The 72,089-nt window shown below is 38.0% G+C and overlaps 1 protein-coding gene across 8 annotated transcripts; it reads right to left on the bottom strand.

Annotated features, from left to right (window-relative positions):
* Window positions 1–16,160: 16,160 nt before the first annotated feature.
* LOC310882950 (uncharacterized protein) lies at window positions 16,161–36,414 on the bottom strand. Of its 8 annotated transcripts, XR_014573236.1 has the most exons (7): window positions 36,295–36,414; window positions 35,319–35,410; window positions 31,545–31,609; window positions 30,698–30,779; window positions 24,091–24,217; window positions 22,900–22,984; window positions 16,166–18,311 (listed from the first exon to the last, which is right to left on the bottom strand). XR_014573236.1 is itself a non-coding variant. In XM_083802464.1 (6 exons), exons 1-5 carry the CDS (start codon window positions 36,325–36,327, stop codon window positions 22,942–22,944), a joined length of 360 nt encoding a protein of 119 aa, XP_083658590.1. In that variant the 5' UTR covers window positions 36,328–36,342; the 3' UTR covers window positions 16,161–18,295; window positions 22,900–22,941. The 8 variants fall into 8 exon arrangements, 2 of the variants coding, with proteins under 2 accessions (XP_083658590.1, XP_083658589.1); XM_083802464.1 differs by lacking the exon at window positions 30,698–30,779 and having other exon boundaries at window positions 16,161–18,295; window positions 36,295–36,342; XR_014573237.1 differs by lacking the exons at window positions 35,319–35,410; window positions 36,295–36,414 and adding an exon at window positions 32,095–32,270 and having other exon boundaries at window positions 16,168–18,311; window positions 30,698–30,838.
* Between the last annotated feature and the right edge of the window lie 35,675 nt (window positions 36,415–72,089).

Raw genomic sequence — 72,089 nt, forward strand, 5'->3', positions numbered from 1 at the left:
CAACCTGAGAGGCAGCCACCAGACCATTTCTTGAAAATTAACACACCGGTTTAGACTCATCTACATGACTGCGCTGAAGACAAGCTTATAAAAGTGCATTCTCCATATAAAGGAACTTGTACATGGGACATGAGATCTGTTAAGACACCAATGCATAGGTCACTCTGAAAGTCAGCTCAACAAAATGTGAAACAAAATCTAAACCCCAGGCTATCTCAGACATTAGAAACTGAAGTTTCTAAACAGAGCTATCAAAGGAGAAAAGAGGAACCTCACAATAGGAATAATATGAATTCAGAGGTGTAGATGTCCCTCCTGCTCCCCTTTTAACTTCTTGATTTCAAAACAGAAGATGCTACAAACACTAGTTATTTCTTACTTTGCCTATTTCTCTCTGGAAGGAAGCTGACAGATTTTTATTTTTTTTTAAATAATGAATTTGAAAAAATATAAGTCAGAATTTTGACATCTAATTCTGGAAACCAAGTTTGATGTATTTTGGATCAAATTCTGGCAGGTACTGAATGTCTGGTTGCCACGTTCACTTTTGCTGGCCTCACTCAAAAGCTCTCAACAGCAAGGAACCTATTGGCCTGGCTGTTCCACGTACTGTATACCTCACTGAGAAAGGAACAATCTGAAGGAAACCCCAGAGAATTTTGGTTTCATCTTTAAATTAAATTATGGGTTCACAGTATCACAGATTTCTAGGTTGGAAGAGACCTCAAGATCATCGAGTCCAACCTCCGACCTAACACTAAGTACTCCACTAAACCATATCGCTAAGCTCTACATCTAAACGTCTTTTAAAGACCTCCAGGGATGGTGACTCCACCACCTCCCTGGGCAGCCCGTTCCAATGCTTAACAACCCTTTTGGTAAAGAAGTACTTCCTAACATCCAACCTAAAACTCCCCTGTCGCAACTTTCGCCCATTCCCCCTTGTCCTGTCACCAGGCACGTAGGAGAACAGACCAACCCCCACCTCTCTACAGCCTCCTTTAAGGTAACTGTAGAGAGCGATAAGGTCGCCCCTGAGCCTCCTCTTCTCCAGGCTGAACAAGCCCAGCTCCCTCAGCCGCTCCTCGTAAGACTTGTTCTCCAGACCCCTCACCAGCTTGGTCGCCCTTCTCTGGACTCGCTCGAGCACGTCCATGTCCTTCCTGTAGCGAGGGGCCCAAAACTGAACACAGTACTCGAGGTGCGGCCTCACCAGAGCCGAGTACAGGGGCACAATCACTTCCCTAGACCTGCTGGCCACACTGCTTCTTATACAGGCCAGGATGCTGTTGGCCTTCTTGGCCACCTGGGCACACTGCTGGCTCATATTCAGCCGACTATCAACCAATACTCCCAGGTCCTTCTCGGCCAGGCAGCTTTCCAGCCACTCATCTCCCAGCCTGTAGCTCTGCTTGGGGTTGTTGCGCCCCAGGTGCAGGACCCGGCACTTGGCCTTGTTGAACTTCATACAGTTGACCTCAGCCCATCGCTCCAGCCTATCCAGATCCTCCTGCAGAGCCTTCCTTCCCTCGAGCAGATCGACACACGCACTTAGCTTGGTGTCACCTGCAAACTTACTGAGGGTGCACTGGACGCCCTCATCCAGATCATCGATAAAGATATTAAAGAGGACCGGCCCCAGTACCGAGCCCTGGGGGACACCACTAGTGAGCAGCCTCCAACCAGATTTGACTCCATTCACCACTACTCTTTGGGCCCGGCTATCCAGCCAGTTTCTAACCCAGCGAAGCGTACGCCAGTCCAAGCCCCGAGCAGCCAGTTTCTTGAGGAGAATGTTGTGGGGAACTGTGTCAAAAGCCTTACTGAGGTCAAGGTAAACCACGTCCACAGCCTTTCCCTCATCCACCAAGCGCGTCACTTGGTCATAGAAGGAGATCAGGTTCGTCAAGCAGGACCTGCCTTTCATAAACCCATGCTGACTGGGCCTGATCGCCTGCTTGCCCTGCAAGTGCCGCGTGATGACATTCAAGATAATCTGCTCCATGAGCTTTCCTGGCACTGAGGTCAAACTGACAGGCCTATAGTTCCCCGGACCAAGGTTAACTTATGCCATCTAATTCTGAATATCCAGGACAGAACAGGCAGTAGAAAACAAGCTGAGTAAGTATCAAGTGACACTGCAGGAAAAATTGCTGTATTATCTGGATAGCAATAATGATTTAATGCAATCCATTAAGCCCCAATATAATTTCATGTCTTAAACCAGACTCATAACCCACTGGAGCCCCACTGTGAACCACAACATACACAGAAGAAACTAATCCATAAATGAAAAACAGGAGCACATTTTGACAAAATAATGGGAGAGAAGAGTATGAGAACTAGACTGTACCATTACGCAGACTCAGCTGTAGCTGAGCTGTAGGATTATTTGAAAAATAAAATACAGCTGAACACATATCAACATGGTAGAATAAGGTCAGATACATAATGCCATTGCTCGCATGACAAAAAATACAAAGCTAGGGGGAAAAAAACAACTAATGCAAACATCAAGCAGAGAAGGATAATATGTATCTTTAATGATACGTCTAATAGTACAATATAGTACTTAAAACACAGGGATACCATTTACTCAGATTATTTATTCAATGTAAAATGAACTGACATATTTATACTGTGACACTGGATTGAAGAGGGCAATGAGATTAGAGGTTAGAAACAGACTGGATAAAGAAAAAGCCTGGAACTAACATCTGTTTACACAGGTAGATACAGCAGAGCTTGTTTAAGCAAGCTCTAGGTAAATCCAGAAAACTGAAGCATCAATTATTTCAGTAATTTGAAACACAGGTCACATCAATCCTAGGCTGATATTTATGTACACTTGACAAACAAAAGGAAGCAGAATCAGTTTTGTCTCATTCTTTTAATTTATATGAAATATTTTAGAATCTCCTGTGTGGTACATATTCTCTATAGTATTTTCAGCAACACTGCCAGCCTGAAGGCCACAAGTTACAGGGGCAACAGTGATTTCCCCTCCTCCCCTCAAATATGCAGCAAGGATAAACTCATTAATTTAGAATATTTAGTATTCGCTACTGCTGTGGAAAACTACAGAATACTTCTCTGGAGTGCATGGGAAAACCAGCATGCTTTTGAGAAATGGACTTCACTTGAGGCAAGATCTTTTTATATAGATATTTGTGGATAAATAGGGCTGAAACAGCTTTAATTAGGCCTATCCCTCCTTTACAATTACTCATGAATAAAAATGAACTTTTTTTTTTTGGTCTCCATGGCAACATTCCCCTATGAGACTTTTCAAAGAGTTTTTTTAGTAAGAATTTGTTACTCAAAGATGTACAGAATAGAAATCCTTAACTTTCACAATCCAGTTCTCAATGCTAAGCTCCAAGATTTGTGGTGACATGTTTGACAAAAAAAAATTAAATACAAATCAAATTATTTTCTATGTCAAAAAATGAACAACTAACATGTTCGCCCCACAAGTGAATATTATTTGGAGATAATGGCTAAGCCTTCTCTACCTGGAGAGGCACTTGTAGATTAGAGTGCTTTCTTAAAGAAGAGTACCTGCTTTAAGCAGTAATTTTTTAACTCTGCTACTGACTGGCTTTCTAAGGTCTTAACCCTGATTCTGTGACAAGAGTTTTTTGCTGATGATAATTCTTCACTCAAGAGCAAAAACGTTCTGTTCTACTTTTGATAATGTTTTACAACTTTTTTTTTCCTCCCCCCCAGACATTCAAAAAGAATAATTAAACTTGAACAGTGGAGAAAGGATGGGTGAGGGATACAGAATTGAGTTTTTCAGAACCCTAGCATGCAAAGCACAGCCTTTCCGTTAGGTCCCTTTTACAACCAGATTGCTCAGGCCTCCTGTCTCTAAGTTACTCTTCTTTCATGGACTCTAGCTACCTATTCTTTCCATTAAATTGAAAAATATTTAGTCTCATGTGGGAAAAAAAAAAATCGAGAATGCTTCCAGACACAAGAAAGTGCTCCATTTCCATCGCCCTGTGAGACCTACTGGTAGCAAGAACTCGAACATTATGGAAGTGATGGTGGGAACTGTGATCGAGCTCCTGAAGAGGATATAATCACTGATTAGTTGCAGACCTGAGGTAAAAAAGAAGACATTTGTGCATATACAGCTACATATAACTCGTTCTACCTGTTAGTTAATGACCCAGCTATTTAATAGCTCGCTGCTGGTTATAAAACTGGCACAAGGCTGTGGGGGAACAGAAAATTGATAGTTCACAATAGGAATGTACTTTCCCATCACAGAGCTGCAGAGCATGCTCAAAAATATCTCTGCTAGGAAGGGTGAGAGAGAGGTGACAAAAAAATCCTGTCTCAAAAAATTCTCCAAATCAAATCCCTTAATGCTTAAAATGCTGACATCTGCATACTGCAAAACCAAAAAAACCTACGCAAATACCAATTAGTAACTGCAAAAGAGCTCAAAGCAAACCAGTTTAGAAATGCTACAATAGGAGAGTCACCACCTTCTTTCAGCAGAGAGATTTTGAAGAAGTATCCATTGTTTGCTTCTGCCAGAAGGTGAAGAGATCCCAAAAGTACAGATTTCAGGGATTTTTCAGAAAAAATCTACTTTAGATCCAAATCAGTTCTACCTGTAACATGTCAGGCATGATTTCATAAAATCATAAAAAGGCTCAGGTTGAAAGGGACCTTAAAGACCATCCAGTTGCAGCCTCCCTGCCATGGGCAGAGATGCCACCCTCTAGATCAGGGCCCCATCCAGCCTGGTCCTGAACACCTCCAGGGATGGGGCATCCACAGCTTCTCTGGGTGACCTGTTCCAGTGCCTCACCATTCTCTGATTGAAGAATTTCCTCCTAACATCTGATCTAAATCTCCCCTCTTTCAGTTTAAGACCATTCCCACTTGTCCTATCATTATCTGACCTATTTCTGCTCATGCTTCAGTGTCATCACATGTTGTTCATGGCAGCAGTCCAGATTTTAATTGCTGTTGTGAAATAATAAAGTTCCTCTAAATGTGTTTCTTCATATATACTGCCACCTGCCTTAAGTTTCTTTCTGGAAATCCTGGCATTTGACCCTTTGTATGACTGTAGGTGTTTAGGAGTCTTCCTCCCCTTTAATTTGATAACCTGGCCATAACTAATGTCACTTCTGAACACTGCCCCCCAAAATATATGATGTTCTTTTGAGTTAGTGGCTGGAGTACACATAAGTTTTATGGGGGACCAATAAGTGGCTTTATTGCTATGTTTTTAAAGAAAATAATGATAGAACTATATTTAAAATTAATGGTTTTATGTACTCAGGCCTATGGCATCTGTAACTCCTACTGACTTTCAACAGATGTGGCAGTTCAACACCTCTGAAAGTAAGACTTTTATAATATTTTTCCATTGTTTCTAAAGCCTCCTGAGAAGCTTGAAAGAAAAATCTCTTTGAGCTCTGGAGTGTTTTCTTTCACAACCCACATGTTCAGCTTTGTTATTGTTAGTAGCCTCATGAGCCTTTCTGTGCTGATAATGATTCAAATAATGATCTGGGGGAAAATGAAGTATTTTTAATAAAGGATTACACTGCAGCTATAGATAGATATAAGGAAAAATAATTCAAATGGGAGTCTAGCATACTTGACAATGGCCCTTTCATTTACCCAGCTTTTAGAGATAAGCCAAGTGTTGGATGCATTTATGGTAAAGGGAAAGGGATGAAAAATTTAAGTTGAATTCCTTATTCTAAAGACTTATTGTTTGACCTTGGGCAAGTGACCTCACTCCTCTGTGCCCCAAGCCTGTTTTAGCAGTTCTATTTAGGCTGTAAAATACTGAAAAGTAGTCTACACCAAGAATAAAATGCCCCCCTTTTAATTGTGCGCTTGGTCACTCTTGTAACACAAATGCTATAAACTCTTAGTCAGTCAGTAAGGTAGAAACTGAGAATAGCATTCATCTGAGAAACCAGTTTATGTACTGTCATTTTAATAGTAGCAGCACATCATCATGGCCTCTTTCTATCCAGCACAGCTGCTACACATATTAGGCAAGCAAGCTGTAATCAGCCACTTAAAGTTGTTGGTACATCACAGTTGTGCTCAATTTATCTGTTTAAGTTCATTTCTGACTGTGCTGGCCTCTTTCTCTCTCCCCTAAAACATTTGAGATGAAGGCTACAGATACATCAAACCAGCAATATTACATGTAATGTATTCAGTGATGAGATCAATGTTTTCCATTTTAGTTTCCTTTGAAAACGGAAAATACAGGATGCTGTGAGCTCACCCATTACAGTTCTCTGGATCTTTCCCACTCAGTAGGAAACAGAATTGGCATACATATGTGGCCCACTTAAAAATATTTTTTTTCTTTTGCTTTCATGCTAGCTAAAATCTTACATGGTCACAAGTGCTCTTTCCCATCATAGAGATCAGTTGTGACTGATAACAGCATTTGGGCAGTATTGAAAGCTAAACTACTATCATTGTGCTCTTTAGATTTGGCAAGCTGGAGTTTTGGTAAGCAGGCAGAAGGAGACCTCAGTACTAAGTGGCTGCTGGTTCATGGGCTATCAGGCTTTCCCTAATGAATGCTAATTGTACCAGTAATACAGCAAATTAATAATAACAGAAAAACTTACCTTTCCTACCAAAAGGTCAGATGCCTCCCATAACCTTTGTGTAGTAAAATAACAGCCGTTACCACTCCTTCCATGACAGACTAGGGCACTGTTCAGTCCTGAACATAAAGTCTCCGAAACATAATTAAACACCTGTCACTTCTCAGCAAAAGGAGTTTTACTTTATCCCTGGCTCAACTGTTAAGTTTCTAAATAAGTATTTCAGCAATATCAGGAAGGTTTTAATTACATGTAGTAGAATTGTTTTTTTTCCAATTAACTTGAGTCCTGTTCCTGCACAGGTACACAACACTAAATATTTCAGTGTCCAAAAAGATTTCTTCCCCTGTAAATAACATCAAATAAACATAGTAACATTAACCAATGCACCTACCTAAGAAATCACATTAAAAGAAAACTTACACTGAAAAATTTTTATATATATACAACGTATAAACTAATTTTACCCTGGAAGAAAACGATGTATCTTCTGAAATGCATTCATTTACCTTTGGGATATTTATCCATTTCTATTATTTCTGACACATAAAACCACACTAGAAAAAAAATAAAAAATTCCCACAGTTTGTGAGAAGTAGAATAGTTTTCAGGAAGGATAACCCAGGAGAGCCATTTCTGAATCTGGTAGAGTATTATCATTTTATTACCCATTTTTGATGCATATTTTTTTTTCAGTCTATTTATCAACTCATGTTTTTCTGTTTCCTAGTACTATTTCAGTATTTTTATTTTAGACCTACTTCAATTGCTTCGGAAAGTGGTAAAAAATAAGAAAGAGAATGAAACAGAAAATATTGCTTTTAAAAGTGATTGTTCAGTGCAACTTACTAATTTATTTGCTAAGTTTCAAACTGCTGCCTTATTGGGTCATTTCAAGGGCCCGTGTTGCCTGCTGTCCCATTTCCAATGGCTGTTGACTGGAGATGGCAAGTGCAGCATGCTGCATCAAGTATGTGGCCATCCTTCCCTTGAGTATTCTACCAGTCTCCAATAATCTGTGGCTTAGATTTTTGCTTAAATATGGTCTGAACATACCTTGAGGCTTCAAATCTGGATGCAAATAGAAGTGGTAAATATTTGGATTGTTTTAAATAGATAAATATCAAGTTCATTAAGTCTCCATTTTTGTTGCCCGTGACATGCTTTCTGAATCACAGAATGGTTGAGGTCAGAAGGAACCTCTGGAGATCATCTAGTCCAACTCCCTTGCCCAAGCAGGACCACCTAGTGCACGTTGCATAGGATCATGTCCAGGCAAGTCCTGAATATCTCCAGAGAAGGAGATTCCACAACCTCTCTGAGCAACCTGTTCCAGCACTCTGCTACCTTCACAGTAAAGAAGTTTTTCATCATATTCAGATGGAATTTCCTTTGTTTCAGTTTGTGCCCATTGCTTCTCGTTCTGGTGCTTGGCACCACCAAAATAAGTCTGGCCCCATTGTCTTGACATCCTCCCTTAAGATATTTAAATACATTGGTAAGATCCCCTCTGAGATGGAATCTCCCGTGTTCCAGTTTGTGCTCACTGTCTCTCGTCCTGTCACTGGGCACCCCTGAAAAGAGCATTGCTCCACCTCCTTTGCATCCTCTCAAGATATTTACACACATTGATGAGATCTCCCCCTGAGCCTCCTCTTCAGGCTGAACAGTCCCAGCTCTTTCAGCCTTTCCTCATAAGAGAGATGCTCCAGTCCTCTGATCATCTCTCAGAAGAGAGTAGGCCTCTGCTGGACTCTCTCCATGATCTCCATGTCTCTTTGGTACTGGGGAGCCCAGAATTGGACACTACTCCAGATGTGGCTTCACTAGGGCTGACTAGAGCGGAGGGACAATGTCTCTCGATCTGCTGGCAACACTCTACCTAACACACCCCAGGATACCAATGGCCACAAGGGCACATTGCTGGCTCATGGAATATTAAGAATGAGGTAACTTAAATAGGACACTAGTACCACGTTTCTCCTAATTCTGAAGAAATACACAAAAAATAAAACAGGCACATACATATTTTTTTTTCTTTTTGGTTGTAGCAGATAGGGGAACGGAGAAGTGATTATTACAGTAAGCTCAATGTTTTAAAAGATAAAGTATTTCTAAACAGTATTGTTGCAAAGCCTCCTCAAATTCTGTAGGCGCATATTTACTCTGCTTGACAATGGACTCTGACATTGCTAATAGACAGCTGTCCTTCAGAAATTTATAAATATTTATTCTCTTTACACTACACACACTGCCACATGAAGTGATGGCATACTATGCAATCAAAAAAGCTTGACAAATTTCACATCCATTTTGTTTTCTTTAATTAAAACGACTACAGATATTGAGACGCATATAGAAAAGCTGATGCTTCACAGCAGCAAAGTGAGCATCAGTATTTACTGGAGGCTGCCTATCTGGAAAGCAGCTTTACAGAAAAGGAGCTGGGGCTCCTGGTGGACGCCAAGTTGAACTTAAGTCAGCAATGTGCTCTTTCTGTATAGAAGACTCTTAATAGTATCCTGGGCTGCATCAGGAGGTGTCAAGGGGGCTTATCCTTCCCCTCAGCACTGTTGTGGGCACACTTGGAGTGCTGGGTCCAGCTCTGAGCTCCCCAGTACAAGAGAGACATGGATGTACTGGAGAGGGTCCAGCAAAGGGCCACAAGGTTGATGAAAGGACTGGAGCACTTCTCTCTTCAACCACAATTTGACACTCCAGCCCTTCAACAGAGCTCTTGTACCTCTACATCAGCACATGTCCCAGTGAGGAAAAACAATAACCTTGCTCAACTCTGATGTCTCACATCACAGAATCATCTAGGTTGGAAGAGACCTTCAAGATCACCGAGTCCAACTTCTGACCTAACACTAACAAGTCCTTCAGTAAACCATATCACTAAGGGCTACATCTAAACGTCTCTTAAAGACCTCCAGGGATGGTGACTCAACCACTTCCCTGGGCAGCCCATTCCAATGCCTAACAACCCTTTCGGTAAAGAAGTTCCTCCTAATATCCAACCTAAACCTCCCCAGGCGCAACTTTAGCCCATTCCCCCTTGTCCTGTCACCAGTCACTTGGGAGAACAGACCAACCCCCACCTCACTACAGCCTCCTTTAAGGTAACTGTAGAGAGTGATAAGGTCGCCCCTGAGCCTCCTCTTCTCCAGGCTGAACAAGCCCAGCTCCCTCAGCCGCTCCTTGTAAGACTTGTTCTCCAGACCCCTCACCAGCTTCGTTGCCCTTCTCTGGACTCTCTCCAGCACCTCCATGTCCTTCTTGTAGTGAGGGGCCCAAAACTGAACACAGTACTCGAGGTGCGGCCTCACCAGAGCCGAGTACAGGGGGAGAGCTGAGTACAGGGGGAGTACATCATGGCAAACAAGCAGCGAGTTTTGTTTCACAGATAAAACCTGTGAGATACAGATGTTGATTCAGTGACATTATGGAGGCCTGCATCTTCAGTTTAAACCAGCAGCTAGAAATACTAAGCCAATAGTAACTTTGCCTAGTAGTCTGGAGGCTGAGTACTGCATGCTAGAGCTGCTCAGTTGGGCTCAAAGAAATTTAGATCTTAACAGTAGCCAAAACAAACTAAAGCAAGCCAGTGAATCAATTTCATCCTGGTCATACCAGTTTGACTAGAAGTCTCTCAAACATCTGGATGCTGCTGTAATTCAAGGCAGTTAAAGCTACTGAGATGAACACCTTCCACAGAAATGTTTTCAGAAGGAGGGAAAAAAAACAAACAACACAAAAATCAAAACAGAGCAAGCAAGATTGGCAAAGAAAATACCAGAAAAAAAAAACAACCAACCAAACAAACAAAACAACAAAAAGCAATTGGAAAATTACCAGATAAAAGTTGATACCCTTCAGATTGAGGGTAACCAATTTCAGCTTTCCAACAACAATAAAAGCAATATGATGTCTGCCAGACAAAATCTTTTTGTTTTCCTTTTTTGCTCAGAGCGATTCATTTGCACATCATTATTTACAATCTAGATGAGTGATCCATAACCCTCAGAGCAGCTCATCTTGTGGTAGGTAACAACCACAAATGCTTGGTGCAAGCATTTTCATGTTATTTTCAATAATTGACGATTTCTGTAGATTAAAAATTCACGCATTTTCCTCCTTCATTTGAGTTTTGAGTTCTATTTAAAACATGTTTTTTATTTTTTTATTCCTGGGGGCAGTAATATTGAGAAGGAGAAAAATGGCAGAAGAGAAATATATGAATATATAACTCCTGACTCTGAAATTAGTTGAAAGCAGCTAGTTGGAAAGATGTCTCCATAAGCATTCAATTTGAAGGTAATGCAATAAAAATTGGAAAGGGGAAAAAAATGTCAGAAAGCAAACTGCAAATCCCGTCTTTCGTTTTTGTTCGCTAGGTATTTGTAAATGCATTTAAAGAGAAACACAAGGGACTTGAAAGAAAAACCACAGAAAGGCTAGACACAACTGAAAGATGCACAGTCCAACAAATGATCTGAATTTGAACAGTGTAATTCTAACACATGCCCTAGAGATCATTTTCAATCCATGAGAAGAGTTTATAATGGCTGAAAAAGGGAAGGGCTGCCTGTGAATTTGACTGTTGCATAATTCTCTTTTTTATGCTATTTCTTAAGTAAAGACAAAAAAAAAGAACAAAAAAGCAGAATGTACAAGATTCCAGAGAAAAACTGACATTTCCAGACTGGTGAAGATTAGAGAGCAAATTAAAATAGAATAAACTCCAGTAATATCAAGTTAACTGTCACTGAAGCAGAAAGTAGGAATTTGTTTTCTTCTCATTTGTATATGAGATTGCTGTGGGCTCTGTATCTTTTGGCATGGCATTTAATTATTTTTTGAACAAACGAATCAGACATTTAATTTATTAATATATTTTTTTGTCAGTGTCACATTCCTGTACTACATGTACGCTAAAAAATGCGTGGGAGAGAGCAGAGAAAATATGCTAGTACAGTGCTGACACACAGCAGCTCCATTTGAGCAACTGCTTCAGGATATGCCACAAGTAACTTTCGTATGTTAAATACCCATATGAGGGGAAAAAGTAATTTTTCCAGCCTGATAGGTTTTTTGGAATATCAGCTATGGTTGCTCCAAGGACTGACTGACTCAGCAAACCAGACATCAGGTAAACAGGAGACATTAGGTTTTTCAGAAGCAGATTAACTGCTCTTTAGACGTAGGAAAAGCCAGACTACAGGATGACTGTGTTTATAGCATACAGACAGCCACAAAACAATAAAAGCACGTTATATCGGATAAGCAAAATGCATGAGAATATATGTCTGATCATGAGAATGCAGTAAAACAAAGTGAACGTGATTTGTGTCCTGGATGGAGACAATATCGCTTAAGAAAATTCTGAAAAGACAGCAAATTTCAATTTACATAAACTAAGATATTTTAAATCAGATTCAAGAACTCCATGTGAAGCTTGAAACCATGTGTGATAAATGTAACCAAAGATCCCCTGAAGAAATCAAATCAAATCATTTTCCCACAGGAAGGAGAAAGTTGTCCTGAAGGATAAAACCACATAGGAATGCCAATAGCTTATCAAATTAATACAGTCCAATCCTCTTAATTGGGACATCTCCATTCATAGCTTATTGTCTCTATTGCTCTACTTTAGACAAGTAATTTTTAAATCAAAGTTAAAGCTGCACCTCCTTCATCCCCCCTCCCCCATCACCCTTAAAAAGAAGAAAGAATTGTTTACTGAAGGCATATTTTTAGACTTTTATGTGCTGTTCCTAATAATTTCTGTGTCCTATTATTTCAGCTCAGGATGAAATATATAAACTCCCTTTTCTTTAAAACTCAGCTAATTGCATTAATACATTTAAGAGCAGTGATGCTCTTATTCTGTCTATAATGTAAAAAACTTAAGTCACTGTTTTCTTCAAGTAAACTGGTTGCTCTTATCTCTAACTTCATTTTATAATACAAATAAATTAGGGTCACTCAATTAAGTATCTAAGCTGATTAATCCAGTTGAATAAACCAAGTGTATTCCAAACTAAAATAAACACACATATATATATTTAAATATTTTTCTTCTCAAATATACACATACATATTTAAGTATTTTTCTTCTCAAAGAGCTACATAAATTTGCAGACTAGTCTATGCATATAAATTATTTTAGCCATCATTAAAATTTATCTCTCTTCAAGAATGAACAGCCAGTGAACAGCATATGGCTTCAAGGAGAATTATTATATTTCTTATATTGGTAACAAACATAATAAACTAAAATTATTTTATGTTTTAGTCTTCTGAGCGAGCATATTTAGTGGGAAGCAGGTAACACTTACATGTTTTCCATGGCCTATTCAGACTAGCTGGCAGCTAGTACAAGTGCTGAACCTTCTGTTCTCACAGAGTCTTCTCGGCATACAAAACAGTAGAGCAATGACTGAAAAGCCATGATAATATATATTCAAAAAGAATTTAAATAAGCAGATTGTAAATAACAGATAATCTTACTACTGTGGAAAAGCACCCAGAGTAATAATGAATACAACTACTTGCAACATGACTTCTAACCTTATCTGAAGGACAAGGCTTTCAGTAGCATTCCGCCCCATGAAACCCCAATGGAAAAGCAGTGCCTAAACATAAACTCAGAATAAATATTGATCTGTACTGACCATCAGTACCACTTTCCGTAAAATAGTTTCTTTGCACGTTCCTTTTTCACCTCTTGAAGTATCAATTTATCAAATCTCTGAAGAGTTTGCTGAATCTGACTTGATCATTTCTTTATTACAGCTACAGGATATATATGAAAACATAGTTATGAATGCCAGTTATCAGAAAATGTATTATCCAGATAGGTCTGGTCATAAAACAGAGAAAGGCAATGTAGGTGATATGCCATATACACATATGTGATGATTTGTTCTTGTGTCTAATGTATGTTAACACAGACCTGAAATATAAACGATGGCTTTAATAGAAACCCCAACAAAAGACAGCCAAGAGCATCCTAGGGTGCATTAGGAAAAGTGTATCCAGCAGGACTAGAAAAGTGACGCTTCTCCTCTCTTGAGCACTGGTGAGGCCACATCTCAAGTACTGTGCCTAGTTTTGGGCTCCCCATTAAGACGACAGTCAGAAACAGACTGAAGTAAGTCCAGTGGAGGACCACCAAGATGGTTGGGCCTGAAAACATGATACACGAGGAGCAGCAAAGGGATCTGGGTTAGTTTGACAACATGAAGAGAAGGCTCAGGAAAGATAATCTTGTCATCTCACTTTTCTCCGCACTGTCCATTGAGGTAGCTGAAGCCAGACTCTTCTCAGAGGTACACGAGAGCAGAATGAGAGGGAACATAAACCAGTTGCAACTAGAATAAGCTCAACTAGCTATTTAGTAAAAGTTTTTCCCTAATGAAGGAAATCAAATGCTGGAATAGGTACCCAAAGAGCCTGGGAATTACTATCCTTAGAGACATTCAAGACTTGACTAGCTGGTGCCTGAGCACTAGATATCCTTTGATCAAGTTATTTCAGGCAATTCGTATGAAACAGATAAATTTTCCTTTGATCCAGCCTTCATGAAGATAGCATCTGCAACGGGATCTGCATTTCAATTTCCACCACCATAAAATTTCTGCCACCATAATGAATGCTCTACTCTTGAGGCAGAAAAAATTTAATTCCCCAAATATTTTTTTTTACAACCATTTTTTGTATTGTTTCAAATTACAGATAATGCACATCCATTGAACATGCCCAACTCAACTAGATTCTCTCTATTAGCAGGGAATTGTACAGTCCTTTCATTTTTAAGATGTCCTGAGTTCCATTAAGTTTTGATGTGATTTCAAAATCCAGTCTGCTTAAGAAATTATGTGTCAGTGTAGGGGATAATTAGCAAATATTTGATTTCTGTTGCAGTTTCCCAGGCAGTTAACACATTTAGTAATCATTGATGCTAGTTAAAATCCATTCTGTTGAGATGAAAAAACATTTTTAAAGCCACCTGTCCTTTGGGCATCCTACAAATTAAATCCAGTAGATACAAAATTTTTGCATGTCTAATTGCACATTCAAGGGTGTATCTCAGAAATAATGCATGAGCATCTATAGGTAATGCAGGTATGAACATAGCCACCTCAGTATTTTACAAATTAAAAATCTGTGTGCAAACTATCTTTAAGAAACAAGATTGCAGGTACTTTACTTGTAGATCCAAATTTAGATGAATTTTAACTTACATGTTCTAACTATTATAGAAATGGGCTGTTCCTTCTCTCTAAAGTAAAATAGAAGATCACACCCCTAGCTAATACCCTTTCAAGGTTAATTAACATTCATAGGCACTATAACATTCCATGAAGTGAAAGACCTTCGTGTTTCCAAAAATCACTAAACCCACATTTGTTAGCTCCCTTGCTTTTCTTATCCATACCTTATTTTCATGTGATTATTAAGGCCCTGGATGCGGAAGGCTGCACCACTGTGAGTCCCTTCTCTTATCAGGTGGTGGGGAACAGACATCACACACCAGGCACAACAACAGAACTATGGGGTTGTGCTGGGTTTAGCTTCATCTGTTTCAGATGGACTGCCTGAGCAAATTGTAGTTAATTTGCTAATAAAACAAGCCAACTCACAGCAATTCTCTGAATTTTCCAAATATTCAGAAAGGTCTTTTATCTTTAATAAATATTGTCAAAAGTTATTAAAGCAATCAGTTTTCTTCATTTAGAAGTGATTTTTTTTTCCTAAAGCAACAGAAAATTCTGTGCTATTATTGCAAAAATACTGTTTAAACTTTAAAAAAATAATAAATTGATATGGTCTATCAAATTAAACAAATCAGTTCATGGAAATGTTCTAGATGAGAACACGTACCCTACACACTAGATATATTTGACATCTTACATATTTTCATGAAACAGAAAAGCATCCCTATTTGAAAATGTAGAAGCTTGATTAGTTAAGCAGGTGCCAATCCTTCTACTCTGAATGATGAATTGCACCTTTCCCGCATTGAAAGAGCTGTAGACAAGACTACGTAATATTCCACAACTGAATTTTCTAATTACCGACAGCACATCCATTCCTTTTCATGCTCCATTATAGCCTGTAAGCACAGTAAATATAATATTACTGTTAGCACCAGGATTCATGGAGTGCATCAACTCTGCAAGGTCTCAGGCTTAGGAATTGTCAGGTTTCACTTGGATTGGCTTGCCTGAAGCTTTTATTTTAACTTGTTTAGCTGTGTGGGCAATTGTTTAATGGCAAGGCAAATGTTATCTCATCTGTTTTAGTTTTTATCTTAGCTTTGAGCAATTGAGTTGTATAATGCCTGCTGTTATAGTAATTTTGATGCTTATCTGTAATTAACAGATAGTAGAAATAAGTAGTCTTTCCATGCAGACTGAACTATGACCCTAGAATAAAAATGCAGGCTAGGAAAGCGCAGTGTTGAGTAATCACAAAGGCCTTAAAAGTACTAGCACAGCATGAAATCACAAACCCTCAGCTAGATACATTCTTCATTGGTCAGTTACTGGTCGTTAAAAGAAAGAGGGGTTGGGACACTAGGTAAAAGCAGTTTTAGGGATACTAAAGAATGTACATTCAATGTAAGTAAAACATACCATGTAGGACAAGTGAGGTGGAACTGCAGATCAATGAAAAAAACAAAACTGTACCATTCTGGAAAACATAACATAGGTCCCACCAGATCCTAAAGTAAGTAGGAAGAAATTCATGTCCTCAACACCATGTCCTTCTCCTCCCGGTGAAGATCTCTCATGATTTACCACAATCGTGTTTGACTTACTGTGAGGGGGACAAACGACTATGACTTTAAGAAACAAAGGAGCATAGTCTGGGTCCATTTCTATCAATGCTACAGGTTTTAGAAGTGTATCATCGTAACAAGCCTAATAATAGCTTTTTGATGGGATTACAAAGATTTTAATCAAAATTAAAAAATATATACTATCCCATACATATATAATCCCATATAGTATATATATACATATAGATATTGATGTATGTTTAAGGCGTTTCTTTTTTTTTTTTCTTCCAAAGGTATTGCACAGGTGCTTTGGTTTGCCATCCCTACTTTTGAAGCTTAGTCATAATTTCCATGTAACATCAGAAAAGCCATAGTTTAATTAGGAATTACTGGAAAAGCTTCTGCTACAAAATGTTGATTTCTTCTGTATGCATTGCACCACACCCTGAAATTCAGATCCATGTATACTGCAGACTTAGTCCTCCAGACTGGAAATACTTACACTCATTAATCATTTGATTCCAATTCTTTTAATATGACTGGATGTATATCAAGTGTTTTTTTTTTTAATAAAAAACATAGAACAGGCAATGAATACACAAGAAGGCCATTTGCAAAGAATGACAATTGATGAAAAATAAAACAACATATATTAATGAGAATATCGCAAAACAAGAACCAAAGAAAATTTCAGTCTTTTGCTTCACACTATCAACTATTCAAAGCAATGTGAAAATGACAATGTCCTTCCCTCCCTTCAAATTTTCCAATATGAAGCAAAATGTCAGTAGATTTTGCTAACAGTTAGAGAAAATACACTGAGGCATACAGAAGTCTGCAACAAAATTACAACAAAGAAATGTTAAGTCAAGTGTCATGAATTCATGAGAGTAAACATTCACTCTAACTACTAAATGTAAATGCACTGCAGTAAAAATGTTACGAAAGGAGGAGTGAAATAAGGACATTCATATTTTGTGCAAATAGATTAAAATAATCAAGCCATTTTTCATCAGTTGAAGAATGTTCTGTTCAGGATTTTTAAGCCTAGAGTATCCTTAAAGTCAGCAACTGAACAAAAAGATTCTTCGGTTAAGATTTTTTTTTTTGGAAAACCCAAACGGAAATAATGGATCTCTAAAGTTGTAAGTTGATTTTGTAGACCTAACACACTGCAGATACCTTAATAAGTACTTCCTGAAATCTACAGCTCAACTACAATCTGGTGTCATTTAAAAGCTTTTCTACAGTGAGAAATTTAGAGGATACCATTTTGAACTATAAAGTAAAATTCCAAGATTTGAGATCATATCCAGATCATCTTTTGAAAAGCACAACAGAAACAAAAACCTCATCAAATTCAACTGCAACATGATTTCAGTATAGATTTGAGACAAGCAGATTTTCAAGGCTTTGTTTACACTTTATAAAGCATCTAATAATATAATTTACCTCATAATTTTATAGATATGTACTTAAAAACTTTGAACTAGCTTTTAACGTGAATTGTTTATGTAACACCTAAGCTAAAAAGTCATTGCAATGCTGTTTTCTTCTATTATTCCTTATTAGGAAATCTAGATTTAAGAAAGTGGTAAAACCAAGAGAGTGCATTCATCATGTTGTCGTCTTCCACCAGCTTTATATGCTGCTTATAATTCACAGTCCTGCTAGCAGTGTGATGGATCCCTGACAGATTTCTTGGACAAAACGCACAAGTCCTTATACCTACGCATGCCAGGCAATACAGATGCATTCACATGGCCTTCCTCTATGGATCAACTTGATGTCTCCTTCTGCTGAGAACAAGTCTGTTTCTTCAAGACAGAAGCATATGGTGTCAGTCCAGCAGGTGCTGAGCATCTCCCTGATATTTGAGTCCATTTATCATCAGCTAGGAAAGGAGAAACCTGAAGCAGATACCATCTGAAGTTAACACAGCGATGGTAAAAGCTGTGAAACTGAGTATGTATGAAACAAGCATAGAAGAAAAATCCAGTTTGTTGCGGCTTTCTTCTATTAGGATTGAGTCCATTTACTAATTTATTCATTTAAAACAAACAAACAAAACCCAACTGATAGCAACTTTCACCTTTCCCCTACCTGAAAGGGTTCACAAAAAGCTTGAAATGAAAAAAGGGTGAAAATCCCTTTGAAGACTGGTGACATTCTTAAAAAGGTTGTAACATTTCAATACAGAAATAGCATGAGCACAGCCCACAAACAAACACGTTTAAGAGAGCTGCCTCAGTAAAGTGGGTCCCAATGCAGTTTTAGAAACCAAAGTGAAAAAGGCCAGAGACTGCTGAAGCAGAACCTGGGCTTGCTGAATACCGAGCGCCACGCAAGTAGCTGAACAATACACTGCCACACGAGGTGCGGATTTGAACACTCAAGGAGGAGAAAGGTACAGAAAGTTTATAAGGTCATTGCTACATGATTGCTGTAAACTACAAGAAGCTGAATACCACTGATGCAAGACAGAAAGGTTACAAACAACTGGCCCAAGGCTAAAAATGAAAAAGTAATAGCTCAAAGGCTAACCTGGCACAGGACAGAAGGTTACTCCTGTAAATCAAAAGCAGGTCTCTCTAGAAAAGGAAAGGGGAGTGCTAATGAAAGAAACGTGCAGCCTGAACACTAAGCATACAATGCAGACTGATTCAGATTTTTACGGTGACCTGATTTACTGGTGGAATAACTTATCATCTTGCTGAACATATTTCTGTTCAAAACCAATGTAAATGATACCAGAATCAAGCCCACAGGGCAGGACAGATAACACACCTTGAAAGAGCTAGTGAATTACAGAATACCCAAGTCTTTTCTCAAAGGAGACAGGTAAAAAACAAGATTTTTTCCCCTATGGGAGAGGATCGTATTTTTTCCAGTAACTTCTGATATCCATAACAGTAAGCTGAAAAGTACCTGAGAAACGACTAAGTTATTAATTCTTTACAATGCATTAACCTGATTAAAATGTCTTGTGCATGAATTCTTCATCCTGTGAGGCTGCTTTGGAAGCAGAGGTCAGAGTCAGGCAGGAGATTCTGTTCTGTTTCTAGCCTTACTACTGTGGATTTACCATTGTATGACTATTAAAATGGGCTGACTGCCTTATTAACGAAGAAAATCCTCCTGGAAAATTTATTTTTCCATTTTGCAGAACTTAAGAAAATGAGAGACAAGAAGTATGATTGGTGTAGGCCCTAAAATTAACCCAATAATTCCTGTAGAAAATGCCTAACAGCTCAGGGTACAATAAAGCAATTTAGTATGTACTTAGAGAAATTAAAAGATGTAAAAAGGCAGTATAGTCCAAGCAAATCAGCATCTTACTCTCCATTGCTCATAAACAGTTCCTCAAGTTATAGGCTCTCTAACCAATTACCGAAATCAAATCATTTACAGGGGTCACCTAAAATTTGAGAATAGAAAGCTGAACTAAGATAATAGATGATACATTTCTTGCTACACATATACAAGAATTTGTTATATAGAACAGTCAAAAAGAGAGATTTTATGTGCTCGCTCTGAGCAAAATTATAATCCTTTCTCCTTCTGGGATCTACTGTAAAATATATAGGAAAGATCCACTGATGAAAAGGACAACAATATTGCATTTAATAATTTTATTACTTTTGTGCACAGGCATGACTCCAACATAGCTCTAGAAAACTCAAGCCCATGGTCCATAAATGCAGCCCCCAAGTGTGTGGGAGCCCCGGATGAAGCTCTGCACAAGTCTTTCTTACCATTTTGCTGTTTTTCACAGAAGTCTGACCCAAGGCCACACAGCATCATACGGAATCTGACATTGAACACTGACAGCCTAATCCATCGGAGAAGGGGGAAGACAATGTGTTGAACTCAAGACCTTGATACAGACTATCCCCAGCATACTGCACATAATTTGTTAGCTGGACAGCTGGCTTGGAGAGTTTCCTGAGTGCTGGTGCACCAGTGTTACAGCTTGGATATTCTTAGCTTAAACATCCCTGATTCAGAAATTTACATTGCTGTAGGTGATATGCTCCATGCCTATATAATCTCTACATCAGTTGTTACTGTGGAAGGTTTGGAAAGAAATCCAAAAGTAATTTCTGTCTGTTAGGGAAAAAATAATGCTCCATCTGTTAAGCTTTCTTCTACCACTCCTTATAGATAGTTCATATATAAAAATCATCTTATAAAAAAGATGGAAAGCAACTTTTTGCTCAGGCAGATAATGACAGGACAAGGGGGAATGGTTTTAAACTAAGAGAGAGATTTAGATCAGATGTTTGGAGGAAATTCTTCGCTCAGAGGGTGGTGAGGCACTGGAACAGGCTGCCCAAAGAAATCATGGATGCCTCATCCCTATAAGCACGCAAGGCCAGGTTGGATGGGGCTTTGTGCTATGCAATCTACTGGAATGTGTGCCTGCCCATGGCAAGGGGGCTGGTACTAGATTAGATGCCTTCCAACCCAAGCTATTCTATGATTCTGTGAAAAATGATCTGCGAAGAGTGAAGACTTTGGAAAGGAGCTACAAGTACTAGAGTCATACAAAGTATGATACATAAACTAAATAAATCATTAAAGAGATCCTGATATCTCAGCTGTAAGTTACTAAATGACCTTATAAAATCGAGTCTACTTCGAAACACGTAAAACAGATCAGGACAAGGCAACACTGGCAAAACATGAACACAACTTCTCAATTCCCAAAATCCAATAAAGCTATGTATATTTATGTTAGAATCTGACCATTATCAGAACTGCACTACATTGTTCCTCTAAACATCCCAAGAACATAACACTTCCACCACGTGGAAAGTTACAAGTGTGTTAGACGCTTCACACTATAAAGCTCCTCTTTATTCTTCCATCTAGCATTCGTATAATGACAGGTTCTCAGCTCACGAGGATATAGCAGCAGTCAGCAATTGGAAAGTATCGAAGCATCCTAGCTAGACTATTAGCATTGTTGTACAACACAGGATGCGGTGTCAGGTTCCAGAACAGGCCAGATTCATGAGCCCCCTCCAGTTGCTTTCCACTGCTTTGGTAATGGAAAACAGCCTTAAACCCACTTTAGCTGAACATTTAATCTGGGTCTATGGTTATTTTGCACTGTCTGACAAGCACAAAGCAGCTGGAGCCTACTAACAAATCTGGCTTTCTATTTATGTATTCTGGTAGTGAGGGATTAATTTTCAGACCATATGCAATTGCTTACTGGTGAGAAAGGTTTTTATACTTTCCACATAGATATTATGCAATATAACATTTTAAGAGGGTGTAATACTACAAGCTGCGAGTGATTCAAATCAGACACACAGTGGTATAAAATCAAACATTTTCCTTTTCTAATTTAAAATTGTTTTCTCATACAATAAATTATACTTTATCCTTGAAGGGTTTTCTTTCTTTCTCTCATTTGTGGAAAGACCAGATGGGCCTCACAGGTCATTCACAGTTACGAGAGAAACAACATCAAAAAAAAATGCCTTTTCAGAGGTGAGATATCTTGTATTCTTTACTGGAAAAAATTATTTGCTTGGATGGAAACCTTTTGTATTCCAGTGTAATTGGTAATATCTGTGGGGTGTCCTGGAAAATGAGATGCTTTGTATCAAAGAGTTATAATTTAACCCTGCGCATAAAATCTAAATAAATAAATTGGAGCAGACCATAAGGTATCATGCAGGGAGGAGATACAAGGAATAGAACTGTGAAATCAGTGAAAAAAACTTAAGCGGTAACAAGTAGACAAGACAAAATTATTTCACAGTGTGATTGGGGTGACCTGCTTGTAAGTTTTTTTTTGTTTTGTTTTTGCTAAGAAAAAGAAAGACAGGGAGGGGTTTTCTCTGGACATTATATTTTATAAACAATCAAACTACTTCCTGGTGTTGCAGCAAAAAGAGTTGCTTTTGGAGAAGTCAGTCAAAGATGGCTTATTTTTCTCAGGCTAAAAAGATCACTTCTTCTATAGTTTCTGAAATTAGAACTCTGATAAGTTATTTTACAAACACTAGCATGGCATACGAACAAAAGTATTGCAGTCTTAGGAACATCATAAAAAAAGCATTTTATGAAGTGGTGAATTTCTGCCCCCTGAAGAAGACACCTATAGACACAGTGAAAACATGACTAAAAAGTGCATTTACAAGACAGGAATATTAAGAAAACTCAGTGAGACCTTTGACTGTGAGAACTAAATTGCTTATTCTTTCAGCAGAGTATAGAAAGAACGTGATCAACTATTGCAATTCATCATTATTACTGAGAAACAGGTCCCTTTTAATGGACCTCTGCTGCCAGTGGCTTCAGTGCTTTCAGCTATGCAAAACTTCTTTTCCTCAGAGAATGAAGGTGCATAGGAATATTCCCACTGGCACAGGATATGGAGACAGCTGTTGGTGTTGCAAGGCTGATTTTTATCAGCCTTGGCACAGACTTGTGTAACCCCAACTGCTGAAAATCACAGAGCTCAAGGCAAAAGAAACCTACCATTCAGGATCAAACTGCATCACCGCTGCATCGACTTCGGAATTAGATGAATTGCGTCACTGAAGTGCCTCCTTCAGCTGATTTGCTGTAAATGAAACCTAGGTGTCTACATTCCAAATAAGTGCATTTGATCAGATGAATCCCACACGTAGTAAGATTCTCGCAGATGTGGCATAAGAAAGAATACAAGCGTAAGAGAGTAAATGACTTTCTAGAAAAGTGATCAGTGAATATAAGGAAAAGTGAGCTTCAAGACCACCACCTATAGCAAACAACATGAAATAGTTTAATGTGACAGATGTTGGGTGGATAAGCAAGATATTTTGAATGTATACAAAATTAATTTTATAAGAACTTTGACGTGATGCTACAAAGTTGTGAAGGCATGAAGGACAATGATTTAGCTTCAAGTGTCTACATACAGCAGCGCATACTATTGCTCAGGGATTCAAAACTTCATGGTGTTCTGCAGGGATTCTGCCTTTTCTTTCTACTCGTTTTCACATAATTCCTAGTGATTAGTACAAGTTCAGCTTTGGCTGGTGGTGCCAAGCATGAATTACTATCTCTTGCATTTCAGCCTTACCAGATCCACAAAACCCGCAATTTTGGCCTGGGAGAACAAGCTTGCATCTGGTAATACTGTGATCAGAAACTTTATGCCTGCTTACAAAGCGTCCTTCAGACTCAATGCCACTATTTTTAAATGCGTATAGTCTGGACACACACAGATATTTGTGAATACTATTTTTTTTTTTTTTTAAATGGAAGTCATCCTCCTATGTAAGGGCCTGGTACGTTTCTAAGTCTAGAAAATAAATCTTAATTGGGATATAACAATTGTGTTGACCTTCACTGGCAGATTTCACCAGTTACATATTCAAAATGGCAAACAGACAAAATACTTAATGTGACTGGGAAGGCAACATGCCATGATTAATCCGGTGAAGGTCTGGTAGTCAAAAGACAAGCATGCATTTGTTCCTTTACAGCATATTGAAAAGACAGCTTTTAATGCTTAGAAACACAAATTACCCTTCATGCTGAATTTGAGAGACTACAGGATAGGGTAAAGATGACTTTGTTTCCTCCGATATGCATTTTTCCTTCGATTCTTTCATCTTCACAACACCAGTGCTATAAATATACTTTGGTTGCTACAGTAATACTTGTATAGAACTTCTCACTTACATTTCACTCAACGTTTTCCAAAAGAAACTAGCTGTCTGTGGATTAGATCCAAAGCCCATTGATGTCAGGAAGTCTTCAGTGGGTTTTGCCTCAGGACTTGAGTGCATGGAAAAGCTCATGACAGTACCTGTCAAGAGCAATTTGAAAGAAAGATTAATATTTGCAGGCTAGAAGCAACAACTGAGAACCAGTAGTTCAACCTCCTTCCATTGAGCCTCACTCAGACATGTCTGCATCAAACACATAACCTTGTGGTTAAAATTACAGTACACCTTTTGGAAGCCATCCAGCCACCTTGCAAATACAATATGAAGAGTGCAAGACCTCGCTTGATAAATGACTCCAATCCTTAATTGCCTTTGTTTTTAATTGCTTAAAAAAATATATAGAAGTTGCACCTTATTTTCCATTTGAATTTGTCTAGCTTCATGACTGGAAATTCCTTAATGCTTTTGCCTGATAGATTAAAGAGCCCTCTACTGTCAAAAACATTCTTCTTGTGTAGATACTTTCAGAACATGATGATCGAGTTACCTTTTAACTTTCTCTACGATAAACTAAATGGATTGCAGTAGGAAGATGATGTTCTTGTCACAGAAGAAAGAATGAAACTGTTTTGCACAAATATTTTGTACCAGAACAGCTGGAAAGCTTATCAGCTTATCCTCACTACTCAACATGGCACACAAGCTCCTCTGAACCAACCCAGGATCATACGCAGTCAGGGAATACTAACAGCAATTGTGGTGTTTTGCTGTTTTTTTTCCCCTTGAGTTAAGCAGCTATGTACTACACAGAGTAAACCCAGAAAAACTAAAGGCATTAAGGCTTTACTCTAACTACAGTTGAGATGGAAAGTATCAATTAAATATCCACATATACATATACACACACTCCTCCATGTATATAAAATTAAGATTTCATTATCGAGTTCAAAAGTTGAACAGACAGAAAAATCCTGGGTGTCAACAATTCATTATTAAAATGACTTCTAAACATGAAGAAAAGTTAAAGTAAGTTTCACTATGACATCCTGTCAGAAATACATTCTTTGGTTCCAGAATAGTACTAATGCACATTAAAGTAGCAATTGCAATACAATGTGACATAGTATTTACCATTTTGTTAACAAGTCAAATGTTTTAGAAGCTAGAAATTTTTAGAAACATAGCAATGCTTAGGACATTTATCTCTCATCAAGTAAAACTATATTTAAAGTAATGCATACGTCATATGACAAAGAACAAAAATATTTTTGGACAAAGAATGTGGCTATAGTTAGATTTGATTCCTGAGGACAGAATGAGTTTTTCCAAGCAACAAATACTCTCTCTTCTTCTACTAGTCCAACATTATTTCTGATACATACATGTACCAATAAGAATAAGCAGAATAGAAGAATCTAGCTATAACCATTATCTGTAGTTTGGTGCTACGAAAAAGTGATGCTAATTGCCTTTTTAACACCAATTGTATAAGCAGCTTTGAAGATAACAGTAATTCTTATGTTTTGTTTATGTTAAACTAAATATTTACTTGGTAATTGTTTATTATGACATACTTATCATCCTAGCTTCTTTGTGCACCAAACATTCATTTCTATTAATATAGCCATAGGAAAAAAAATATCTGCGGTTTGAAAGAAAAACAACCATTTAATCATAAAACAGCTAACAGGGTGTTACTGGAGTAATTTACGCAATTGATTTATGAAGGTGTTGCAGAGTATTTATTATTTATCCAAAGAACATAAGAGATTAAAGCAGAATTTTAGGATGTGAACGGGCTTGTCAATCTGTTTTTATATATTTTGATAAATGAGTAATTAAATTTACCAGTATAGCATGCCAGCTTTGTTTTCTATTTTTATTTTTGTGTCTAGCAAACGTGAAGGAACATTAGACAGATTTACTGAAGTATTTCCTGATTAGGTTTTTTCCTTCCCAATAAATTTAAAACTTCTAGAAGGAAGAGGAAATAATTTATGTGAATGGGCACTATGCACTAGGAATCCATCTCAATCAATTATCCATGATGCTTCAAAAGTGGACTCTATGCAATGTGTAGGTTTGCTGTACTGGCAAAATAGGTACATGCTTGCTGAATTTTCCTGATAGGATGTTCCCTCCAGGATACTGACAGGAGGACACCTATATATTAATTAGCGTTAGAAAAGGCATCTGAAGCAAGATGAACTTTTAATCAAGCTCCAGTTATTTAAATCCTTGTACACAGATTTTTAAACATGTTGAACAAACCAGATATGAAAATGCATATTATTTCCTTATGATAGCTATCTGACTGCCAAAATTAATTGAAATGGCATTTCCATGTAAGCAATATATCATACTGCTGAATCTGCTTATAACGCAAGCATAATCAAATTAACTCTTTTAAATATTTGAGGTCATTTAAAAATAAGGAAATTGTTCACTACTTTGCTATTTTCACATTTCGCAGACACAAAACAACTGACCAAGATTTCAATGCTATGCTTTACTAGACCCCCCCCAGCGCTGAATACCTGAGCTGTTTCAATATAAGCCATTGTAAATAAAAGTACAATTTCAAAATGTATATTCTGTGAAACTGCTTTTAGATAGTAGCAGTAGAGACTTGTACTTCATTAGTCCACAAGCAAGGAAGATGTTAAGAATGTAAAGCCACTGATGATTTTTTTCTTTAAGATGAACAGATACGGTATAAAAATTGTTTTGTTGTTGTTTTGGGGGGGTGGGGTGGGGGCGGGAATAGAAAATGACTTGTTTGAGAAAAGCAGAAGTTGACCCTTAATCTTTGGTGCACGGAGGATTCTTTTTTATTACTTATAACAATTCTCCCCCTTTCTCATTGCCTCTTCTTATGAATAAGAGTCTTGGAGAGTTCCATTACAGAAATTGATAACTATCCAGGATTTACAGTTCAAATATAACAGTAGTCTACAGGAAGGTCACTGTCACTTTAGTTCCCTGTTTGCCCAAGGCTAAATACAACTCTTGGCAAAATTCCCCGAAGGCGTCAAAAGCATCAACTAACTTCTATCTAAAACTTCAAATGCTGACATAATTATGTATTTAGATAATAGCAACTTTGTGCAGATATTAAAGAGGGGGGCACATTTCATTTGTAACGTTTCAAGAAATGTACAACTTAGCCATACTGCTGTGATCATCTTCCTAATAGCATGGCTTGTTTTCAGTATCACAAAGCACAGCCAAAGGTATGACAAACAAATTTGATGTTTGTCTTCCTTCATACCGATTCCATACACCTTTCAGGGGTGCAACACTATGCACTTGGCTACCTGAAGAAATACAAGACTGTGAGAACTTGGAGACTGACTGCCAGGGCCGTTTGGAAAATAGTTTCTCTTCTTCCTGTTGTGTTAGCTAATATACTTCAGTTCACCAACTCCCTCCACTCTTTGCGGAGGTGTGAACTTGGGAGAAATGACACCCATTGAGTACGTTACGAAGTACCAGTAAGCATTTTTCTGCCCGGTTTCATTTATCATGCCCTCTAATCTCCTGCTTTTGGATATCGATTCTTTGTGTAAGAACTTGAAAGTGGCCAACAGAACTTTACTATATTACAGCTAAACTGAAACAAAAAGGTCAGACTGCCCTCAGTTTGATACTAACTGCCACGTGTCTGCAAAGTGTCACTGAGCACCATGCACCCCAGAAATACCATTGTGTGTTATGGGAGACCTATTCTGTTCAACAGGCACACCCAACATGTGATCAAAAAAATTAGACAAAAATACTCCTTGAGTCTAATTGCCTTTCAAGATGTGGTCTGTATCCCTGCCAGAGACACTTTGTCATCATGAGTCTGATATACAGCATAGAGAGATTATCTGAGAGGAAAGCACTAAAATCCTGAACATTTTTCTAGAGCAACATTTTGAATTCTCAACAGATGTCACTAATGCACCTGATTTACAGTAACATGCACTTTTACATTTTGTCATTCATATTGACTTTCCATTTGACACTCTCTAATGGGTAATCAAGGTCAACTAAAGCATAATCAATTAGTCTGCATTAATTGGTGCCCAGAACTACATTTTTCTTGTGATTTCCTACATATCCATGTACTGTACATCTTTCAGATTTCCCCAGAGCCCCCCTCAAGCATGTTGCTTCAGAGCAATTATAATGAGTTAGGATGTCTTTGTTCAATGATATTCCGGCAAATTATTCTCCAGGAACAGCAAATAGAAGATAGAAACTGGGAATATTTTAAGGCAAAATCTATCAAAAATATAATTTGTTCTCTTACAATCACACTGACAGTAATATTATAAAAGATATCTTCACAATCAGGATGGCAGGCATTAAGGCAAAAAAATTCCCATCTCACAGAATGCTACTAAGAAGGAAAAAAACAAAGAAGAAAATAGGAAATGTGTTTCTGCTGCAGCCTCTGAGGGTTCAGTTCTTTTCGATATACGCCTGCGGGCAGGTAGACTTTTCTCTAGCTGTAGATATTAGGCCATGAACACCAGGCCACGGACTGAAGAAAGAAAAAAGCTCTTCCTTACCTTACAAAGGTCTGACCAAACCTCTGTTGGATAAGCTCATTTACAATTCACATCTTTTGCTCCACTGTGCCATGCTTTCTCACTTCCCTCCCCTCCCTACCTCTGTTAAACAACCCCTAACTATCTTACCCCTAGTCATTCTCAGCCTCCCCATTAACTTGGGGAGCATTGTGAATTTGTCTTCGAGTCTTTTGAGAACTACAACCGAACTTTATACGAGTCTGAGAAAACTTCTTAAATTTCTAATTTCAATAGTCTTTGCAGAGTTGAGAAAGCCTTCTAATCATCATTGTGAGCCTTCTGAAAAAAGGAGAAAAAAAACACATCCACACAGCTAACTTGCCACTGCCTTATTTTTTTTCTCCACACAGACAACCTGAATGGCACTGACCAGCTGCCATTTTCTGCATCTTCTGATTCTTCTCTCAAAAGGGTGACAGACATAACCAGAAACTTGGCTCTTTCATGAAGATGTAACTTTGCCCTCCAGTATATTGAGTGCTGCTCTCAGTTTGCAGTTAGCCAAGTATGCATGTGGTCTCATTCTCCAGGTCATTAATGAAAACATTAAATGGGATTGATCCCAGGATGTGCCTGACACACAGCACTAGAAACTGACTGCCAGCTCGAATTTGCCTCGATTACAACTCCTTGAGCCCACTGGTCCACACAATTGTAGTCACCTGTTTGTCTACTTAAACAGTTCACATCTCAGCAATTTGGCTATCAGGATGCAATAGGAAAGCATGTCAAAAGACATCCTGAAATTAAGGCAAACAATATGCACTTCTTTCCTTTTACCCACCTAATCCATCATCTCATCATAAAAACAATCTGCAGTCAGCTACAACTTGCCTTTGTGGTTAAATCTGGGCTGACTGTTCCCAGTCACCTTGTCCTTGCGCACCTTGACCTTGTGTGCATGAACATGGGTCTTGCAGGATGCTTTTTTGAAGACGAGAGTGAGGCTTACCTATCTTCAGCAACAAGGAACCTCTCCCTTGCCATCACCTTCCAAAAATGACAGAAAGTATCACAGAATGGTTTGGGTTGGAACGGACCTTAAGGATCATCCAGTTCCAACCCCACTGCCATGGGTAGAGACACCTCCCACTAGACCAGGTTGCTCAAAGCCCCATGCAAGCCTTGCAATGACATTAGCAAGCTTTTCAGCATGCTTGAAGGTATACCTTTGAGGTGCAACTAGTCACAGGGACCTGGAAACATGGAAGTTACGTTCCTGGAAGAATCCATGGCAGTATCATCAAGCACCTCAGCCTTTTCAGTGTTGTCAGTATGTGTACCACCCCACTGAGTAGTAAGCTCAGGGGTTCCTTGGTCTCGCTGCCAGTTTCCAGGAATATCTTCATACTAATGGTGCTCCCTTCTGACTCAGTAAAGCAGTATTGACTTGCGCAGACAGCAGTAACAACTTGGGAATGACCAGCAGTCACTTTCCTAGAAATCTCACTCAGCAAGTACAGAAACAGCATGCTAACACGAAACCATTCAAAGAAAAAGAAAAGCATGCAGCTAATGGTCTCTGAAAGCCTGACACCCAAAGGTAGTCTAAGGCTCTAGTTTAGAGGCTTCATACAATTAGACATTTATTTTGCTGCCATGGAGACATACACTGCTGAAACACTGATGGCAAATGTCATGAAGCTAATGAAAATTGTCCGTGAAAAGGAATGTACCTGTTCATTTTGATGAGATGAGTTAGAGCATTTTGATTTTTGGCACCCAAGACAGCCACATTTAGTTTCAAGGATACAAGATCCCCTTCCAACCAATACTCAAACTGGTTTGTTCGAGACCTCAATGTGTTGACACCTGTCAACAATTATCATTGCAGGTCAATCCCCCTCCCCTCGCTCCTGCCACCAACATACTCCACTCCCATACTATCTGTATTGTTATACATTAATATATGACAACACCCAATGCCAGCATGTTTTTTTTAAACACAGAACACAGGAGGAGAATGATAATATAAACAATACTTCACTGGAAGCATTGTGTTTTCCTATTAACAGCACAAAATTAAAAGCTTATGCATACCATTGACAGTGTACTTCCAGGACAGCGGCACTCCGTGACGGCAGAGGATGACTGAACTTTGCAGAACTTGTCCATCCACCCTCTGTTATTTTGAACAAATGCCTTATTTGAAACAGCTAAGAAGTAAAGAGTATTTTCTAACTGCAAGAATGAGAAAGTTAATTAGCATTTATTTTAGCTGCCCCCTAAACCAGACACAAACAGCCTAAAATGCCAGGCTTTACGGAACATACAGTCCCATTTGAGACATCCATCACCTTAACCTCTCAAAATTAAGACCAGGTGTCCCATTCACAGAAAGATAATGTGTAAAATCATGGGACATCTCCAAGCCTCACTAAGAACAAAAGCAGCTATGGGGTTGATTTTTCCAGATTGAGAAAAGAAGGATTTTAATTATTTTGCTTGTTTCAGTCACCTTAGCAACAATGACTCTTTGGTGTTCGCTGCTACTTGGAGTCTCTTATTCTGACATACAATATAAATGCACAATGCCCAAGTATACACCCTTTAGGCCAAATAAGAGAAAGCAGACAATGAATTGTTCAGGATTTCTTTCCAGGTATTAGAAAAACCCACAAGCAAAAGATGACTGGAGGAGAGACGCAGAGGCTCCACCAGGAAGAGGGAGGACCTACAGAAATACATCCTTGAGCTGATGGAAGCCATCCATCTCTGACAGAAGAGTCATGCATTGTTTCTACACAACATGGAAATCAGAATCGCAGCCCAGCCGAGCACAGAGAGCAGCACAGCCAACAGCGGTGCCCCTCTCACGTAAGCTTTTTATTGGCCCACTCTTTCCCATGTCACACTGTGGGAAGAGGTACTTCTCTGTGATGCCCACCTTCCTTTTGCACGCTGTCCACTGATCCACTGTAAAACCAAAGGAAGTCATTCTCCAACGTCATTCTGTAACAGAAGGAAAAGTTATTGCCCAGCTGACTAGCTCATGGCTCCCAAAGTGCAGTCGAAAATCAAATTCTGCCATCACAAGGGCAGGGAGTAAACAATGACTACACATCTGTCCACAGGCTGTGAGCAGGTGCTGTCCTTCCTCTCTCACTAGGGCCTAGATGGTGTTTTAAACCTTTCACAGACAAAACACTATCATGTTCGTCTTCACAGCCAGAGCAGCTGTCTAGCTGCAATGTCCCTCCACAGCACCAGGGAGGAAGGGAAAGGGAACTGCTGGGCTTGGGAGCTCACTCAGTCTTAGCACTCTGGGTCAGTTAGACACAGAGGTACCACATGGAGCTGCTCCACCAACACCTGCAGCAGCTCGTTAGACAATTTGGGGATAGTCTGCTCTGAAAAACTGCCTGCTTTGCCAGTTTACAAGTGAGGCCTAAATGCATTTACAGAGGTCTGTGGTGTGTTCCTGCTGGAACACTTACCAGTTTTAGGCATGCTATCCACAACACCAGCATTAACGTCTTCAGTGTTCTTGGTCGTGTGATTGTGAGCTGAGAGCTCTTAGACAAAGCTTTCTCCTGACCACTTCCATAGAAGAGTGGAAGAAGAAGAGAAAGTCTCTATCTGCCTTTGCAACATTCAGTAAAACTGTTCTAACACCGGACCTGTTATTCAAATCAAAGTACAGAATTTGCACTTTAAAAAGAACCACACAACGATGTCAGGAAAGAATTCCATAACCAACACAATTATGTTTACTTAATAGACCAAGAAGGTAAGAAAGCACTAGGCCTGATTTATAACAAAAGTTACCGCTGTTATGAAAGTCTACAGCATCAAATATCATTACATAACAAATCAAAATTCCTACAATAAAATCACTACTGATTACCTTAGGGACAAACAAGAACTGCTGCTTAATGATTTATTTTTAAGAGATTGGTCAAGGAAATGAAGGTGCTGTGCTTGCTGCACCAAGATTCCTAAAACACTAAAAGGAAGAAACTATGTAGTGAAGATTTCAAGGCCACATGCCGAAAGTTGTGGGCATCTTATCCCTGAGAACTATAAAACTATATTTAATAAAGTCAGCTTATTTGTGACATCAGGGTCACAGCGGGTAGAAGACCTTTGCAACTGTGTTCAGAAGAATACAGAAAATTTTGCTGCATTTTTCCTAGTGTTGAATAGAACTTTGAATACCAGATCTGAGCTCCTTATTTTAATGGTGAATAAGAGAGGAATTCAAAACTTCTGAGGAGCTACTTGCCCATGTCTTGAATGAAACCCATCATTTTATATTCCATCTGCCAGGTATTTGATGAAAACAACATGAAATACTTTCCATCTGGCACACTTCCTATGATAACAGGGTAAAAGGAAAAAGGAAGGCAAGTGAAAAACAAAAATTTGAGGTCTAAGTATCCTCATTTTTTAAAAATTGAGATCTTGCTGCATAAATCTTCAAGATAGATTACATCATGAACAGTTTGTTAAAATACAGGCAAGTCCTCAAACAGAGTTGAGAACTACTTTTTGGCTTGTCTAGAAGATTTCAAAATTTTGCTTGCAGGTGTCAGACCTATCAGACCAAAAAGCATTTGATTGCTGAGCAGGGCAGTAATGCCAACCAAAAGGAGAAGGACTGCTGAAGAAACCAATTTGATGAATTTCTCTATTCGAAGGCTTAATTCAACAACAAGCAAAACAGTACTGAGCTTGTAGTTGGCTTCAGGTTCTTTTACATTATTGGTTTTCCCAATGCTTGTGCACTGGTGCAAGAAAGGGGAAGAAGGTGCGAGAAAAGGAGAAACTCATTCCATTAGAACTAAAATGTTGGGTTGGGATATAGAACTAGTGTGCCTTTTACTTTTTTTTTTTTTTAACATCACTGAAGGAAATTTCAGCATATTTTCCTTAGTTTACTAGTTCCTTAGTTTGCCCCATAAAGCCTTCAATCATCAATGAATCGTTAGTCTAAAATGCAACTGTTCATTTTCACAATAGGGTGCTTATACAATCCTTCCACTTCCTTTTTATTACAGGAACTACATTTTATGGCATGGTTTTATTTTCAGTGATGCTTCCACTCTGGTCTACAGTATGACAGAATGAAGAAGGAATTTGACAAGCAGACATCCATACGAGAGCCTAGATGAATTATCAGAGTGCCATTTTGAATGAAAACATCCCTGTTTTGAGGCATTCTGGCTTTTTTGAGAGAACGTTGAATGCAGAGATTTTTCAGCAAAGTTGGTTTTGTGAAAAAGCTGTATCACCTCTTTGAGGTGGGGTTGTTGTGGAATGTTTTTTTATCTTATGTAAAAGTTAAATCCAGTTAAATTCTTCGGCAATGCAACTGAAGAATAAGTAGACATACACACTATCACTAGTTACACTGATTAAGATACAACAAGCATGCTGAAGTTGTTACAAATAGGTGTCCAGCAAATTGCTAAAGCTATTATCTACACTGGCTAGGTAGCTAGCAACAGCAAAAGTATGGCCTTTCATTCTGCAGTCATAATAACCAGTTAACAGTGGGGACAATGGATTTAACCTGAAGAGCTTTGCAAGCCCACTTCCAGTAAAAAGGACAGCCTTTGTTCTCGGCACTGTACAGAATACATCATTTATGCTTGAGTGTACACAAACAAAAACCTGAGCTACTTACCTTGAGACCAGTAGTAAATCAGAGGACAAAAGATGAAGCTCAGTATTCGCCAAATGTTGAAAGATAAAAAGTTGTTCTTATTATTTAAATTATACTATGTTTGAGAGTAGGACAGAAAATAGCTTTTAAAATTTTGTCTCCCAAGAAAGCATTTCTTAGTCCTCCATTTCCAAATGGGTTACCTTCAAAATGTTAAGACATCTTTGATAGACTTTGTTCGTGATTATAACAAAAACAAAATCATCTCGTTTTCTGAAAAAAAAAACAAACGAAAGAGGAAGCGGAGGGGGGAGGGGCACAGATGGGATGGACAGAGATGCCCTACATTACGTACAACTGATATTCTCTGACAGCACACGTTTAACAGAAAAATATTTTGTTTTCAAGTTTCCTTCCCCAAGAGAACATTCCTGATATAGAAGGAGTAGCAACTGATGATGTACCAGCCACTTGTAATTTGAAGCTTTTCAGGAAATATTGACAATGAAGAGGTAATTACTGATTTCTCTTCTGTAGGGGTGCACCTAACTCCCCCCTAAAAATCTGCACTTTTATCTTAAAGTTACCAGATCTACCTGGAAGAACTTAAGCACTACAAGAATGACAGAAGAAGCATCAGTGTGACACCACATAACAATTACTGAAGGCCCATCCAGTCTGTTTTCCTATCTTCCTATTTCCCACCAACAGAACCAGATGAAAGCTCAAGAACTTCTTTCTATATAATACAGGATAACTTGCTGCATCCCACCTTCCTTCCCCTGCATTTTCTCTTCCATAGACTAAGGAGATGACCACAAAAAAAAACCAGTGCATTCTGAAAATGAAATGCCAGTAAAGTGTGAAAGCTTCCAACAAAATCAGTGGATTCTGAGGAAAAAAAGATTTTCATCCATTGCTAAAGATGGAAAATAGCAGGGTTTACATACGTTGTATATTTTTTTCTTGTTGTTACAATTTATTATCCTTTCCCTGGAAGGAAGTGAAGTTGATGTAGCACTAGTCATCTCAGGTTCATTCCTATTACCAGACCTAATAAGGTGACTCTCCCTTTCAAGCGATGAAAAGTTGAGGATCCAGTCGCATCCTGTTCTATCACATTTTTCTTCACAGATCTTGAAAACCTGATGCAAACAAAAACTTAGAGAATCAAAGTAATGTTTAGAAAATTCTCAAGACAAAGGCTTGGGAACAAAACACCATAGCTATTGCATTTGTATGTATTTTCCTTTTATCTTACAGCAACTAAAACATCAGCAAGAAACAGACTAAGCCACAGAATCACCAGCTAGCCAGGAAGAAGAACAGCATGTCAGGGGAATATGTGAGCAAGTGGAAAGGCAGAGAAGTGCCCCCCTCGTCTCAGAAACAGCTCAGCATCTCCTTGTCTGCCTTCTAATAAGAAGGTGGCTATAATATTGCAGAGGAATGGGAAAGAGGGGATAGGCACCTTGTTACAGAAGTATATATTCAAGAAAAGACTGAAAGCTAAACCCTAACTTTACTTCATATATTTCAAAATTGATAAGAGTAACCACCAAAGACAGCAAATATTTGACAAATCGCCTCAATCTTCGTGCATACGCTAAGGATACATATTTTTGTTGATTTAGCAACTAAACGTGAGAATTCCAAAGCAAAGAAGTGTTTGGCTTGCTTCTGTACATGCCCTAGGACCAAAGAGATGAAGCCACCCCCATCAAAGTTCCTTCTCACAACTTCCACTGATTTACCTTTATATTGAAGACTCGCTTCCTTTATAAACTCTGCTAGAAACGTCTCGTTGACCATCACTCAGAAACTACACAAATCAGGAGGGTGATTAGGAACAGAATAAGTCATCTTAAAACAGAAAAGGTATTAAAAAAAAGGAGGTTACAGCTGAGAATTTCAACATACCTAAAACATTCTAGAATTGCACAACGGGAAGGCATTCAAGTCAGAGTTCAGTGTTTTCACAAGCCAACATTTTAGGAACATCATTACAAAAAAACCACGGCATACTCACAGAAGGAAGTGTTTCCAAGCAACTTTCCCACATGCAGCTCCCAGAAGACCTGTCCCAAACATGCAGGAAGAAAAGCAAGATACAGGAAACTTTTTAATTAGGCTGCTACTCTATTAACTTAACCCACCTGGGAACTACCACCAATAACCTATTGAGTGTAAATTGTCATCCTTTGATTGTTTTACCTAGTAAGGGGCTGTCCTCAGCCCCCAACCCTTCACAGCTGGTCCACAACCTGCTGTGGGTACCCCACCTGGTCCTCCTCCTTTCAAGTAGGCTAAAGGGCTGCAGAAGAGGAGCTGTCTCCTTGGTGTACTAGGAGTCAGATGCTCCAGCTTTGCTTCTCACCTCCTTGGGGCCTTCCTAGGCACTTGTTCATGTGTCACAGATGTGACCTAACTTCCCATCACAGTACTGAATTGCTGAGCTGTTGGGGAAGAAAGACAGGAAATGCTGAATTAAGAGCACGAGAAGGAAGAAAGAACATTTATCCAGGTTTACCATGAAGAAAGGGTTTTTCCAAGGCACTCTTTCACCAAAAAGTTGATTGTCAGAATGAGCAGAAAAGACAAAAATGACCTGACACCTGAATACAGCAATTCAATGTTACTACAAAAGAGTTAATCACTAAATGTGTTACATTCACCAGATTGAGCACTTACAAAACACTACCATTTCTCTATAAGAGAGATCTGCTTCCCTCCTGGTTGAAATATACACAGACATATTAATAGAAATGAAAGGAGGAAAAAAGAAATACCAATTGAGCTATGCGATCCTTACCAAGGAGAGGCTTAAAAAGACAAATCGCAAACATCTCACGACACCAGGAGGAGCGGTGGGGCTGCTCCCAACAGCAGCAACACACTGCAGAGCAGGAGCCTGAACTCCCTCAAGCAGCTGACAGCACAGCAGTATGTATGGGAAATCTCTAGAGCCATAAGCTGTGTTTGAAAGTTTAAAGCATATGTTGCAGCTTAAGAAAATACACCAAGTTTATGGGAAAAATATCAATATACAAATGTTAAAAGTATTTACAGGTACCTGGCTGTCTCCTGGAATGCTGAATAGCATTAGCTAGCATGATTTAGCAGACCTCTTCCAAAATGCATTACGTATCAAAATGCAGCAGTTTTAGAGTAACTTGAATTAGTAAGTGCTGTTGCTCAATATGGAAGGAGTGCAGTGAAGGTATCTGTTGTTTTGTAATCAGCTACCTGTGATCTACCTTCTAAGGAGAATTGGAGTGGAGGAGTTAAAAGGTTTAATCTCACTGTGAGGCTTTGATCTGCTAAACAGACATTTTAGAGCTGAATCTGAAAAGACTCAGGGTTTCAGTCTGCTTTTCTTAGTTCCTCCTTGTTCTGTTGTCTAGCAAAACCTGCACATGCTAGCCTTGTGATGGATTTGACTGAAAAGCCTTTCTTTCACCAAAGATTTCCAATGTATTATCTTGGATGGAAACCTGCTATATAAAACATCATTATATAACAGAGCTTGACATCTTCAGCCCTCCAAGATCTCTTTCTTAATATGATTATGTACTGACAGAACAAGAAAGATGGCAGATAAAAGAAGGAATTAACCGTAATATTTTAGTTAGCCTATTTATTTCCCCCTTTGGCTGCACTAGATTCAAGTGTTTCGCAGTGTACATTCATCAATAGAATATCATTTCTAAGAAAATAAAAAATAGTCCTATGTGTTACAATCCCTTTCAACTTGCACTTTTTTCTTCCTCCAAAAATTGAGCTTTTTTTTTTTTTTTTTTTTAAGGGAAAACACATATATTCACAAATAAGCTAGGAATAGTCAACATATATCCATGCTACATTTAAGCTTGAAAGATTTGAAATCCCATGTTTTTTTAATAGGATTATCACATGCTGGTGACACTATACTGCCTCTGGAGGAGAAGTGGTAATTAGAAGGTTATCTGGCTTGCTAAATGTGCTGACCCTTAAATAGTAAGAGTGTGTTTAAATAGATGTAGAGAAATAACAAATGTATTAGCTGCTATTCGAAGGCTCCAAATCACTGCCCTCTATCAACATTAATGCCCAGGAAAGACTGAACCAGAAGGATTTCTTGATATTGAAAATGACTTCATAGCCTAGATAGCTTAGTCATCAAGATGCAAGGCTGACAGTTTTCTAAAGAGCAAAAGAGAGGCTCACAAGACTTTTGTTTCATGGAGGTAAACCTTGCTCCCATGAGAACAGGGCTCATGTAGGGCAGTCGGGTGATACATAATAAAAATAGGACAACTTTAGCTTCTGCAGACGGAGGAGAATGTACCTCAAATCTACCAGTTCCAAAACATGGCAGGCTACTGAGTGGGAAATGTATCAGGGGAAAGAAGCAATAGAACAATACAAAGACTGAGCCCAGTTGTTAAGGCTGTTAAATTTGTAAGTTCTGCGTAATACCCTTAAGGAACATGCCTTCAGTATTGAAAGTGGGACACCCTACAATAAGGTGTATGTCATTTTGAGCACGTATTTCAGTGGCCAAATGCCTACCACAACAGGCGTAACTAGCTGGCCGCGTAATACATAGCTTTCCTTTCCTTGGTGGACAATCTAATTGCTAGGTTTAGACTTCCTCTGACTGCTGCAGTGCTGTCCCTGCCTCTCTGCTCTCCCAAACCGTAACCAACCCATGTCATTACCTGCTTAGTAACAGATCCCTTTGTACTTGCTGCCCTTCCAGAGCTTAACTTGGGCCCATATTATTCACTCCCATTTTCACATCTCTCCTCCCCTGCCAAGTGCTCAGAATAATATTATTCTTATAATTAAGGTATCTGCCCAAACACCCAAATTTTGTTAACAGCAGTGCCAAATTCTCAGATCCTATTTGTATTTCAGCATTTTCTTGTTCTTGTTTAGCACAGTTGCAAAGTCTCTTAATGAAAGTGGTTAAAAAAGGGGGGAGGGGAAGTTAAAAAGAATTAAGAAAGGATCATTATTAGATTTATACCTAAAGAGAAGCTAGGGAAGGAGGAGGAGCAGAGAAAGAGTTTGAAGTGTCAGAAGATTATTTCAATGAATGAATAAGGACAATAAGAAGCTGCTCCTAAAATAGTACAGAAGCATCTCAAAACCTTTCATCGTCTTTTTTGAGCTGCAAGGAATGGTACAGATCAGAGAATACAGACTGAGACAATCCTAGAGCATAAGCACAAAAGCAAGAATATGAACTAAGAAAAAAACCCAGAGGTAGAAATTTTGGATCTGTTATCATTTTACTAGCTAAATTTTATAGCCTGTTTATATTTATTTACCAAGGACAGACAATAACTGCAGAAAAAAGGATTACTACTCCGCAGACTATTTCATGTTCCTGCTGCCATTCTAACCTCTCTTCCTAATCAAATATACATACATAATTGTCTCAGTATCCCAACAAGAACCCATATATTGTGACTTAAATTATTTGAAGAGGGTAACTTTTTTTCCTCAATTAAAACAAACTTCAATTCCATCAAATGCAACACCAAAATTATGGGCTTTGGGGCAAGAGAAGAAATAAGACAATCAGAGGGAAAGAAAAATCTATTGATTGAAATTCCTCAGCAATAGCTCAGACCTTCCTACAGAAAGTCATTATGGTAGGAAATCACTGTAGAAATCATTCAGCTTGCACAGTGTGGGGAAAGTCACGCGGCACACCACAAGCTGTCAGAGAGACAGCAAGGGACAGGACGCAATCACCTTCCTCTCCTGAAACTTCCAGTGGAGATTGAAAGGAATCAGAGGGTTAAGCCACAAAACTTTGCTGATACTTGCCATGGGTAAAACATCTCTCAAAGCACTTTTCTCACAATGGTTTACTGACAGGAAGAAAGACGAGAAAGGTATGGAGAAATTAAGCAATTGTTCTGGGGTGGTCCCAAAACATTTAGCTCTACCATCATTCAAGAAGACCTCATTACCAGCATGCTTTTTTTTTTTTTTCCCCCTGGCTATTGAATATTGTGGTAATTGAATTTTAAAACAAACAAACCATACTATGAAAAACGGTGTATGAAATGCAAGTCCAACTCAGTATGCCTCCAAGGCACCTCAGTGTGCCATATGAATATACCAGCTCAGGTCAGAAAGCTTTTTTCTGTACTAACCTCTACTGTACGATGGGGGCGCATACTTCATAATTCCAGTTGGAGGAGAGGAACTTGAAGCAAACATTGTAGAAAAAATATCTTAAACGTATGAGTTAGCTACATATTATAGAGCCAATAAAAGAGCCATCCGTTGACAGAGAACTGTGATGTCAACCATTTGAGTAACCTTCTGAAACACTGGGGCTTGCATTTGTCTGTAAGAAACAAAGCAAGTAAAAGTTAGTGCCATCAAAAAGTTGCCCAAATTCAACGTCATGTCATGCAAAATAGTAGCAGAGTAATATGATGTCATGTATATCATCTCCCACCATTACACACTGCATTACAAAGAAGGGCTTGTATTTTAAAGATCAAGAAAAAACAGGAATTTTCATTGAGAATCAGTAGGCCATAACATCTTTGTAAAAAGTCTTAAATCCATCTGAATATGGGAAGTTAAAATATGACTTATGTTGTTCCCTCTACAGTTTCGCCACAACAGAACCAGTTGCACTGGGCAACAAATATTTAACATGCTGCTTTATCAGAGGCTTGTCATGGGAAATAACTCAAAGTAATTTATTTAATAAGATTGCCATGATAGCCAATAACATTTCAACAGAAAGGTTGCTCTTTGGACTAATTAAAACTAAAGCTTTTGAGACCTTTGCGTTCTTTTTTCCCCCTCTGATGTGCCTTCAAAGTATGAGAGACGAACAGTATTTCTGAGGTTGTTTACTAAAGGTAATTTGATAGAGTTTTGAGCTCTACTAATGAGCTCATGTGTCTTGCATATTAAATAATATGACAGAAATAACTCTGGGAATTCACAGCCCTTGGTTATTGGACCATATAAAGGATCAGATCTTGTAAAGGTTGTGACACTCCATCTATCCATTGTGACTTTGCAACTATATATTTTTACTATTGGTTCCTAAATCCATGTCTGACCACAGTGGACATGGCAGAAAGGTTTACTTTTAAATATTCACAATGTGTTCCATTTTGATTCTATTTGTATTTTTGCTTTAAAAAAAAAAAAAAGTATCAGTTAGTTACAACAGATTTACAGAGAAAAAAATAATCTGGAACGATTTAAACAATATCATCTATATAATAGACACTATTCAAAAATGCTCTTATGGTAGGTTTCCCTGACTTGAGTGAACAAAACATTCTGATCTTGCCTGATCCCACTTGCTCCAAATACTCCACCCCTCATACAGAAAAGTTCAAAAAATAAAGTTATAGGTTTGATTAATTTGCTTCGTTCTGTGATTCTATTACCTCATAGATAAGGATGTACTAGAATACATGCACAGGACTGAAAAGGATGAAGTCTTAAGCAAGATCCCCAAAAAAATAAGATACAAATGGAAAGGGTTATTTCAGATTCAGTGATGGCATAAACACGTTATAGCAACACGTTTTTCTTACTCCAGCTAAGGCAATTTTTTCCTCACATAACAGTGTGAGGGAAGAAGAGAAGGAAGTGAATATAATTATTCAACTTTGTAAAATAGGTGTAATGTTCATTCTTAAATAATGAGAAAGTCCTAAACTCTTGCTTAGAATCACGTTAACATTTTTTATCTATGGTCATCTACTTGAATATTTGCTGCCAAAGAAACAAAAAAAGTATTTCCTCCAAGTTGTCTTCTCTGATTGCTGAAAAAGGAAAGTAACTTATAACATGTAAATAGTACAAAGTTTACATCAGTTATTATACTTATTTTCTAATCCATGTACACAATTATTTTCTTCACCTAGATAACATTTTAGTGGGCTGTCCTTTTTCTAAGATGTATCCTTTTTTTAAAAAAAAAAAGCTAAAAAGAAAGCAAAGGTGGTTAATGCCTCAAACAAATACGCAACTACTTGAACTGAGAAGTTAAGAATTTCAAAACTGAAGTTTTTTTTTTTTCATAGAGAAATGGATAGCTAAATGTAGGTCATGATACAAGGTTTTTCTTGCTTTTCATGTAAAATGAAGTGGAATAAAATGGAAATAAAGTCTGTTATTTTCAAAACAACACATCTCCCATTTGCTCTTTCCTCAAGATATAAATTTGAACACAAAGTTTAAGTGGTACTATCCCTCTTCAATGTGAAGAAAGTATATATATAACTTTTTTTTCTTCTTTAAGCACCTGAAGTTCCTAAGAAGTATTTTTCCTAATCAAACATATAAAATTACTGACAGGTTTTCCAGAAGTTTCCTACCACCTACTTTCCCCAACTTTTTGTGTTCACCTCCCATATCCTTTTTCAAACACAAGAAAGGAAAGGAAGAGCAAGAGCAGATGTCAAAATATGGGGCAAAAAAAGTTTCTTTAAGTCCATTTCTGACTTATGAAGCAGAAAAATGTTGACCTGCTCTATTATTTCTATATGCTTCTCCCTAATGAATTCCTTTTGCTAATACGTGATATATCCATTTCTAACACTCACCACATTATCTATTACAGAGACACTTGAATTTTTATTTCAGTTTTCAAATTTATTACACAGACCAGCTGACTGTCTCATTTCTCCAAAAGTATCTTTCCACCCCACTTGATCCATTTCAAGTCACTGGTGTTCAAGAAAATAATCAAAAAAGGGGTTTGTGAAAGCAACAGGAAAACAATTTTCCCAAGATTGTCTATCCTATCTCCTTTTTTTTTTTTTTTTCCTCAAGAACTCTACTTCGGCAGAGGCTACAAAATGCTTCTGTGGGTTTGCTGAAAGAGCAACACACTGGAAGACAATTAGTTACCACAAACTCTAGGTCTAAACATGCAACTCTCAAGTCAAGATTGCTTCAGATTCAGCTGTATTCTGCTACCACAATGTATTGGGTACTGTGTATTTTCTTACACAATACCTTAAAATACCATTCCTTACACCTGTCTTTAGAGTTCATCAGCTGCATAGGAAGATTTTAATAGTGTTGGACACTTGATTAAGTACCCACCTTTTAAGAATCACATATCTGTACAGCTCATTACCTTAAAGTCACTATGAACTCATGCCAGTCAAAAGGAGTAAATATTTAATAACAAAATCTAAAATTGACAGTGCAGCTATAAAGGCATGTAGGGGTATGCATGAGAAATGAGGAAACAAAGTCTCACACAGTCTACTTATTCCAAGGCTGACAGCAAAAATAGCATTTCTCTTCCTCTCTACATGCTGCAGACACTCAACCCATATGCTCAGGAATGCATTGCTTATGCATTACGCTTCTCGCAAGGCAACATGTGTTTGAGAATCTGCAGTATGTTTTCTCCACAAAACCTAACTTTGTTATGCTTGTGGAAAGGCTTATTCAAATTTGTTGTCTGTTGTTTGTTTTTACCTGCCCTCTAACTCCATTAGAAGATAGCTTCAATAATATTCAGTGAGAGCTACAGAGTGCAACAGCTTGTAAGGAAGATTAGGGACTGCTGAGCAGAAAGTTTAACACGACTCATTAACAACAGCACACAGCACACTTGTAAAGCCCTCATGAAAATCTTAATTCATGCTCACTCCTGCCATATGTGATTGCATTCCACTTTGCATGCTGAATCTTAGTTTTTTACATAAAATGTTGCATATTTTGTTGCATATTTTGTTGCATATTCATCACACATGGTGCAACTGCACAGGTGGGACTGATGTGCTCAGCTCACTGCGGTCACTCCACAGTAACAACTGTCACGGTATCCTTTACAGGCTGAAGCATGGTTAAAGAAATGGTGATGGACTGACTTTTTTTTTTTGTAATTAATGTATCCCAAAGTGTTTTCTGAAGCCTATTTTTAGCTTGTCTCAAAACTGTAACATGCTTCAAGAGGGAATTAGTAGATTTTTTTTTCCTTTTTGCCTTGTCAGTCACAGAAAATGCTCTATTATGAAAATTATACGAAGGAAGAAGGCACCACAACTGAACAAAAATCTTACACTGGGGAAAATTCATAAATACTTATGCTTGATTCCTTAAAAGCACATCCAGTACTATCAAGGCAATGAAGAAAAAGCGACACCTTTACTAGAGGCTCGACTCTCATTCTGTCAAAATGCACACAGCAGGCAGGTTACTAATATGCTTTCTGGAATCAAATATTTACTGAATGGAAATTTTCCATAGGAAAAAATATAACTTGTGATTAGTTATGATTCTGAAAAGTTCAGAAGTAATTTGTAGCTGGGACTTCAAATGCCTTGGATTTTACACACTTCGTTTGCATGAGTTACTCTGGGAGCACAAAGCAGAATGTGGTTTGCAAATACCAGAATTTTAGAAATTCACAACTTGAACTGCCCCAACCTATCCTCTAACAAGTGCTTAGCTGTTTGTCATATCTGAGCAATATAGAGAAAAAAAAGGGTATTTCAACAAAAAAATAGAAAAAACCTCCACATTGTCCTATCACAAATCCCACATTCCTCTGTAGATGGACAAATGCTCTCTATTTGAAGAACCATCTGTTCATCCCTCCTGCATCATCCCCCTCCTTTTAAAACCAAACCAAAAGCCACCATTCCCACCTCCACCAACCCCCCCTCCAACCCTTCCTAAAAAGCACCCTCAAAGAAATACTCCCCCACAAAAATAACAAAACCAACTCTCCCACGCCCAAAAAAACCCTAACCCATCCAAAAAACCTCCAACCTCCTCAGAAAATAACCAAAAAGACACAAAAACACCCCCCAAAAAAATACATGACAGCTGCCTCCCCTCTCCTCTCCCCCCCCCCCCCCCCCCCATCTCTGAGGCTACCTCTATACAATTAGCATGAAACAGGAGTAGCAGAAAATGCACCCTTTATTGCCCGACTGACAGTGTGAGCAATATGCATTCATAAAGGACCAAAACCAGTTCCTGGGTGACATTCAATTGGCTCCATTAAAAGTTCCAGACCTGGTGCAAGCAGGCACATGGCCCAGCTCTATGTGGCAGCTAGCTACAAATCCTGTTTCGGAATTCTTCGTTGCCCCAAGCATTACTATCTCTTGGGTTTCCACCAAAAAGTCTAGCTTCTACAATTTCTTTCTTTTGTACTAGGAGCGAGCAACTCATGTTTCTCCTTGAATGCCTCTGAAGGTCATTCATCAAAAAGGGAAATAAATTAAGGAAGCTTGACTTTTTCTGAAGTTTAAATTCAGCCTTGGTAAAGTCCTGCTTCCTTCTGCCACACATCTTGAACACAGTCTAAAGAAATTCTGTTCATAGTGTAAGAGGGGAAAAATGAGGAGTTATTTTCTGCATACACCGGGAAAGCTAGCCTGTCCATTCCTATAGTATCGAGGGTGCATCATGTATGCCATTTCTCATTTTAGTGGGCTTCAGAGGGAACGCTTGTGCTAAAGTGATAAATAACCGATAAAGTTGTCCAGACAGCTGCAGCTGAATTTCTGAAATCATCTATGGCTGCTACATAAAAATAAGGGACTTGGCGTAGCATTTATTAGTAATGATCTGTCCGTCAAGTTACATGGGATATTAACTTACTTGGATGCTTCCAGTTCAATCAAAAGAATAAAACCATAGGAACCAAAAAAGAAAAAAAAAAGAACGTGATCTGGGAAGATAACCTGAAATTTCAACATTAATAGACTTCTAGTTTATTTCCTTAGTTTTCTTTCATCCCTTCTAAAGCCATTCTAACCATGACAAGAACATGGATGTATTAATGTGTTTGTGTATGCATAGCCATTAATATTCTAGCAAATAAAATATAAAATCATCAACAGGTATTCTACAAAAAATATGTCTGAATATGTAGAAAAAAGCAATTTACAAGGCATGCATCTCAAAAGCCAAATTATGAGTATGTTCATGGGAGACTCAGTTTTAAACGATACAGTGCAAGCAAATAGGAGACAGTTAAGTGTTGTATGCTCACTGAGATCACACACAAAGCAAATTACAAGAATCAGATCAAACATAACTTGCAGAACCTCTGAAGCTGAAACATATTCACAAACATTTGTAAAGTCACTCTGAGTAAACACACTTATTTAAGAAAAAAGTTTCAAAACTATCCAAAGAGGGAGGGATGTTTGTGGAAATAAAACTTAACCTAAGAATTGTCATCTCCGGTTGGAAATTATACCTTTGCTTTTAATGTAGCAAACTTAAGTCTTCAAAATACACTAATATTTGTGTAAGTGCATTAAAGCAGTTGAAGTCAGCAAACACTGAATGAATGTGACAGAGAAAGTAACGCACTTCCAAAAGGGGATAAATAGTTGAGCTTCCATATCCTGGATGTAAGAGGTATGAGACACTGCATAAAGATGTCAGTCCAACATTTATAAATGTTGCCACACAGAAGTCTACTAGAGTAAGCAAGAAGTCTCTCCAGAAAAGTCAGAACTACATTGCTTTTGCAGACTTCTAAGGAAGAAGGTCCAAGGAAAACAAGAAATGAACATAACAGTATGCATTCACTTGCAATTTCTACAGAGAAAACCAGGAAAACTTTTCACCTATGTCTTGCCACATCTCCAGCCCTAAATGCCTCAGTTAAGCAATGTATCAGTACTGCATAATCTTTGTCAACAGTTGTGTTTTCACTTTGTCTACAAGCAGCTATTTGTAATGTCTGACTTAGGCAATCAAAATGTTCAAAGTCATTTTTACCAGCAGAGCAGCAGTATAAGAAATACTGTTTCACCTGAAGATCTTTCTGAGATGTATCTCAATACTAAAAAGATGAAACTCTCTTTTGAGTGCTGCACTGAACTCCAGAAATGATGGGTTTCTGATTTGGAGTATACATTGAATTTTGGTGTCACAATGACAGACACTGGTTTTGTTATGCTTTGTATCACACTACCAAATTATGAGCTGAGTAAGCTGCATTTAGAATCTTTAAATAGATTCAATAGCTTTCAAGGTGGTTTATTTCTTTTCAGTTCAAGGACTAAAGGCTGCAGTTAAGTTCTATTTAATAGTAGATCTAACTTTTTGTTCCTAAAAATATAGTTTTAATAGAATTTATGCCCAGACCAAATTGTAATAAAGAAATTAAAATCCTCATTTAACTAACTCAAAAGGCACCTACAGTTGTACTTTACTTTGAGACGTGATCTTCCTTAGGCATCTAGAAATCTGTTCCTGCTTACAGGTAGAAGACTCCCAAAGCTCTATGGGCACATCTACACTCTCAAACAGTGTAGCTCCCCACTACACTGCCTGATCATGGGTCCCCGATCATTCAAGGCTTAATACATGTTAGTTAGCATTTATAGCAACACTTGAGATGAGATCCTCGTGATAATGATCCAGGGAATATTCCATGAAGGCAATACAGACAGTCCGCCACAAGTTTTGACTTGGTCAGCCTTACATGATCCACAACTATTTTTCCAGAAGGTTTTCTACCCTCAAGCATTCCCATATGCACCATACTGCACTCTAAGTGAATATATACTAATATATATATATATATGAATATATACTAATATATTCACTTAGAGTGCAGTATGGTGCATGTGGGGTATCAGGTGCCATGAACTGAAAAAAGACAAAAATTTGCTCATGTATAACTGAGATGTTTTATGCCCATAAAGTATCACAATTCCTAGAGGAGACCCAAAATCAAATGCTAGTTAGTGTATAAAATATACAGGCCACAGCTCACCTTGAGAAGTGCTGCCATAATCCAATTTGCATGGGAGCCGAGGATCAAATCCTGGAGCATGTTTGTCCAGCAGAACACATACAGCCTGGAGTCTCTCTCAACCACCTCGAACCAGGAAAAAAAAAATCCAGAGAAACAGAGCCACCATCTCCATCTTCTGAAAGACTGGATTAACTAGTCTTGCTCAGCGCATTCCAACAATTACCAGGGTGGACAAGTTATAAAGTCACGACCTTTTTTTTTTTTTTAAAAGAGTGATGACGACAGTTAACCACTATATATTTAGCTAATAATTAATTCATGCTCCAGGAAATTATGGTGCCCAGACTCATCTAAAAATATAGGAAGATATTTCCTTATATTTCATGTTATTTGTGATAAAGTTTTGAACCATCACTTCCTAGACTACACTTCTGATCCACTTCACAGCAACTATTTTGTACATATACCCTACTCTCCAAGTACAAGTGTGGAATTCACCTTTTCATTTTGAAATACATCAGAACAAGGGAAAAGCATGCATATATTCATGAACTCACCTGGGTTTCTTTTCTGTCTTTCTATCATTTTCCATTTCTGACTTCCCAGTTAATTTCAAAAGGGATAACACTTTTCAGCTTTTACTACTTGAGCAGGTCTGCTTTACCAAAAAACTTAAACTGTGTTTAAAACATTTGGATTTTCTTGATGAAATTCCCTGACAGGAAGATGTCTGATAACTTTGCCAAGATCCAAGGAACAAGAGTAATAACATGTATCTCCTCAACCACCACGATAACATTTGAATAGCTCATCGCTGTGCTTTGGCAGGGAAGGGGAGAAATGCATGGAGTACTGCAGAAAGGACTCAGCTGCCATGGGAGAACTGACCATCAGTAGGAAAGTGGGACACCAAAAGCAGTTGACCAGCTGAAAGATTGGAGGTACTCAGTGTCAGATAGAGAAAACAGGTGCCATCAGAAGCAGCCAGACTCTTTCACTTCCCTATGTATGTAATTGAAATCTACTGCCAGTTAAATAAAGCTACAGTTGATAAAGAAAAAAGGCAATAAAAATTAGAAGCGTTTTTATATTTTTTCCTTCGTATTTCTTGATTATGAAGAGGGACATATGTTTTTCCCCCCACATGGGAAAGCCTAGAATGATTCTGTTCTATTAAAGATATACATAAGACTAAAGAGCTAATTTTATAGGCATTGAATGAATTAGTTTGTTTTTATTATTGTTTATTTTTAAAAAAGGATAAAGAGCTGTATGAAAATGACTAATATACTATATCAGGACAGGGTTTATTCACGGTAAGCAAGTATCAATTTAATGGGAAGGGAAACAAACAAAAAAATAAGTTCTACCCTAAGTAGTTCATACTTTCAGCTTGTGCTTAATGCTCAATTCATGTATTTGCACTGTTCATTTATTTCACTGTTAAAACTTGCTAAGCAGTGATGGTAGACTGCCTACCTTTTACAGTGTACTTCAAGATATGCTTGTAAGCAACCCAACCAAGTGAAGTTGTCAAAAGAAGAAAAATCTTAGAGGCATATTTTCCGTTTAGTGAACTGTAAGCAATATAAATATTAAGCAGATTGTGCATCTTTAGCATATTATGAACAAAGATTCAATACACTGAAAAGAAACAGACAAAACAACACAACAGTGTTGAATATAACAAAAAAATAACAAAGGCTTTTTGCTGTTGTTGTTTTTCCTCCAAATAAATTATTTTATTTTTAAATAAGGCTAGGAAAAAATGTAAGAGGGAATTCTTCAACAACAAATAAAAATAAATCTCAGACACACTGAAACAGCTTTTATTTATATTATCATGCCACATTAACAGAATACCTTATAGGTATTTTTATAGGTCATCACATGACCAAACAAATCATAAAACTCTTGCAAATTACTAAGAGTAGAACTAAGAATGCTTGGCTATAAAGTGCCACGCCTAATTAGAAAGAACACATCTTTCAGAAGTGAACTCAGAAGAAAAAACAAACTTCATCAGAAATCCTTGAAATCATCTATTTAATATTAGCTCCCAGAAATTACAAGTGGTGACATCTTCTGTAGAGATTTACTGTGGCATTAACTTATATGAAACTGAAGTTAAAACATAATTTTAGAAACTCAGATTGGAATTCCATATGCAGCAAGTCTCTGTTAGAGGCAGAAATTTAATGCGTTATAACTAGCCATAGCTTTAAGCTCCTCCGACCCTTTTTGATTTGAAGTTTCTTTTACTACCAGCTATTATATCACCCGGGTTGGAAAATATTCTTGTGTAGGCAGTGGGCAGAATGCTGATGATGTAATTCATGATTATGAAGAAGGAGGTTGGCTGTAATTGCTGACTTTTAAAAATAGCACTAGCTAATTCCCCCATGACCTCTTCAAGCCAGTGGAAGCTGCTGAAGGAGATGTCTTCATAGTTAGAGTAATTAGGAAGCCTGGGGATGTGAATCCCTCTGGAGGGTTATCTTCATTTTATATTGTGCTATTTATACTGCAAGTTTTAATGCAACTAATAATTCCTTTTTTTTTTTTTTTTTTTATGCATCATGATGTATCAGCTATTAGATTGCTATGAGGAGAAAGAAAATGGAGAAAAAACACCAAAGCAAGTGGACTGGAAAGCATGGCCCCCCTGTACCTAGAGAGATTAAAATCTACCGCTATTATGGCCCAGGAAGAGTAAATTACATCTGGAACTCCCAAACTAACATCAAACCAAATCAATAAATATGCTAGTTAATAAAATGCTATACTTTTCAATGTTACCTACAAGCCACAAGATAAGAGTCCTCTGCAGTGTTGAACAGAAAATGGTCAGTGGTGAAAGCGTAATAGGAAGGAAATTGATAAAAGCCCCGTCTTCAGGAGTAGAAAAATAAAACCATGGAGCTCTTATGAGATTTTCTACCATGATTCAGGTTCAGTTATGTTACTAGCTCCATAGTATTATAGTATTATCATCCTCAATTTATGTTTCTTTGTGGTGTAGCCAGTAGTGACTGAACCAAAGTGACTTAACACAAACATGAGTTTTCAGGGGCAGTATTAGAATATGATCACAATTATGAATTAAACCTACAGTGAATGTAATTTGTAGCAATGAAATAAATACAATAAAATAAATCCCGACTTTTCTCATACTCTTTCAAAATAACTTATTTCCACTAGAAATATATTTCTGAAGAATAACTTCATGACCTTTTTTGAAGGCAGTGTACAAGGTCATTTTAAGATTCAGAACAAAGCAATTTTTTGGGTCATCAAGCTCAGCCCCTTGTTATGATAAGCATCACATCCTAACCCCCCCTCCCCCCATCATTAGAAGCAGTGTACTCCATCAAATGTGATGAATATTTCCCTGATTACTGATAGAAAATTTAGAAAGTTTAGAAAGAAACACATACTGACACAGGAATGGCCAGACCTTTTATAAAAGGTTTCCATAAATAAAATACATCAAAGGAAACAAACCCTAGTGCACACAGGAGAGTCTTATGACACTGGGCTGTTTTTAATAGGGACCTAAATAAACAAAGAGTTAAGGTTCCTTACTGTGTGGCAACATATTGTGCCAACTTTAGCTTCAATAGTGGCACATGCAAAATATACTGTTCAAGTTTTTAACTTACCATAATACAACTGTCTAGAATTATGCCACAAATTATAATGCAGACAAATCTGGACATCGTATCATTTGTTGCATTGTTATGCAAGACAGCAGCAAGTAGGTCTAGAAACAGGAATATACCTATAATATAGCTCAGGGCGAGGCCGTGCTCCTGGCCCTGCAAGCAGTGTCGGTGGGATGTCACAGATGAGGCTGGTCAGGGCAGTTAAGGCCTATTGGTGCACTCAAGGCCCTGAGAATTGATCAACTGCCCCCATTACACTATGTGCCAGTGTTTTTCTTAGCTGTCTGTTTGCTGCCAGTGTTCTTGCCCTTGACATCGTTCATGTATTTCAATGCCATCTGAGCTCTGGTTTCCTAAACCCGTCCATACACACTGAGGCAACGTATCTGTATTTCTCCCAGGTAGCTTTTCCCCTCTTGCACCTCTTTGTACCTCCTTTTTGTGTAGGAGCTCAGTCAGGATATGCCTGTTCATCCATGCAGGCCTTCTGCTACACATGCACACTGGAACTGACCGTACTTGTAGTTTGTGGAGGTTGTCCTAGAAGATTAACGAGCTCTCCTCAACTCTTGACCCTCCAGAACCCTGCCTAGCCCTCAAAAAGGCTGAATCCTGTTCCCTTAAAGTCCATGGCTGTGGCTCTACTATTTGTTTTGCCAGTTCTTCTCAGGATGGTTCAGGTTAAATGCTGCCAAGGCTGCCTTTGACCTATGTATCTTTGACCAACATTTGTTTGTTATTAATACATCCAGCAGAGTATCTCCCCTAGCTGGCTCATCCATCACCCACATTGTGAAATTGTGCTCAACATACCCCCAAGTCTCCTGGATTGCCTGTGCCAAAACATATTGCAGCAGACATTGGGGGGGTTATATGGGAGTACAAGGAGCTGTGATTATGGGGCTTTATTCAGCTGCCTAAAGAAGGCTTCACCTGCTTCCGCTTCCTGATCAGATGGTCTGCAGCAGACGCCTGTGAAATGTCATCTGCATTGGTCCTCTGAATTTCTCTGTAGACTCTCAACTGGCTTATTACTTGTCCCCAGGCAGATGTTTGAGATCTCGTAGCAGAGCACAACTGTGCTTCCTCACCATCCCAGTCTGTCTTAGCTGAAGAACCACATCAGTCCACTGCAGCACTCTAGTCCTACAAGCCGTCCCACCACATCATCATGAAGCTGTGCACAGGCTTCTAATGCCTCCTGCTTGTTTCCCATGCTGCATATGTTTGTGCACAGGAATTCAAGATTGACCAGCGATCGTACTGCTTTTATGAACATAGTGCGAGGCTCTCCCCACCATGCTCTAATCCAGACACTTCCTTTCTGCCTCCCGTGCTATCATTTCTCTTCTGGTTGTGAAAACCATCTCCCAACATACCAGCTTAAGGCCTGCCTAACAATGTTAGGAAGCCTTGCAATGGCACTCTTACCCCACTTTACAAGGTGGCTCTTACTTCCTTCCCAGCAATCCTCACTCTTAAAGCAAGAATGTTATGAAGGAGCCAAAGTCTTGCTTGTGACACCAGCCTAACAGACAGTTATTGACTCACTGGATGTGCTTTCTTCCACATAAACCTTTCGCCTTTCCTGTCAGTATCAAGGAGACAACATTTGGACCTCCATGCCCTGCACCCTCACACCTACATCGTTACTCTTAAGGCACTTTACCTGGCAATATCACTGATGCTTACATCGATAAGCATCGAGACAAAGTAGTTTAAGAGCTGGATAAGCCTTGGCAATCTCTCTTCAATATTCTGGGTCTGAGTCAAGCAGCAAATCTCCTGAGATATCAAGCCATGTCACCTGACACGTGCATCCACCCCCCCATAGAAAGTTGGCCCTGATACCTAGCACCCACTTTCTCCTCCTCATTCAGACCCCCTGCTTCAGACTCAGATAACTCTGATGCCTGCCCTGACTGTTCTTGTCCCTCCTTGCCTGTTCCCAGGGCACTATGCCCATTCTATAATTACAACTCTATGGGAAGAGAAGAAGCCTTCCTCCTGCTGCCAGAAGTCACACATTTCCAGCCTTCCTCTCCACAGTAGTTCATCCACCCCTCCTCTAAGCACAGTCACCAGCTGTCCTTCCTTCCTTCCAACCATCACGGGGCTTGGGCTTCTGTTTCTGCTTTCTCTCTCTAAAGACAATGTTCTGTTCATCCATCGTGATGCAATTCAGTTCTTTCATCTTCTCTCCCAGCTCCTTCACCCAGTTAGTCAGTATCTCAGAGCCTACCTCCCAAAAGTAAGGACACCCTTAGCCCAACCCCAGGGAGGGGTACCAGGCACTACCTGCAGCTGAAGGCTACATCCTCACCCCAGAGCTCCCTCAGGGTCAAGGCATCAAAACAAATTGCCTCAGAACAGCTCCAGATGGTGCTGGAGACTGTGCCCAGCAGCAAGCTGACACCATAGATCAGCAGTCTCGAGCAGTCTTCAGCAGAGTTTCTAGGCCCCTTTGCACTAACCGCTGCAGCAACTGCAGCACTCCACATCCACACTCCTTCCCACAGGTTATAGTTGCTCCCCACACACTAGCTAAGTGTTTGACAGCCCCTGAGTAGCAGCCAGTTGGAAAAAAAAGAAGTGTAGGCATCCCCAAATCCAGTAACTGCCAACACAAGCCGAGTGTCAGCTGACAGAAGCAAAAGCCTCCAGAAGCCAGCTCTCACCTGCAGCAGCAAGCTGCCAGAAGTTCCCCCAGAGAAGACGATCCCTGCGGAAGAAGCATATGGAAGAAATTCCCTGAAGAAGAAGTCTAGAAAGTGCTGTGACAACTGTTACATCTCTACTAGCTGCTTCTCTTTGTTGCATTTAAGCACAGGCAGAGTGAGAACTAGTTGTTAGCACATGGGAGTCATGAATGTATTAAAAGCTGAGGAGGTTTCTGAGAGCCAGCGCACAGTCAAGTCTTGCATGACAGAAAGGAAAAGATTTTCTTAGGACTCTGAAGGGATTCTCTCACAACCCAGAAAAGCCATTCATGTAACGCTGTCAATCTAAAAGTGGAATTGGAGAAAAGCGTGCTCTAAGGAGAAGCTGCAGGCAAAACTATGGGCAGTTTGGGGGCCTGTCACAATCAGATTCTCAAAACCCTGAGAACTTCTTGCATCATGTGCAAGAAGGCCTTCAACCAGTCCCAATATTAGAAAATACTGAAAGTCATTGGGAAAGGTAATTGCACTGTCCATACAAGCAGATGTGTCAGATTTTCAATTACTTGTAACAACTATCTTTGCCAGCTATTAAACATGCACGTTAGTGAACATGCATAGAAATTAACTACTATCATACATGCAGAAATAGTTAACAGCTATGTTTATGCTAGTGAGTAGTGCAGCCCAAATGAAGCAAACATGAGGAATAAAATAATTGTGCTGACAATAAGACGTCAATAATATTTGTGCTTCAGGGGGTTTATTTTAGCCCTATTCTCTTTTTGTGGACTGCATGTCTATTAACAGCTGGAACACACCAGGTGCTCCTGGTGTGTATCTGCTGCTGCAGCTTCATCTCAACTAATCCCAGTTCATGCTTTCATGCCCTTGGAGACTGTTCCATGACATGATGCCCATATAGATACACCCACTCTCTGAAGGAATATAAAAGATCATCCTCCTCTCAACCTACCTAACTCTAAAACTTTTTTTACTGTTTGGACTCCTTGGATGAACATATCAGCCTCTTACCAACAATATATAATCTCTGAGAAATTCTTTGTCCTTCCCAGCTTGGCTTCAGACCTTTTGTCTAACACTGTTATGGTTTGTTAGCTCGACTCTGTCCATCAGCTGAAGCAGACTGGCTACCAGTGTGACCTTGGTGCAAAAAACCCAGACATCCATGTAGGATATTGCTGAATGTGGCATACATAATATGTTCTGGCTAACACTGAGCTTGCCATCAATCATTCTTTTTGAAATAGTCCCAAAAATTAATGATAGGCAACTTTTGCACCCTAAGCACATCCTCCCAACGACAAACAAGATCTTTCAGGGTTCAGTGCTATCACAGCTCTTACTTCAAATATGCACATGTAACGTTTTGAAACTAAGATATGTGATTTGCAGAATAGCTCCATATACACTACGGCCACTGAGGACTCCAGTGAGCATACTAGACAGATGGGGTTGGATAAAAACTGGGAAATCTGTAGTAAAATCCAGGGAAGACAGGAGGAATGCAAGGTACAACACTACTCATTTTAAAATGCTAGTGAGCTTTCCTTTCTGAATCTTACAGTCTCCACTGAATCCTCTTAATAAAAACCAAGCACATAACAACAACTGTATTCCACGACTAAGAGCTCTCTTTGCCTGAGACTAAACAAGACATTACCCAATTATGCACAGTTGACATAAAACTCCAGATCCCTCTCAGGTAAAAGTAATCAAAACAAGAAAATATACAAAAGAATTGCAATGGGTAAGGTTTGTAATATGTTATATTTTCCTACAACTATAAACAACCTTTCAAATTTAATACAGATTATGGTTAACCTGTGTATTAATTAGCTAAAAATATTTTTAAATCTCAAAACCTTTCTGTTTTGAAATTCTGACCATTTTTATTCTTCAGGAGAAGTAGCATACAAATACATTATACCAGGGCTCTACTATTACACAGGTTCTTACTATCTGTCAAATACATTTTAAAGTTTCTGGCTATGATGTATGGACTGTATTCATTGAGAACTCTCCTCTCCTTCATCGTCCAGCTTTGTTGAGATAGTAAACTGTTACTGTGTTGTTAAAATGCTCCTGGTTTTGACATAACTTCTATTTTCAATCCTTGAACAATACTTAGATACTATAATGACACATACAATATAAGGATTACATATACAAATGACAGATGACATAGCTTGATCTGTATTTTCTATGAAAGGCATGTTACAGTGTTCATTTCCAGTAAAAATATCATTATAGCCAGTAAATCCCTGTCAAATCAGTTTTTTAAAAGCAATAGCACAATGGTCTCAAACTAATGGAATAACCTTGTTCAAACATAGCAGAGAGCCTTGTTTCTCATCTGCCCCACAGAAAACTTCAGTGTCAGATTCCCCCATCAACAGCGAACTCCAATCCCCACCTGCCAAGCCACCAAATACCAGATACTACAACACTACTCCATTTAAGAGAATCTTAAAAAAAAAAAAAAAAAAAATCTCTTGATTCTTAAGAACTCTAGCAGTTTGTAGCTTAAGCCCTGTGACAAGAGTGACTAATGCAGAAACAAGATGATAAAAACACTGTTGCTACGTGTGGACACAATATAGCAGAAGAGCCTTGAGATAAATGAACACCCTTTTAAATATTAACACCAACTAAGGAGTTTCAACCATTTCCCAGCATTTTCCAGTTATTTTTGTTTAAAGTCTCACATTTTGTTTTTCCCTTGACACTGCACTGTGATATTGCCTCTTTGAGAGCTGCAGACAAAGCCAGACAGATGTCTTGAATGTGTGAATACCAAGGGAATTGTTTATCAAGAAGCTATGGCCATGTGTAGCTCTCAGGACTTGCTCCCTCCTCTATTGTAGGAGAACTGTTAATAATTTGCATAACAAGTAGAGAAAACCAGATATAAACTACTACATCACACTTCAGAAAAACATTGGGAGATAAAGCCAAAACAGTGCTAGCGAATCAAAGTCGGCTATTTAGCATGAGCTAACAGAAAATTTTCCAGAGTACAATACCTTTCTGTGCTGCACTAAGATGAAAAATAAGTTGAAATTAATGGTAAAGAAGCCCATTTGTTTCTGTATTATTTTTCTTTATTGCATATTGTCATTTATTTATTCTTCATTTTATTGGCAGGATGTTGGTTTTCCTTTCTTTTCTTTAACAGAAATGCCAGAACTTATGAATAAAATATTTTTTGTTGAACAGAACTTCCTTTCACACCTTAATTACATTCAAAAAGCTTTTCTCTGCTTTTTGTATACGTGATAAGCTTGAGCATATTGCTTGTAATGCAATCAAATGTAATCAAATATGTGGTTATTATCTATAATGTAATGAATGAGGAAGAATGAATTACTATGTTCTTAATCATTGCAGAGTCCAGATGATATCATTAACCAAAGGAGTCTAGCTTGAGTGGTTCTGTAACAACATCCGAACTCTAGTATTGATTTGTAATTTATAACCTACCACTCTTCACAGGTAAGAAGAAATTATTATTTTTTTTACAGAAGTTTTGAATATCAAAAATGTGTTAAAAACTTTTATTTCCTAGCACATAGATGTGAAATAAAATTCGATAGCAGAGTAGCAAGTTACTTTGTGCCAACATGCATGCATTGACTTTATCTCATTAAGACAGAGAATTGCTATTCTGTACAATTGATTTTTAGGTTCTCTTTTCATAATTTTTATTGCCCTGCCTTATTCATACAGTACAGTTTCAAAAAAAAAAAAAGTCTGTATTCTGGGCTCTGATACAAGCTAGCACAACCACTCATCATCAGTCATCTTGTATGACTGTTGGTGAGGTGGAAAAGTCTCAGAATTTAAAAGAAGGGTTACATCTGACCCATACTTGGGTATACATGCTAATCAGAAAAATTCTAATTTTTTTCAGAACTCAGAAGACATCTCAGAAAAATTGTTTCCTGAACCATTTTTCTTGCCATTTCTTATCATTTCCTCCTATTCATGATTGCAAAATAACCCTGAGGCAACTAATATAATAGTGCTCGTCATTAGCATCATCATCAGTGCACAATAGCTTTTAAGTTTCTTTTAATTGAAATGAAAAAACAGGTAAGATTCAGAATAATGCTGTTGGACATTCATCTGGAGTCTCTCTATCATTTATATGAGAACTGCTATACTACCCTGTTTCTTCAACACAGGACTTAAAAGTTTGGTTCTGAGTATAAAAGAACAAAAATTTTCCATAAAAAAAAACAATAGGTATTTAAATTTATCCTTGATGCCAAGAGAGGACCCAGAGAAACAGTGGAAGAAACATAGGAAGTCAAGATGTGGTCCATGAAAGTCAAACTTCTGCACCTATTTAAATATGGTCTTTACTTAAAAGTAGCCTCTGAAAAACTCCTGAACTAGTTATGCATAAACCAGTAAGACACAGACAATATACAGCAGATACACAGTGTGGTGATGAGACTGGGCCTTGTGAGAGAAAACTGGAAACAAGCAGAACATAAGAATCGGGCTGGGGAGAAGGCTGAGAAATTGGAAAGTGATGGTAATGGTATAAATGTAAATGTGTGGATAAAGAGTAGGAGCAAGAAGGAAAGACTCAATGTGACAATAACCTCAGCCTGTAAATGTTAAGATTGGTATTTGTAATCATCCTCCAAAGATTTTTGAATTCATGTATGTTAATGCCAGTTGGAATTCCTCTAAAAGGGAAGGCCTCTTCTACTCCTAACCTTCAGGAAGCTCTTTGCCTTCTTTGTATTGCTGGAAGATTGATGGGATGGATAAAGTTATTGTTCATTATTCAATTGTGGATTAACACCATTGACTTCGTATATCTACTTCACAGAGCTATTTTCTGCTCTTCTGTGTTATATCTGTAAGTTGTGTTGTGGGTTGCACTATAGTGCACATACATTCTGCACGGTGCTCTACCTCCCTCACCCTAATGCTATCTGGCTGACAATTTTATTGTAAAACATCAACAGAAAAGATGTACTTGCATATTTTTGGCTCCCAAACAGGCCACATTATGTTAGGCTGCAAAATAATTACATGACTTTCTTTGCTTTCCAAATTCAGGATTATCTGGCCTGTGCCTATGGCACTAACACTACATCTGCTGGTGATATGCATGACAGCAAGAACAGAAGCTGATTTGCAGTTTCAGAAGCTATTAAAACTAACAGCACTGAAAACCTAATAATTATATTAATTGGACAATGCCTCTACAGCACTAGCTTTAGCCCTAGCATTTAATAACTTCTCCTATACCAGCTATGACAAATATTAAAAGAAGTCAAACTATTCCTCAGTGCCTTGGTTTCACAACAGGTACACTGAGAAACAATTTGAGATGGTCAAAAGCCTTCCAATGGCATCTCTTCTTGTCAGAAAACATAATTTCATCAAAATAAAAGCATTCTGCAGCAATGCACTGATTTTGACAAACTGAACTCAGAAAAAAGCTTAATTATCTTTCGGTATCATTATAAATTATTAAGACTTTTGTTTTAATGTAATTTTGAGAATATATCTTTTACAGAAGTTATACATTAAAAAATGAGTTTTATTGAAATTGAGGATTTGTATTGAATCAGCACTGTCTTTTCCAAGAATCATAATGAAACAAGTTCAGAAGTGACAGTTTTCTGTTCCATACACTTTCGATATCTGGCATATTCCTACAAAGCTGAAGTAAAAAGTGACCTCACCACACAGTTCAGAAGCAGACAAATAATTCTGTAGGGGACTTCCACAATACTTTTTTTTCCAGAAGAGGGATGAAGTTTACAAGCTCATGTTTCTACTAAATGTTTTCTAGAACACAGAGCAGATCCTAACGTGATATAAATCAGAGAAGTCCACTGTGACCACAGCAGGCAGTGTTTAATGCAATCAATCACCATGAATGCTCAGCTCAGGCTTTCTGGGTACACTCGATGATGGACATCTTCCCTGTTTTATAAAGTTAGCATTTAAAGAACTTACCATTCTAGTTCAGTTTGCTGTTCTGCTCCATAGTGTGAATTTTTGGCAAGTCACTTAATCATCCTCTGTCTGGTCTCCTGTAAAATTGAAATAATATTGTCCAACTTACATTTGATCTGGAATCAGACTTTACTCCTGAAGTATGGACGTGTTGTTAGACTGTACAGAGCAGAATGAAAATAGCAACTTGAACATCCACTACATGGTTAACGGAGAAATTAGTTCTTCAGACTGGAAAATACCTCTTGTATGCTTATGGAGAACCTATTAGAAATCCATATCTATACTATATATTACAAAACAAATGAAAATAACCAAAAACTTCCTGCTTTTATTGATGGGAAATTTTATGGCAGATTTTTACTCCGTGCTTACGTATCTCAGGTTGCTATTTGGTAACCTCTTCATAAGTTAGATATTTATCTTTCTGTTGTTCAAACTTTTAGACAGTGGGAAAGCTCGTGTATTCACATCTCTGCAGCAAGCTAGTTTAACCTTTTTCCTTCTTTTCCTTTAAGTCTCCAAAGTAAAACAGTCACTGACAGCACAGATGCTGTATTACAAATCCAAGCCTCATACACACAGGTTTACTTTTTAAAATTGCTTTTCATGTATCCATGAGAGTTAGCCCATGAACTCCTGAAGATCATGGGGCAAAAGCTATTGACATAGATGAATGAATTAGATTTTGACTAAAACCTGTAATGGAAGACACCTTTACAAACTCAATAGTTCACAAATTCCTCTATATTGCAGGATTTCTATATACAGAACAAGGAAGACAATCCCTTCAATGATGTATCAGAGAACTGCTAGAAGAAAAGCCAATTGCTGATATGAAATTACCCTGTAGACAAAGGATCTGAACAATACTGATTATTTCAACTATTTACTAATTACTGTTGCATTTGTTGTTACAAAACACCTCTTTTATTTCACCTTGTCTGCAATATTATCAGAGGGGCAAAGGCCTCTTACTTTATCCCAGAAATAATTAGCTAAGGATCATAATATGATAAAGTCAAATGTACTACAGAATGGTACATGGACTAGAATTTGATGGTCTCACTGCTAGCAATATTCCTGATTAAATGCAGTGTGTGGTTCACAGCTGCGCAGGAAGAAAAAAATGTGGATTAGGTATAAGTTAGAATATAACACTCTTAGTTGACAAGGGAGACAAATGCATGCCAATTGCTGCAATTCTCTATGTGTGGTCTGTAAAATGCTCAGCAGCAGAGCATCTACAATTCTGACATTCATTAACACAAATTACCTTGTGGTATATCAGAAGAGCTTGTAGCAGCATGCCATATAATAATTGTCTAGGATATAGTGCTATGGATTCCACAGTGCCTCCCAGGAGTCTGCCAACTGCACAGCAGAAAGCCAACAGTTTGTGCGCAACAGCTACACATGTGGCCTGTTAGTGAACAAGACTCCTTGAACAGTCAGGAGTAAAATGACAGTCTCCATCGGGCCATTACACAGGCACTGGGCATCTTCCTTGCTCTCCAGAGCGATAGGAGCTTCTCAGCAACTCTGAAGTCACATCACCAAAGAGATATAATTGGCCCACAAAGACAAGTCTGGGACTCCGTATTTCTTTTGTAACTTAAGGGAAAAAAATCTTTTATTGGTAGGAAGTTTTTAAATTGTGGAAAGAAATTCAAGATAGAATTAAAAGACATTCTTTGAAAAATTATTTCATCTACAGAACAACCTTCACTATAAAATCCCCCAGCCTGAATCTCTGTTCCCATTGGCATACCTATGCAAATCAAGTTCACGCTTTCCTAAATTGTCTTAATAGCTGCATGAACTGTAACTCTGTTGAGTCTTCTTTACCCCTGATTTTGTAACTAGCTTTCCTTCTATACAGCATGTTGAACTTGGTAGAGTGCCAACATCATATTAGAGTTTAATAGCATACCTTCTATGTCAGGTGTTAAAGAGAAAACCTCATTCAGTGGCAGCTCAGGAGCAAAAATACACGATCAAATAAAGGATATTATACATACAGTGTGCAATGTATATGCATTGTGGTTTGTGATGAAACCAGCTCAACATACCAGCAAGGTGAAAGAAGTGGATTTAATTATGCTCATTTATTATATCATTCAGTAGACTTATACCATAAAACCAAAATAAACATATTTTCCATAGCTATATACATCCGTTATCATATATGTGAGAACTGTCACGCTAAATTATTACATAGGTCAATATCAGTACCAGCTCTATCAGGCACATTTTTCACTGCATAATTTAAAAGTGAAAAACAAATGAGAGGCAATTTCAGTCTGGATATACCACAAGAATCAGGTTAAGGATCTGATTTTGTGCTATAATAACGAGTGATCCATGTTACTCCAGTTCTTGACAGAATAAGCCCTTAGAATTCAGCAGATTTCACTGACTGGTGAATTACCATTCTAATTAGACTACTCACTAAAGCATTAGCAAGCAGTTTCTGCCACACAGTGAGAACTGTTTGTGTATGTAGGATTAAATAGCAACGTTTACAGTCAGTGCATTGCTTCTTTTCCTTTGCTGTAATCCCTTCTAGATTGTGCTTCAACATTTGAGAGGTGTCTTTACCCCCTACAGTAAATGAAAGCTAGGACAGGAGTTCAGTTTATTATTGTCCACCATAAATCTGCTGCAACTTGCAGTATATTAATCAAAAGGATAAGTTAAGCTGGGTTATCCCTGTGTAATACAGGTTTATTCTGCTTTCTGTACTCACTAATTCATTAAATGTCAAGTGCTCACTGTGTCCCTGCATCCCTGAAGGTGTAGTTCTGGTACAGTAAGTTCCCAGAAAAAAAAAAAGGAATATAAATCAAATACACATATTTAAGTATTCTACTGAAGAAAGTTAATGGGTTCTAGAAATGAGTACAGTAGGTTTTTTTTGTTTTTTAATTTTCTTGACATGAAGAAATTTACAGAAACATCACTTGGAATTCATATGCTTAAACTTTTGTTTGGAAGTCAATGCTGCAGATGTTATTGAGAAGGCAGTAAAACAACTTAGCTTCCTTCTTGATGATGCCATGACACATAAAGACTAATTTGAGCTATTTTTTATTTTGTACAACATGTACTATCTTCATTAATTATTATAAGCAAGCCATCACAACAATATAGGAGGCAGCTAGGTGTTACATCCTTCATAAACTTATGGGCAAAAGGAAGCACTCTGAATGAGCAGTCAGGAATTTATTGCTAGTGTAATTGAAATCCTAACCATCTAGTCAAAGAATTATTTTCCAAATCTAATCATTACAGAAAATAAGATTATTATTACAGAAAAACATCTGAATAATAGTTAATGAGTTAGATCTGTTAGTACAGACAATTCTTACTATCTACCCCAGTCCCCACTGTTACTGAGCACCCTTCCACTGTCTTTCTGAGTCCTAAGATTATTGGCTACCCCTGGGGGCAGGAGCTAGCTGACAGCAAGCTGAGTAAGTTGTCAGCAGCCCAAGTTCTTCAGAGAAAAGGATGTGGTATTGATGGTGGGGATTTTTCCTCTTCTTCCATAGCAGGAAGAGCAGTGCATTTTTTTTTAAATGTTTCCTATCACTCTTTACACTTAGTTCTTTCTTCATTTCTCTGCAATTCCACACTACATCAAAACATACTATATGCAGAGTGTTTTACATTTATTGGATAATTTTGTTAGCCCTAAAAACTGTTTTGTCCAGCTTCTATATCTGCCCTTTTTTTTTTTTTTTTTTTTTAATTATCAGAACACAACCACTGGCAAGTTCTTTATAGTGCTGGGGGCTCCAGTGTCACCATAAGGCATTTCAATTACCATGTGATGCCCAGGCTCCTCCGTGCTGCACTAGGTCCCCATTTTCAGCCCTGTTATCATACTATGTCTGAACTCTATGCTGCTTCATTATGCTATGATCATAAATGTTTTATTCTATACAGAATAACCAGTTGTTACTACCAACTACAAAAAAAAAAAATATGGAGAGCTTTAGACAGATCAGGATAAGTCCAGAGAAAGCCTAGTAACATTCAGTCCAGAGGCTTGAGTTAGTATCAAGCTTGTACTATCCATGTCACAGCTGTATTTCTGGGGCTACAGATACAGAAAGCATCACTAATCTGGAAGTCAACAAATGAATGGTGACAAGGTGTACAGCTGCTAAACCAGGCAATGACAGCACTTAACTTATCCTGGTAGTATCAGAAGCTTTAAAGAAAGTATCAGCCATCCTTCCTCTCCCAGAGATGATGTACCCACGTATTAAAACACAGATGACATCCCATGAAATCAATGTATTATTTTCTTTAACTTCAACTGTTAAGTAAAACAACAGACATTATTAAACAATGGAATTGCCTAAGTGGTTTAAGACATGGGGTTGTGGTGGTTTTACAGTGCTAGGCAGTTGAACACCACAACTGCTCTCTCACTCCCCGTCCTTAGATGAGGAGGGGAAGAAGTAAAGGAAAGAACAACTCACGGGTTGAGATAAGGATTTAGTTAAAGGAAAAAAAGAAATAATTATTAAAGAAAGATTACTATTAATTAAACAATTTAACAATTTAATTAAAGGGGAAAAAAAGGGAAAGGGAAAACTAAACAAAACAAGTAAAGGCTATGTGGAAGTGCACAGGAAAGAAATTACTCTCTACTTCCCACAAATGAGTGATGCTTGACCACGTCCTTGAAGCAGGGCCTCAACGCATGTAGCCGGTGTTCGGGAGGAGGACAGACGTTTTCATGAGAGCCCACTCCTCCCCTCTTCTTCTTTTTTCCACCTTTTATTACTGAGTGTGACATCATATGGTATGGAATATCCCTTTGGTTGGTTTAGGTCAGCTGCCCTGGTGATGTTTCTTTTCTCACATTTTTTGCCCACCCCCTAGGAGGGTTAGAGAGAGTCCTGATGCTGTGCCAGCACTGCTCAGCAGCAGACAACACTGGTGTGATACCACTGCTGTTTTAGCTACAAGTGCAGAGCACAGCACTATATGGGCTGCTGCAGGGAAAGTTAACATCCCAGTCAGACCCAGTACAGTGGTCCAGACGAGCATCTTCAGAAAATGTTTTAATATTTGACCCACCAACCTTAACATGGTATGTAATTACCAAGAACATGTTTACACAGGGCAATACTTTAAATGTATTTTTCTAGTGTTCAGAGCAAAACCAATTGTGTAAGTAAAATATAATGCTTGATAAACCCTGGAGTTGAGCCTTGTGGAAGTTTTCGTATATAAACATTTACAATACCTCATAGGATGAAGAAGCTACTAAAGCAAAGAAAATAGTTCAAACAAGCCATACATTTTGGGTTAGAGAAAAACACCAATAACCTACCGCAACTGTGATATTACTCACTTTAATACAGACACAAAGATTCCACAAAGCACAGAAATATTTGGACTTATTTTTAATGGCCTTTTAAAGACACTAACAATAAATGCAAATAGTAAAACATTTTTATTACATTGCTGTAGTTGGCAAGAAATTAAGAGATATTTTGGATGATGGCAATGACTGCATTTATTTAAAAATAGTGTGGTAATTGTCACCGTGTTCATGTGCCACAGAGTCAAAAAGAATAAAATTGCAAACTCTGAGAAGGACTCTCCAAAGAGCAGGTATTAATATGCTTCATTTTGATTACCAAAACACAGAAATATCGTGATAGCAAGAAAGCTAGGAACTGTTCTTTTAGGGTTTCTCTAGCAGAAGAATGAACAATAATTTATAATTCCAATTTAAAAATGAAACAAACAACAAAATCTTAGCTTGGTCAAGTTCTGAGGTCAATTACAAAGCTCCTATTTATTCCAGGCTGTAAAAATAAGTCTCTAGAGGAGATGAAAAAGAAATTAAGTACAACTTAGTATAGGAGAGAAATTATCCAACTAATAGAAACTTTTCCAAACCACTATATGCAGTCTCTCACCCTCAAATCATCTGCAAACTGTTATAGATCATCCAAAATCAGGAGAATATTATCATTTAATATGGTGTGACTTCAGTACTATACAGAGGAATGCACCAATGCATTCCAGTAAGTTTCAAGAAATGTAGGTTTCTGTAAATTAGTACAGTATAAATAGGAAGTGAACAGTAAAATATGTAGTATTAAAAATATTTTTTGAAGCAAATTAAATATTTGTTCTGAAATGAACCAGGTGTTTCTTGCAAGCTCAGAACAACATCTTTGTTTCTTCTTTTCTCATACATCTGATAGAATCTTCCAAATTCTTGCGTATCTGATGGGATGCTTAGCAAAAAATTTACAAGGTACAAAAAATTAATAGATTACAAAGAATAATATTATAAACAAAGAAATGAGAACTAGGTAAGTAATAATTCAATTGGCTTATTAATAAGTTAACATCATTTCTATTTTATAGTTGGGAAACTGAGTCATCAGGATTTGGTCAGAGTTTGCCCAACTAAGAAGAGAACTCAGTCAGCGATTTCAGTCAAAGATAGCGAGCAAGAAAGGCATCCTGGATATCAAACCCAGTCATTCATTTTCATTCCCATAGCATGAAGGTATCAATACATGCTACAGATCTCACAGTTGGTCTATTTGCTGTATTAGCAAATATGTTTTTCCATTTTTTTTTGAAAACTTAGTTATTTTTTTCATGTAATAAAATCTGTTTCCAGCTGTTCCTACAATATGAACATAACTTCAGTTCCAAATGGTTTCAGTACTTACAGCCTTTCTTCTACCTACAGCACCTCAACTCAGAGAGAGGAGCAGAGTTATATCTAAAGCAATATGCTAAGAAAATTGCATTCTAGCACATAGGTAGCTTTTCCACCATACCTGTATTGCTTTATGAAACACAGGCAGTCTGAAGGCATTTAGAGGGACAATTTACAACTTTTAAAGAGGCATATAAGACTTCACAGGATATCTCGTTTTGGTTTTCAGTAAAAATTTGCGTCATAATTACAACAGTAGTCTGTAACACCGATGAACATCAAGCATTACCAGCTTGGAGAAAGTCTTTTGGTCAAAAGGACAAAAGCTTGCTCTAAAAGCAGACTTAGAATTCTGGTTTGTTGCTGTTTGTTTTTGGGGGGGGGGGGGGGGGGGGGGGGGCGTTTCCATTCAGATCTGCTCTATTTTGAAAGGCTTATAGGAGAGTTAAGCTAGATAAATTTCACCGTTTCTAATAGGATTTAAGTGGTAGAAATCTTTTTTCAGTTCCCTTGGCTTGTTTTATGAATTGAGACAATGTACTCAGATGTATTTTCATATTACAGGGGCACATGAATATATACATATGTATATATTCATCCATATATATGCACAAAAATTGAAAAAAAATCCAAACAATTTTCCATCCGTGCTACTGAAGGCTGCTTCACACCTGCCCATTCTTCAGTCTGAATAAATTACACTTTACTGTTCATACCCAGTGCATTTTGTATTGATGCTGTAGCTGGGTTTTTACTCCCGTCTTGCTGGGAATACACTTAAGCAAGGCAGAACTTTCAAGTCACAGAATCTGATATATTTGGCGGGAGAAGGAGGTGGTGAATTTTTGTTTTGTGTGACTTCTTGTGACAGAAGGATTATTGCTGGTGTGACTTCAGTATAGTAAAGCCCTCCTGATTTGAGATTAGCAGGGTTTGGAGCTCACAACTTGCAGTGACTGAAACTACAGAACATAATTCAAGTAATTTCCCCACTCACCAGAAAACAATTTGTGATCTGTTCTGTAACTAGAGCATAGAAATGATAACGTTTCAAAAACTTTCAGTAACTCTGGGTTAGCACTGTGCCTTTTCAGAGGTAAATATAAGGTGCTCTAACTGATCAGGAAAAAAAAAAGTTGATGTCTGACAGATATTCACTTACAAGATCATTCTGGTGGCTTAATCTTACAGAAGTGGCCCTTATCAAAATTCGTGATCAACCCCACAGGCATGTAGCAAGAACTAGACTAGAAAAAACTTCATCTGTTGGGTTTCATTCTCCACATCAACATTTTATAGTAATTTATGCCTCAGCATAACAACATGCAAAATATTTATAAAACATTCTCCATTCAACTACACATCTAGTTCCAGTGATTTTTATTTTTTTTTTACACATTACAATGATATGCACAAAGGCATACGGATTGTTATTATAGTAAAGAGTACAGAACTGAATTAAACTTTTGAGTGTTGTTTCATGAAGCATTTAAAAAGATTGTAATGGTTTTCTTCTACTCCTCCCCACAGTACCAGCTAAAAAATGGTTTGAAGTTTCAGAATTCCTTTTCGCGTTTCATTGCTAAATGCAAGTATGAATTGGTTTAAACAAAAGGAAAATTTTCATGTGCATAGATTGAAAATGTACTAATTGATGGATCAGAAATATTGTAGAATATGACGAACTGTAAGAACTGTCTTCCAAGTAGTTTATTTTTTTTAAAACCGTTAGGATTGTATTAGGCAAGAACAATAATTTATAGCATAAACTAACCCATACCCAAATAAGAACTAGACTGAGACCATCAAATTCACATCTGTGATGAATCACAGGAACTGAAGTGCCATGCTTGTTAGCATTACCTCCCCTAATATTGACCACAATTTGTCAGCTTGTGTGCTTCTGATTTGAGCAACTGTGGTAATACTGTACTCCAGCTTGGTAAAAAAAAAAAAAAAAATCATTTAAGTTAATCTTTCCAGGTCCCGCAATGCATTCACTATATTAACAATGGTAGATAAATACAATATATGTAAATAAGTATAAGTAAAAAAACACTCACCTAATCTTAAGAAGCACTATACCAAATATTCAATATATATGTACCCCAACAAAAGACTGTGAAGGAACAAGACATGGTTTGAATTTTAGAATGACTCAGAATCACTGCAACAGCAAGGGAACCTCTGGTAAAGAGCCAGAGAAACCAGTTCTTGTTCCATCTTCCTCAAGGGGTCCAGAAGGAACGGGCAAATGAAGTTGCTAAGCACTATCTATCATATTTGAGAAGTCACAGCAGTCCAGTGAAGTTCCCACTGACTGGAAGAGGAGAAACACAACCCCCGTTTTTAAAAAGGGAAAAAAGGAAGACCCAGGGAACTACAGGCCTGTCAGTCTCGTCTCTGTGCCTGGCAATATCATGGAGCAGATCCTCCTGAAAACTATGCTAAGGCACGTGGAAAATTAAGGAGGTGATTGGTGACAGCCAACATGGCCTCACTGAGGGCAGATCATGCCTGACAGATCTGGTGGCCTTCTGCGATGGGGTTACAACAATGGTGGATAGGGGAAGAACAACTAACATCATCTGCCTAGACTTGTGCAAAGAGTTTGACACTGTCCTCCACGATATGGTTTGAGTGTACTTAAATGATGCTTCTGAACTCTCCTTGCCAGAACAGCTGTACATGTTCACAATAAAGAATTTGTTTAGCATATTCTTCAGCTATATTCAAAACACGGTTAACTAATAATGTTTGAACTTCAAAAGCAGACACCTTAGAAAATAAGGTTTTATTTTAATTGACTTATTTCCCTTCCTTCATGTTTTTATCAGTGTGGTTTGATGTCAATAGATTTTACAACCATCTGTTGAAGAAATACACAGAAATTCAATATATTGAATTGAATATTATGTTATTGAGGCCTGAAACCTATGCAACTCTGCAATAAGCAATCATTTCTCCCATTAACACAATTCCTTTTTTTTTTTTTTTCATCTAAGTAGAGCTAGGTATTCCCATTCCAAAATATGTATTTGGTACAAAGGCATGAAATTGTTTTTCAACAGAAAAAAAAACTACTAAAATAAAAGGAGTGACATTCAATATACTGACTAAGATATCCTGGCCTAGACCAATTTGAAACTATTAATGTAGCAAAATTTCAGTAAGAATTATGGCATACCTGTATATTTCAAGCCACAGAGTTTATGATGAATACTGTAGAAAATACGAACCCCATCATGGCAGACTAACTCAGTACATAAAGTCTTACTTTCTGAGGAAAGGATGGCAGAAATAGGCCGCTCACCTCTACAACATAAGGCCTAATGTGGCCACTGTGATCAGGATGAATTTTTACACCATTTTCCCTTCATCCCTCGTGGTGTCACTACACACAGTTTGCTATGAGCCTCACAGAGAATTTTTGCTACCCAGACAGCATCTTAAATAAGGTGCTGCCTGAAGTATTTCACCAGGGTGCCAAGCCATCAATAACATTCCTATTTCTCAGAGCTCTTAGATGTGCAGGCCTTCGCAACAGTATACAAGTAGCTTAGTCAGGCTAATAAAGATCACTTAAACACATACTTAAATGTGCTGCCTAATTAAGAAACAGAGCAGGTACTAGGATCATATTTCTGTGAATAAAATAACTAGGATTAGGCCTAGGATCAGTTTGTTCTTCTATAAATGAGTATTTCTATAGAAACTGCACTGTCCTTTGTGTAAAAGGAAATAAATCTTATTTTGTTAATTAGTAAAAAAAAAAAAAAAAAATCAAGAAAAACAGGGATTTAGTCATTACTGTGATAATGACTTGCTTTGTCACCACATCTCCAAACAAGGACAAGCACTGTTTTGCATGCTAGGTACGTACAAAACTTAGTTCTGTACGTATTTCGTAATGATGAATCAAATGTGGCTATTTTATGGTCAGCACCATCAACCTGACACAAAATCCTTCTCATCTAACAGATCTGCATCAGCACATTCACAGTCAAGCGTCATCTTTAAAAAAAGTAAAAAAACTAATTTGATCTATATATAGTTACCAAGTATGTGCCAACTTACAAAAATAACTTCATATTTTAATTATGAAGCATGTTAAAAGGCTCTATAACCCCAACTTTGTCTTATTTCAAAGCCTACTTGTTACACGTTAGAGTCTCTTACATCTCTAGCACAGTGGAAAAAGGCAATTTTTAGATGATATTGTACCATTTTCCTGCAGCATTATCCCCATTTCTACCTTTCATAGTGTTCTGCTAATCCTTCCCATCTATTTACCCAATTTGCTGCTTTTGACAGATCTAATGAACAGCATACTCTATAGCATGTAGACTGTTTAAAAAAATGAATAAATAAACAAGGACATGATTGAGTGTGCTTAGTATAAATAACTTATCTATGTGCTACATCTCCTTTTACCTCATGTAGTTTCCTTGTCAAAGATATCAGTAATGCTTCATTTTCAGTCACCATTTAGAATAGCTGAGGATTTAAACGTCATCCTTCATTATTGTTTGATGTGATAAAGGTTTCATGGCACAGACCACCACAGTAAAGATAACTGTTTATTCAGTTCTTTTAGGAAAAGTATTAATTTTGTTTCTTAAACCAGTCTTTTATCAGAAGGTCTTTTGTTCTCTGATACATATGCTATTAAATAGATCTTACTAGACTTAAAGTTCATCTAGAAATGTGTTTTATGCATTTTCTGAAATGCCTTTTACGTGTTTCACATTTAAATACTGCCAGGTAAAAACCTGGTAGCTTTTCCCAATAGGAGCCATGGAGGTTAGGTGACACAGTGAAATAACTTTAAGACATTCAGAGCCATATGCTCCCACAGCCTGCATGCCTACAGGAGCAGTGAATCACTACACCCCTACTCCCCCTCAAACAAACACCAAGACTCTGAATCTTCCTCCAAATTCAATGTGTGAGCTAAAATGCTTTCTCAGCACCCTGCTAGGCTAGACAAAAAAGGCCACAATCAATCAGGGACTTTGTATACCAAACCTAAAACTCCTTATACAGGAG

This window comes from Anser anser, assembly GCF_964211835.1.
Source record: "Anser anser genome assembly, chromosome: 1".
Classification (NCBI taxonomy): Eukaryota; Metazoa; Chordata; class Aves; order Anseriformes; family Anatidae; genus Anser; species Anser anser.

Excerpts from the sequence above, each read along its gene's own strand:
- LOC310882950 (XM_083802464.1), bottom strand. The coding sequence starts at position 36,327 with ATGTGGGAAAGTTGCTTGGAAACACTTCCTTCT. Across the intron at positions 35,411-36,294 it reads GCTTGGAAACACTTCCTTCT|GTTTTCAAGATCTGTGAAGA; the intron begins GTGAGTATGCCG and ends TGTTTGCATCAG. Across the intron at positions 24,218-31,544 it reads GGACAGCGTGCAAAAGGAAG|GTACTGTCATGAGCTTTTCC; the intron begins GTGGGCATCACA and ends TGCTCTTGACAG.